This window comes from Pseudochaenichthys georgianus, chromosome 9 (genome assembly GCF_902827115.2).
Source record: "Pseudochaenichthys georgianus chromosome 9, fPseGeo1.2, whole genome shotgun sequence".
In the NCBI taxonomy this organism is placed as follows: domain Eukaryota; kingdom Metazoa; phylum Chordata; class Actinopteri; order Perciformes; family Channichthyidae; genus Pseudochaenichthys; species Pseudochaenichthys georgianus.
In genome coordinates, this window is record NC_047511.1 from 31735061 (window position 1) to 31807149 (window position 72089).

Genomic DNA, 72089 nt, shown 5'->3' on the forward strand with positions numbered 1-72089 from the left:
TTAGCCTCAGTGGGATAATCCAGTCCAGATTTGATGAGTGTAGGTCTAGTGGTTTTAGATCAGGACCTGGTCTAATGTGGTCTACATGTAAAAAAAGCACTGAAATATCCCTTGTTTTTATTTTCACAAATAGAATTAAGGTTTCACAAATCATAAACTGTGTTATAAAGAATCTTTAGACCCTCTGGGATAATCCAGTCCAGATTTGATGAGTCTAGGCATAGTGGTTTTAGATCAGGACCTGGTCTAATGTGGTCTACATGTAAAAAAAGCACTGAAATCTCCCTTGTTTGTATTTTCACAAATAGAATTAAGGTTTCACAAATCTCAAACCTGGTTGTTCCTGGCCCTAGAACCACGATTTAGTCGGGCCAGAAAAAAGGTGAAAAACTAGGCCAAGTGGAAACGCAACCAAAAACGGGGCCCGCACGGCTCGGCACGCTTAAAGCGAGCTACCCGCTGCAGTGGAAACGCGCCATATAGATTCACAGCTGCTGCATTTCACTCCCTTCTGAGTCTACCGAATCAGTGTACATATTTTATAAAAGGCATTGAAAGGTCCTGTAATATCTGAGGGAACCACCCACATTCAGACATATGTCTATCTAAGAGGTCTAATTCTGGCCGTTTGAAATATTCACCACTCCAGCGACAGTGGATAACATCCCCAGCTTCCATGGAGATTCCTTGTGAAAGAGTAGTTGAAATGCATTTGCCTTAAAGTGGCTTTCTAATTCATTTTCCTTGTTTCCTCTGACATGTCATTACACTCCAAAATAACCGATTCTGAGAGGTAGCCTACTTTGTATTACCCTGCCACATTGGCTATTTTGGGAAGGATTTTGTAAGCAAATAGGCCTTGCTGTGCGCATCCCAGCATCTCTTATGTAATTCCCTCCAATGGGAACAGAGAAATCAGAAGGAAAAGTTTGTAGAGAGTCACTTAATCTTACGTAGAGTTAATTGGAGACAGCTGGAGAACTGACAGTTGTTTACTGTGCCAGCATGAAAGCGAAACAGTGCAAGAACAAAGCAGAACGTCCAGATTCTTCCTTATGGCTCATTATTGCAGATATGTCAAAGCAGCGTGAAGGCTTGTTTCAGCAATCGAGGCGTAAAGCGAAGCAGTGTTCTGCCTTAATGTTGTTACTTTGTGAAAGCATACATCTGATTGATCCCTGTCAAAGCGGCCTCTAATCTACAGGGAGCCATTGATTTCCTCTCCACAGAGCCTACAAGGTGCCCGAGACACCTGCTAGCAGCCAGCTGACAGACACTTATGCCTGCAAACCAACAGCTGACACAAACTGATGCCAAACCAATGCACTGTGTTGGAGAGGGTGAGTCACACGCATGCTCAGATAGATCCCACTCTCAGGGATGCTGGATGCTTTACAATGTGAGATTCACTGTACTGTCATTCTGAATCATATCTCATACACATGGTATGTCAGATGGAGGCTCGGTTAGCTGTGGTGTTTATAACAAAGATGCAGGAAAAGTATAGATAACAGAAAAAAGATGGATCTGCTGTGTGTACGCAGTGTAAAGCTGTCTGTCCTGTTACAAAATGAGCTCTGTCAAAGCTAAATATCATTGCGATCTTCAGCCCGATCAGCATAGTTTGTCGGTAGTGATTTCTATCTGCTCTGAGAGTGCTTCAGTAAGCAGTTTTCCAGCGGCAGTCACATGCTCCCGGCTGGGGCTCACAGCCAGCTGTCCCTATCATCAATTCAGACAATGCAGAAGCCTGTTGTGGGGTGAGACTTTTGGGCAGATGTGTGCGACACAGAGCAGGAGATGAGAAGCATAATGTAACTGTTTTAATCTAGCAAGATTGCAAACAACAAAGACAATGTGTTGTTCAAAAATATGTTGTATTAAAGAATGTTACCATGGTTTACAAGAAAGTACTTTAAGGTGTCAGTTTGAGCTACAAGTTTTAGGCTTTCAGCTCCATATCTGTCTTAAACAACTTTTCATAATGACATACACTGCAAATGTGGTATGAAAGACGTGAACATATACATAATTATGTATTATTGTAATCTTTGCTCTTATTTCTCACCCGCTCTACCATGGACTTTTTCTAGTATATATTTTTGGGAAATTTTACTTTTATGTATTTTTTATACTTATTTGTTCATGTATGTTTGCAAAATGGTGTCAAGCATAATTTGTCAATCTTTCATTTCAATGTTAGGTGGGTTCCTTTAGCCCTCAGGGGTTTTTGTCATCTATTTGTTTTCCTTTAGGTATACTTCCTGTGATTTGTTTTATTATGACAAATAAAGAGCTAGTGCGACGATTATATGATTTTCTTTGTTACCTATGCAAATGTATTTGGATTTTGGGCTGTTAGTCGAATAAAATAAGCCATTTGAAGATGTCTCCTTCGGCTATCTGAAATTATAACAGACATTTTTACAATGTTATGGACCAAACATTTAATAAATGACCTAAGAAAATGTGTGGTGGTTAAGGATAATGAAAACAATTCTTAGTTGCAGCCTTATCACACTTCCATCACAGTAAAGTCCTGAATAACAGCATGTTGGCACAATGTATAATGCACAGTGTAGGAGGAAGACCAGAAGTGACCAGTCAAGTGTGGGAGAGGCCTAATTTTGTTTGTCTGCAAACTTGTAAAAAAAAAAAAAAGAACAGAAAAAGTATACCTATTAATCAATAACACTTTGCCTCAGGATGAAGGAAGCTGCTCCTTACACTACAGGAAGACCAAGCATCCAGCAGTCTTCCCGGAAATGCCCATGCAATTGTCTTCAGGTCTCCTTGTTCGGAGATGAGCGGAGAGACGACTGCATTGCTGCTCCGAGACTGATCACTCACCCAGCCTCTTTCAACACCCCCAACCCCTCCTCCCTCCCTCCTCATAAAACACGCACAACCACGCCTCCGGAGAGGCACGCACCCAAGCGCAGACTCACAGACACACCTCCTCCAGTCCTCCATCACACACAAACACACGTACACACACGCAAAACCAAGAGTGCGAGAGCATCGTCGGGTGAAGACAACATGTAAGGCAGGATGAGGGACGAGTGCTTTGCTCCGAGAGACTCACAGCAGGTGCGGTAGGAGAGAAGCTGCTCCTCGCAGGGAACAAGCTCCACCATGTCCCCCGCATCCGATCTGCTCACTGGCGAGGAGGTAAGGCCCCTCGTAAAATATTTCCTTTTTAAAAAACTTAGCCGAACTCATTCCCTCCATCCCGGTTTGAATCAGCTGCTTTCTTCTTTATCAGCAAATGATGTCATTCTGGGCTCAAAGGCATTAGGTCAGCCGCAAAGGATGGAGGGCCGTTCGTGCCGCAGCACCAAAATAAAAGGGGTGCGTAGAGCAAGTATTTGGTAACGCTTCAAGGCTGAATGCGCCTCGGCATGGCCCCATGGGCACGTTTCAGGCGAATCTGCATCACATTTGGTATTGTCTCAAAAACCTTGCAAAATGGAAGAATACAGTCCAAGTTTATAGTTTTAGTCTCACACTAACAACTCAGTCATTTTTTATTTAACTGCATGAATAAAACATCACACAACAACAAAAAATAAAGCACAGGAAAATACAGCCTTTGGTTCTATAAATAAGCTATTATATCAATATCATGAGTACATCTTCTGATAATGTCAATGTAAAGTTGCACTTGTTGTCACAGATGGATTTTACCCACACACATACAACAATAAGCCAATTATTTGGTTATTTTTTCAGACTGAATGTGTGCCATAGCTCATTGTGCAACTCCAGGAGTGTTTCTTTGCTGTGTGCTGTAGCCATGGAGACAGTATGTGGCATGTGGTTTTACTTGTGCAAGAAAGTGTAGTCCCTCTATTCAAGAACAGCCTTAGACCATGAGGATGAGTAGAGGAAGAAATGCATGTGTTTAGTTTGCCCTAAGCTTTTAATCCTGTCCTCTCATTTTAAATACAAATGTGCTATTTAGTCTTATCTTCTATCCTTACTCATTAACACTATATATATATATATACTAGAAAAGTAGAAAAGTGCTCAACATGTGTGTCTTTGGTTGTCAGAAGTTTATATTGACCTATTCGAAACCTACATAATTATTTCAGATGTGTTATTAATCTCTAGTGGCACATATATACTGCAATGTGCCTATTGGGACTTGTAGAGCAGCTTAGCAGGGCTTTTCTTTACTGTAGCCTTGCTAAACCATCCATATCTCCTTTTACAACTTAATTTGATAAAATGTATTGGATAGCTGTTTGAGTGATAGTTATATGCTGTAAATTGTAGAAGCGAACTACTCACTGAGTGTTCAGCCTTCCCATCCTGCACCTTATTTGGCCTATTTTGTTACGCTGTTTAATAACATTCACTCACCAAGGCCCTTTCCATCTCGCTGACATCTCACCTCATTCATTTAACCTCAGAGAATAAAGCAAGATTGATCTGAGGAACTTTTTTAATCTATATTGGCAAGTTCAAACTTATGTACTCTGTCTTTATTTTTTATATTATTCACTGATGGGGTATTAGTAATGAATGTATCCATCCTACATTAGCACAAGTGACACGATATTTGTCCCAGAAATATTCATATCATAATGACATTCAGCCATTAATAAGATATTACTGAGCATTAGTCACAGCGGTGATGGAGCAGCTGGTCATAGTACAATTATGTGCTGTAGTTTTACGAACAGCAGACTTATTATAAAATATATTTTTATTAAAGCATTTCACAGCATTTAGTCATTTGCTCTTAAATTGCAATGCAGTGACTTCATACATTGCCATACAATTGTTGGACAAATGAAGGTGTTTGATTACTTGAGCATCTGACACACAAACACTATAAAAGGATTTAAAAGGATTTATTACGATCTAATGTAATTGGAAAAGAACGCTAATAAGAGATATAAGGAGAAACGGATTGATGTATGAACAAATTATGATCTTAAGTTTAGCTAATCCATCTTCCCACATAAATCGGTGATCTGTTATTCATTTGTAATGCTTTTACCTACTAACATTCATGCAAATCTAGAAACAGTATTTTTAAATGACATAAATAATCTGTGTTTGCAACTGTAGACATTTACTTTATTTTGATTTGGAGCAGCACAATTCACATAATGTATCTTATAATATGTCTCTGTAACTTTAAATTCGAAGTAAAGCAGAGAATAACAATGATGGTTTGTCTGTCACGGTTGCTCGTGTGTGAAAGGACGTGATATTGAGGTGTGTTGTGGAGACAGGAGAGGGAGATGGTTGGTCAGTCCTCTCTCATCACAGTGAACAGATGGTAACTCAGGGTTAGCTCGTGGATGTGTGCCAACAAGGAAGCCCATGACACATACTGTACATCCATTGGGGAAACAGAAACATTATTGTCTTCAAATAAAAATATTTCAAGGCCTTTAAAAATACTCGGGATTCTTGAAGCAGAGATTGACAGCAGTTGTGGTTACATCATTTATTTAATATTTGAATAATTCAAACGGTATGAATAAAATATGCTTTGTTGCACTGCCTTTGAAAAAAAATAAAAACAAGTATGCCCACTCAGACACACTAGAATGAAAATACACTTCTTACTGTAATGTTGTTAATTGGTTATATATTTATATATATATTCAAGTTTCAGTTTACATTTAATATATGAACATCTGATTCAACTTACCAGAGTGTTTAATACATTGTTGAATACAAATAATTGATTTGATGAATGATTTAAACATGTTAATTGCCATTTTGTTTCATAAACTCATGCCACTACTTCTTTAAACAACTTTCTATTTTTTGCAGAACATTTACCTCACCTCTGTACATTAAATTGCATTGAAATGTATTTGTTTTCTTCTCTCTCTTTTTTCTACAGGTTGTGTTGATCTTGAATCACAGTGAATGGAGGTTACTTTAAGATGACAAGAACACATCCCCCAGATATACTGGCATCAACTCTATATCAGGACTTCTCTAATCCCATCACCAACCACACCTTTTCTCTCCACTCTTCCCAGCAATGTGACTTGAAGATGATCGACAAACCAGAAATCATTAACAAAAGACACTGCCGCAGCTTTGACTTCATTGAGTCACTGGATGACCCACAGTCCCTCTCTTCGTCAATGGAGTACCCTTACAAGAGGACTGAGAATCCGACATTAAATAAAGACCAAATGTGGAATGGAATAGATCAACCGGGATACTTGCGCTTTTCGTCTCCCGATCTGTTCAACACCAGGCAGTTCCAGCAGCAAACCACCCAGGACAAAACAAGCAATCCTACATGGTCAGACTCTAAAAAGAGAACAAGATCTAGAAGTGCTCCAAGAATTAAGTCCACCCTCACTCCTGTGCCCATCTCAGTGTCTCCTCCCAGAGACAGGAACGGGAGGGATGCGTCTCAGGCTGCGCCAGATGCCTTGAGGACTTCTGAAACACATAGAGAATCCTTCTCTTCAAATAAGGCTTTTTTGAATGAGGTGCACCCTATCAAACTGCAGCCTCAGTCTCCTCTCTATGTCTCAGACTGTTTTGATGGGAATAAACCAGATAAACCAGCTATAACCCCTCATGTCAGGTGCCGTGTGGACATTAAACCGGACGCTGCTGTACTGCAGCATACATCTAGGCAGGTTCCCAATGCACGGACTGATCATCCTTGGCAGAGATTCTCCCAGGCCAGTAGCAGTAGAGGTTTGTATGTACCTCGACAGATTGTCTCCTCTCCAACGCCCACTCCTAGCGAATGCTATAGTGGAGATTTTAGACAAGGATACCACTATACCACCAGTATGTCTCCCATCTCATACCAGCATCTAGACATGCAAAGAATGCCTTCACCAACACCACCATATCTGAGTCAGGAACAAAGAGCTTACTCAAATCCTAATATACCAACTAAGTTCTTCTATACCGAGGACCCTGTTCGGTATCCTGTCCATCCCTACTCTAGAGCATACATTCAGGATGACCGGTCCAGTCTAACCAGCCATGGTAGTACAGTCACTAGTCAGTATGATCCAAGGACTCGATGGGTGCACACCCTTCCTGTCAGGTCCTATTTCACAGAAAACTTTTCTAACAGAGAGCCAGCACACTCTGTATATAATAGGCCTTACTCCACAAGTGAGGCAGGATCATACTTTTCTCAAACTCCACTGTCTAGATCTTACTATGGAGAGGAGAACCGGTTCGATCCCTACCATATGAGTAACTCAAGGTTGTTTTATTCAAAACCATGCTCTCCTGAGGAGCAGTACTATCCACCAAGGCCATACCATACGGAGGGTCGTCGACGCCCGCGAATGTCGCAGGCCTTTTCAGATGACTGGTATCGCTCAAGTATATCTGGTTACTCTAACCAGTCCTCTCAGCTCACACCACCAAGAGTTAGGCAAGACCCCAGTATTCCTCCGTGGTTTACTAACAGCTGTTCGGAGACAAGTAAACTAGGAGCAGAGGTCAAAAACCACTCAAAGTCTTGGGACAATATCCTATATCCACGGCACGAAAGGGAGCAATCAGTGCCTCGTGGACGGAGCTATGAAAACCTGTTTCATCAAGCAAAGCAAGCACCATCCTTTGATGTGACATCACAGCCTGTTATTCTAAACCTCTCAAGTTCACCAAGACGCTATGCTGCCCTTTCGCTCTCTGAAAGCTCCTTAGAAAGGGGCTCAAGCAATCCGTGGAGGAATACCAAGAGCGGCCACTGGTTTGTAACTCCTGAGATCACCATAACAGATAATGACATATCTGCCGGCAACAGAAAGCGGCGAGATGTGCACACTGTCAGCTGGGATATGTTGGACGGTGAAAAGAAACCATCTCAGAGAGTATCGCCTCCTAAGCAGCCACAAAATACACCTGACATAACCAAAGAGAGGAAACACAACAACTTCTCCCTCCAGCAGAGTCTAGAGCAACTGGACGAACTCTTAGCTGATTTGGTGATTGATTACAAACCACCAACTAGCAGAAAATCAAGCGTTGACCTTTTAGACCAGCTGAAACAACTCATTACTGAAGATGATGGCAAAGACAGGGACTCTTCTGGTATTGAAAACTTCAACTCACAACTCCCATCCTCCAAATCCAGCCCAGACACACTCAAAGACCTTGATAGTGGATGTGATGCTTTTCAAAGGAGTGCAGAAGAATGTTCTCCAGACCATAGCACAGATGAAGACGACACTATGGTGTGCGCTAACAAAAAGTGCAACCGGGTCGAGAGTATGTTCAATGCCTGCTTGTACTTCAAATCATGCCACAGTTGCTACACATTTTATTGTTCACGAAACTGTCGCAGGGATGATTGGGAGATCCATAAAGAGACCTGTCTGTATGGCCGGGTGACCAGTGTGTGCCGACACTCTCTTAAGTTCTGCAGAGAGAATTCAGAGATCCACAAAGCCTTCTCTCGCGTTGCTAAAGCTGGCTACCTGTCCAGGGGGAGAGGAGTTCTGTTTCTGGGTTTTGCTAATCCAGAGACAGCTGACAACTTCCTCCAAGTGGGGCTTGAGAGCCTCCTCATGTCTCCCACATACTTATCTCTCAGAGAGCTGGATGGCTTTAAGGACAACCTAGGCGAATACTGCAAGGATCTGCAGCTGGCAGGTAATGAGTATGACCCCAATGAATGTTTCCTTCTGAATGTATCTGTAGCTGTTGGTGAACTAGTGCCTAACAGACCTTCACCAAGGGTCCAAGCACCAACAGTTCGAAAATATGCAAAGGTTTCCCTGGCCTCCTCAAGCCCTGACAAAAAGGTACTCAGGAAGGATAGTGAAATGGAAACCCTCATCCTCACTCCGCCTCCAGGCACACCGGACATTGACAAAGAAGGGGAGAAGGGGAGGAAAGCCAGAGAGGTGTGCTTTGTCAACATCCAGCGGGAGCTCAGGACGAGAGGAGTCTTCCTCCGACACGAGTACCCCAAAATCTATAACCAGCTGTGTGAGTTTGTGGAGAGCAACAAAAGGTTCACTCCTACTACAATTTACCCAATAGATCGGAGAACAGGTAAACAGTTTATGTGCATGATCATGGCTGCGTCCGAGCCAAGAACACTGGACTGGGTGGGTACCCCTCACCTCTTGGATGATATTATATAGTAGAGCACTAAACCGTAAAGATTATGATGTCAGCAACTGTACATGCTGTAAATACATGGTGTTGTTTAGCAAATTTGACATTGATATAGGAATATGTTTATATAGTATGTGACCAATCTCTCTTTCTGTCACTCTCTTCTCTTATTTCTCTTTGTCTCCACACAAACACACACAAACACACACGCACGCACGCACGCACGCACGCACGCACGCACGCACACACACACACACACACACACACACACACACACACACACACACACACACACACACACACACACACACACACACACACACACACACACACACACACACACACAGGCCAATATGCTCTCACTTTTAAAGGTTGCCCTATGTTGTTGTTTTTGGCTTGGTTTGGATCCTGTTGCACTCAGAAGAGTTAATAGCCTGCATGTAGACTAGGCAAGTTATCCAGGTGTTTAAGATTTGAACATGTATGTTTTGTGCAGTTTCAACTGACAATGTATGAAGCACACACTCTTTATGAAGTACACATCTCAATGCCAACACAATATAGTAGGCACAGCCTGAAACATTCATCCATTATTGATTTCTCCAACAAATGTTATATAAGAAATGCATATTATACCTTGTTACAGTGGTTGTAATATTACAGCTGTTTCTAAGTATTTTTTCCTAAGTATACTATAGTTATGTGGAAACTTTTTTATGATTTCCATATTCATTATTGTTTGATAGAATATGAAGTACAATCAAACCAACTATTTGTTTCCCACTTCATTAAGATTTTAAGTTGGAACTTATATCATCTTGTGGTAAGACTTGATGTCATTCTCGTAGGAATTGCTTTGTTTGAAAGTGGCCTTCTGTCGGGAAAAAAATGCATTTGACACAAGGCAATGTGTGTAATGATTTAGCTAGTTCTTAACGCTTGGGAGATCTTGACTTAGGATGTTTGAAATACTGATGTAAATGAACAATTATTTTGCTCAAAGCATGTTATTTTTATTCAGGTATTTTAATATGGATATTGCTTATAGTAAAATGTATTATGTTAAAGAGAAACCATTTGATGCTTAGAAATAAAAGAGGTATATTATATATTATATATTGAATATTAGATCATTTGAACATCATGATCTTGAGACCTTATTGTAACTAATACACCAGTTCTTAAACTATATGCAATAAAATAGCAACCTTAACATCTATATTGTAAAATGCTATTTTATTATGAACATTAAAGAATTCCCTGGAGCCAAGAGCTGCAAAGACTTTGTTTGCACAAAAACATAAATTATAAAACAAGAATGTTCCTAACAGCTGCAGTACTGATCCCAGATATGATGCTATGCCTGCTTCCATTGCCACTGTTGACTAATCTAAGGTTGCTCTTTTACTTGATTATATATATCTTTGTGCAAGACTTTCTGGAACTTTCTATTTTGTGATGTTTATAACCCATATAAATATATAATAAATGGAATTTAAAGATTTACCTTGTGGCTTTCTATTTCTCATCCTCAATACTTCTTATTAGCTATTTGCAGGGTTAGTGTCTTTTATGTTATTAGACTACCACCCAGTGGAAAATGCATGTATTACTCTTTTTTTTTCAAATAAGAGCAGTGCACCTTATTATTGATTTAAACGGATTTTAAAAAATGTGAAACTTCATTAACCAGCTTGAATATTTATTTAAATAAACTTATTTTTGTATGTATGCAGGAGTTACATCCAACATAGTACAGTATGCAAGAGTTACATCCAACATAGTACAGTGGCAGAGTTACAATATAGGCCTATGGCATTATTAATAATCCTTTACTGAACATTTATAAACCCAGTTATAAGTAAAAACTTAAAATAAAAGCTAAAAACAACAACTATAAATTGTATATCAGTAGTGTGTAAAATCCATAAAGATTATGAGCTATTGTCCTTTTTGTTTCACAATTAGACAATACTCCTGCTCGGCTAAATCTCAGAATATTTAATTTATCTTATTGTTTTTCAGCTCTGTTTGCAGCATTACATGTCTCCTTTTTTATTTAAATAATTTGCCTTGTTCAGTTTTGTTTATCCAATATTTACCCAGCATATTTCCACATTAAATTAAATAAATCCAATGCCATAATTATTTGAGTGACAAAGATCAAAACATAAACACATTAAACAGGAGGCCTATTAGTCAAACATCTCATAAAGTATGGTGTAGAATAGAAAATAATTGGGGGATGAAACCCTCTTTTTATTTTTATTTATCCTTTATTTATCCAGGAATGTCCCATTGAGATACAAGATCTCTTCTTCCAGGGAGTCCTGACTTTAATGGTCACACATGCAGAGTACAAAGAGTGCACATTTTGTTCTCTGCATTTAACCCATCCTAGTACCAGGAGTCTAGTACTAGGAGCAGTGGGCAGCTATTGTGCAGCGCCCGGGGAGCAATGGGAGTGAGGGGGGAAAGGGGGTGTCCAGTGCCTTGCTCAAGGACACCACGGCAGGGCAGGAGGTGAACTGGGACCTCTCCAAGTAGCAATCCACACTCCATATTTTAGGTCTGGTCGGGGACTTGAACCGGCGACTCTTCAGCTTCCAGTCAAAGCCCCTACTGACTGAGCCACTGCCGGTATTTTGGAGAGACTGAGAAGCAAACATTGTTATATTCCATGATGAAAAAATTACAGTCTTGTTTAAAACCATAGAGGGCCTCATCATTTAAGGTGAGGATATTCACAGAAATTAATAAGAACAATCACATAAGAATACGTTATAGTGTGTGCATGGTTTCAATTTAATTATCTGACAGAAATGGCAAGAAGTTACTCAAGTGAATGTACAAAAGTATTAACATCAAAACAAACTTAAGTCTTACTTAAGTGTTTATTATATCTCACATAATTATTCAAAATCTGCAAATTAATAAAGGGATTACACACATGTAGTGGAGTAACAGTACACTTTTTTACCTCTGAATTGTAGTGGAGTAGAATTTAGAAGTACAAAATAGCAAACATTTAAATACTCAAGTAAAGTACAAATCAAATCAGAGTTTATTTATATAGCCCAATATCACAAAACACGTTTGTCTCAGTGGGTTTGACGGATTAACAAACATGATTGGCAGTGCTAAAAGATAAATACAATTAGCCTACAGGAAAATAATTAAAAGATAGAGTGTAGAATAAAATGAAAATGAAATAAAATATAACAAAAGAAAATACAAATATAATAAAACTACACAATTAAATACCATAAAATATAGGACCTAGGAAGACAAACATAGGGAATAATCTGAAACCTTTATTAGAAAGGAAGGTATTCAGCACACTCTGAAGTATAGACACTGCCTCTGATAAAAACAGGAAGATAGTTCTAGAGAAAGGGAGCTACAAGAACCCAAAATTGTACATTAAGTACAGTACTTGAGTAAATGTAGTTAGTTACTTTACACCCCTGTGTGTGGGTTAGACATGAATTGTTTTCTGTTGGTAGGTAAAGCTTCCGTTAACAGGCCTTTGCGCATGCGGGTTGCGCATGTCTCCTCGTGATGACAGCAAATGACAGCACTGTTCGCTCCTGCAGAAGCCAGGGTGAGACGGCTAACCGCCAGCAAACAGCTCGTCTGATCCGAGAAATCTGATGATCGGCTGTGTTTAGTTAAAAAGTGGACAACCAGTACACGCGTATAACGTTTGGTAAGTTGCTGAATTTAAGTTGGCATGTTTTTATTGATCATATTTGATCACTCAGGAGCTTGCAGCCTAAAGCTAAGCTAACGTAGCTAACTAGCTTAACGTTAGCTTACCCTAGTTTACTAGCAAGCGTTAGCCGTGTTTAACTAGGTTTACGTTAGCAGGCTGCTGTTGCGGTTAGCCAGAACACCAGTTTGCTGTCTGTTCACAAATCACTGCAGACACAATTGCCAACGAAGCTAACAGCTGGGGTTTGTTAGTTTCCGTCATAGCATTTAGCTGACCTAACGTTAACTACGTGTTTTATTTGATACGATTCCCAGATCGTCTGGTGGTAATCAAAGCTGAGGTAACCTAGCAGTCACAGACCTGAACTTAAATAACCATTTTGATTTGTTCAGTTAAATGTCTGTTACCGACAATACCAGCAAATAAAGGACACTATACACTTGCATATTAGCACATACAAATGTTTCAGCTTATTGTGTCCATGTTCCCACCCTCATACTGAGTGTGTGAGGGTAATGTTTAGCTAAAGTTGTTAGCCTAAAAACATAACCACTGACACACTATTTGTAACGTTAAGGCTTGTAAGGCCTTGGGCAATAGCAGCATACTGCCATTTAACATAATGTTGAAACACTGGATATTAAAGTTAAGATAAGATAGTACTTTATGGATCCCCATTTGGGATATTTTTGCTCTTAGTAGCATAGAGGTAATTGCCTTCCCATCTGTCCAATATAACCGTAGTAATAAGTCATAGACACATGTGTTATTTTATTAAGTTAAAAGGGTAAATATTTGCTGGGTTACTTCTTGTCAGACATGAGATTTTGCAGCTTTTCTCAGTTTTAGATTACAAAATTGAATAGGTTTGTGTTTTTCTCAGAAAGAATATTTTAATAATAGAATATGTTAATAAGGACTCAATGCAATTGTGACCCAAAGCCTAAATTAAAGGAACATATTATTATAACAACCCAAACATACATTTATTACCTTGTTCTTTTCTGAAAACTGGTCCTAAATTACTGCCCATCACACAAGCACTACATTTTTTCCCCATGCCACATTACGAAGCAAATCATGCCTTTACATAATTTCCTCACAAGTTAGTGTCACTCACTTTGTTGTATCATTACGTCTTAATCCTGGAGTGAAGCTTGTTCAACAGGAATTTCTTCTTCTCTTCTTTCTTCTGTTTGATGGCAACATATTGCCTGGTTCACACTCTTTTTGCTTGCTAACTGGATTTCTCATAATTGTCAGAATAGGTTCATTGTATGTCTGGATACACAATACTAAAGCCCGATATGTATATTTATATATATAAATGTACATTTCGCACAATATGCATTTTCTGCTGTTTGCTTCACTCTTTCATGACAGAAATCATAAAGATTTTGGTTTGGGTAAAATGTTTGTCTTCAATTTGGATGTTTTCATAATTTGAAGCCATATTCGTCCCTTTTTCATATTGAATATCTTAAGCAAAAATAAACTTTTTGCCTATTTCCTTTCTCAGAGCCAACCTAATAGTTCATTCTGGTGCTCCTCATCAACTGGTAGGAGTAGAAATGTGCCCTCAAGACAGCAGATAAAATGACAGCACCTCAGGTAAACTGGGTTAAGTTCCACGATACCTGAGTCTGCAGTACAAGTCGTAACATTAAACTCCAGCCGATGATAAAACTGCCTACAGTGACCCATGTTAATGGTACATACTATTATCCATAAAGCTTGCATGTTATTCCCTGTGATTAACTATATCCAAGCTGATAACAATGACAAACAACGTAGTTTAATCAGGAAGTCCAGCTTAAATACTGTTTTCTCTACGGATTATCGAGGAGTGTTTGTTGTAGACATATAGATTTAGCACGACTCTGCATTATGTTTTTTTTTCAGTTTTTGCCACAAACAGAGCTTGTTGTGCCCAAACTGGAGGACATTATCAAACATTCCTTTTGGGGAGTGGTGGCCTTAAAGTTAGAGAAGTGAGCTTTGTGGCTATTATGTTGCTTATTAAGCCCACAGACTGGCAGGATACATCTGGGTGGTAGTAAGATCAAAATGCTCAAAGCTAGCTTTCAATGCTTGACAGTATTTTTTTAACAGTATGGATTTCAATCGGCAGTCAGGGTTTAATAGCCAGCCCGAGTGGGGAGAAAGTTCACTCTCAAACCTCATGTACTTGGTCTCCTTGCTGAGCAATGTAAGACATTAGCGGAAAGGGAAGTGTGAAGAGGATGTTGGCTCAGAAACATGAATACCTTTTTTGTAGAAAGTGAAATCCTTTGAAAAGCTATAAAAAGCACTTTGTTCCGTTGGTCGGTCTGTGGGTGTGGGAAGAGTGGGCTGTGTTCCAAACACCTTTTACGGTGCTAGGATATTTACTTTAAGGAGTGCTGTTTTGATCTATGCATTGTCCAAAACCATATCCAACTTTTAAACCGTGTCACTACATAACTTGGAGTGAGACTTGCCCGTTGCATTTGAAATCCTCTGTGTTGTCTTTGACCTGTCTCTTATGATCGTTGTGATTATAGTGCTTACACCGATGTTATGGGTGAACCATTGGTCCTTTTTTGTTATTCAGTGGCTCTTCTGCCACAATCCCTCTCACACTACGAAGGTTGCAGATTATGCCTCACACTGTTTGGTTTCTCTTCTGCTTTAGAGTTCCTCAGTGCTCTCCATGACTGACTCACCAGGTGGCTGTTTTTTGTGTTGGAGCTGATGGACACAGGAGGACACGACAAATGCCAGTTAACCTCTCTACTCACCACTTAATAGCCTAGTTGTTTTTCACTTCCTTCCAAGTATGTGAGGAATGTGCTTGTTTAAGAAACATGAGTGTATGTGGAAGTGCACCCTGAGTGTTCTCAGTAGCCAGTTACCTGTCAATTCATTCAGCTCTAAAATGAAAACAAAATAAATCTAAGACAAAATGTATCTGTTTTATTAGCCTTTTATAAGATCCCCCCCAGATCGATTAATTTCCCCCCGAAAAAGGGTCTCCTTAAGTGCAGCTCCCTTTTGTGGTGTCTTTTTCTTTTTCTTATCAAAAAGCAGCTTGAAGAGCTTGGACATTTGTAAATTGTGATGGTTATTCTTCACACATTTCTGACATTTTAGAGACAAAATATCAGTTGATTAAATAGGAAAAATAAATGCAGATACTCAATAATGCAAATAAACATTAGTTTCACACCCAGTTAGCACCCCACTCATGTTATCCTCATGACCTTTTTATGAGAAAAATGTACCTTCAAAGGCAAAGCTAAAATAATTCCATTTATAATATTAATGATTTGAAATTATGAACCCATCATTTTTGAAATGGCAAATGTTTGTATTTTTTACTGATAAATAACTTATATTTCGTCAAATGAACCCAGGACTCAGCTGTACCCTGCAAAGAATATGCATTTTTTTACAAATCATAAAAACAAACATTCGGAATGCGTCAAAGAGAGATTTCCAACTAAAATAGATTTTTAACTTTAGCTGTTTTTGACAAATCAGTCATTAGAGATCGGTTATCACAACACTGTTTATTCTTGGTTTGCCAAGGGAGTTCAATGTGGAGCCTATTATTATGCGTTTAAATCCGCATAACCAATTTGATTTGTCAGACACATCATATCTAACGTCGTGGTTGTCTGTTAGCTTGTGAACAATGGCACTGCCTTGCAGTCATTCCCACTCTCAGGCAGTTTTCTCCAGTCTAGTCTCATTGTCCTCCCAGAGCCATAACTCCACAGTTAAATCTGAGTTTGCTATGTTTGCATACAGCCACAAAAAGGCTTTTGTGCAAAGGATGCACCAAGAAATCATTCAGATTTCATGCACTCTGCTTGGTTTGTATGTCTTGGCTGTGTATATCTGGAAAATGAAAAGTGATTTGCATAATGTGTCTCCTGAAGCTTGTGAAAAGCGTGCTTTTGTTGTTGTCATTGAGGCAGCATGTGAAGCACATGGAATGCAAATGATCACTTCCCTTGAATGACCCAAGCATCATGTAGTTACTTTCAAATGCAGCTTTACTCTACTAATGAATATTGATACTCTTTGCACATTTTATAATTTCAATTGTACATTTCAACCACAATTTCCGAATCCTTACTTTCTTGGGTTTTTCTATCAGGCAAGTACACATACTAGACAGTCCCACAGCGTTGTTACAAGTTTAAGGCTACATAGTTACAACAATGACATGCTGTTAAACTGACAGGAAAAATGCTGTTTTTACTCTTTGATTGACGTGTCTTTTGAAAAACATTCTGGGAGTATTGAATCTTAAAGGAATGGTCCACTCATTAGATAATTATTCCAAACTTCAGTATTTAGTGAAACATTATGTTTAAATCATACCCTGAAGAAATCTGCGATATTCCCCGGTAAATAATGATTTTATAGCTCTTTTTTATCAAAACCTGTATATTCCGTCTGGCCGCCGCCATTTTTGCCATTTTCAGTAGTCACGTGATGGTCGTGACGTCATCCATGCGTTCACTTTGTCAACACACGGAAACATGGCGGAGTATTTGAGTTCGGACTCGTCAGCAGAGGAAGAAGTTTTGACCAATGTGAAGAGATTGGATGGGGGAATTCAACCATACATATCAGTATGACAATACGACACCCTCTGTCCTTAGACCCTCACATCGTACAAGGAAAAACCTCCGAAGAAAACCCACAGTTTAAAGGGAACATGGGAGAAACCTCAGGGAGAGCAACAGAGGAGGGATCCCTCTCCCAGGACGGACAGAAGTGCAATAGATGCCGTGTGTAAATTGAAAAGATAATACATTTGTAACATAGGTAGTCCAAATGTTTGGAAATGCATGTGTGTATAATAGGAAGATGATATAAGATACTATATGTATGCATGTAGTACCACCCTTGCTAGCGATTCCCTCTCTAGTTTAGCATACTCAGATTCGTTGTCCCTGGCCATAGAATCACGATTTTATGGGGCCGGAAAAAACTGGGGGGAAATACACACTAGCCGGTACTACGCTATATGGAAAAAAACGGTCCTGGCCTGAACGCTAAAGGACGTTAAAACGGGGCTAGCCGCTGCAATGGAAATGCGCTATAACATACCTTACTCCGAGCACTACTTCTGCTCCTCCGTCGCTTCACACTTGCAGAGGGCGATTTCTCAACTGGCCGAACTGGTGTCCTGGTCGGCGATGACACCAGAAAGACCGATGGTACTGCATCTCCATTAAGTAATGGTTGTTCCATAAATCCCATGTTATGTTTTTATCATACTCTCAGAGTAGTCGTCCGGAAATTTGAAATGTTCGCTGCATACATGAGCCTGTGAATCTCGGTTCGGGCCGGCCACATTTCGCTAGCCACTGCCTCCGAATGTACTTCTTACGCTTACCTTTTGGCAACAGATGGAACCGAGCATTCCGTGGATTGTTCCTATCAGAATTGTGGCAATATTTCGCGATACAGTGAGGCATATTTGAAGAGAGAAACTACAGTAAATAACATGGAGATCAACGTGTCTTCGAAAACCAAACGCATGGATTACGTCACGTCCGGAAAATGGCGGCGCCCACAGTGTTGATGTTATTTCGGTATATAATCAGTTTAAAATCACTGATAATGTCATCGGATTAAAAAAAAAAAAAAGAGAGACTGGCAGAGACTGGTCTGTTTTATCGGATGATAATTATTTAAAAATGAGTGTCATGAGCATACCATTCCTTTAAAGGAATACTTCAGAATTGTTGTGATTTACTTACATTGGAGGACTTTAAGGAGAAAGATAAAACATGATTGTCTGAAGCAGCAGATATGTTATCATGATTTTCCCCATCACTTCTTAAATGTTTATCAATGTAAATGTCTGGCTAACGATTCCAAACCCAATCAACAATGATAGAAAACAGAGAAAAACAATAAGTCCTTTCATTGAACAAGCCAGAACCAGAGATTGCTTGGTGTTTTTCTATGAGAAACCCAAAGTAAAGAGAGATTTTGGCATAGTTTTTATTTAGTAAACTACATTTTCGTCTCGTCACTTTTCGTCAACGATATTGCATGATGATTTCGTTACAGTTATTGTTTACTGCCGTCGGTGCCGCCTCGTCATCGTCTCGTTTTCGTCATGGAAAAAAAGGTCGTTAACGAACATATTTCGTCATAGTTTTAGTCAACGAAATTAACACTACTCAAGATACAGCCTCTTTTTCATATATTTGTAGTTCCAATTCACCTGCTAAGATATTCCTAATGACATTATTTATGGTTATTTTTCGAACTTGACAAAGCATCTCCAGAGCCACAATGGACTTAATACAACTGTGTGCACATGCTGTACCATCCATTATAATTAAAGGTTTTCCTATTTTCCACACCTGACTGTCAACACTTTCTTTTCCTGCTAATGTGACTACGTTTTTTCCATTTCACATATTAAAGGTGGGGTAGGTAAGTTTCAGAAACCGGCTCGAGATACAATTTTTGTTATATTCCATGGAATGCTCTTAACATCCCGATAGCAATGAATATCTTAAGTGCTTTGACAAAAAATCCATAAAAAAATGTCATCTGTAGAAGCCGTAATACTGTAAAAAGTACAACCAATCCGTTTAGCCGGGCCGGCTAAACGGATTGGATGGCCTACCTGCCTGTCAGCCTTCCATCGGGGCACAAACTTATCTCGTGCCCTCATTGGTTATGTGCGCGTTCGTGTGTGTTGGAGGAGGGGCTCTGTAAGGAAGTGGCAGATTTTCTCCAGTTGTGTATTTTCAAATTCTAGCGATCTCGAGCCGGTTTCTCAAACTTACCTACCCCACCTTTAACCTGATTTACCTGTTTTTTGTGCTCCAGTGATTTACCTCTCTGCCTGTGTGAGCTGGTGAAGATGGTGAAGCCAGACATCCACACTCTGGCCCACCACCTGAAGCAGGAGCGGCTGTACGTGGCGTCGGAGAAGCAGCTGATCCAGAGGCTCAACAGTGACGTGCTGAAGACCGCAGAGAGGCTGTACCGGACCGCATGGATCGCCAAGCAGCAGAGGATCAACCTCGATCGCCTCATTCTCACAAGGTCAGACCTGTGTTCCTATTTACTGAAGTGATATTTTCCTGTTATGCATGCCTGTGATTTCTCATTTTATTTTGGTGTACTTATGTCAACAGAAAGCAATTTTGAATAAATGGCAGATAATATTATGCAGTAGGTTGTCAGCAAATAATGAAACTGAAACATTTCCGATGCTAAAACATGTTTCAAATTTGAGGATGTGGCAAATGTGAAAAAAACGGAACAAGAACATGTTTGATACTGTGTGGTGTTCTTGTGTTCACTTGGTCCTGTCACTACTGTTTAGATTAGTTGTCAGTTTCAGCCTGCAGTGCAAGAGCATCCCTGTTGAGCATGTGATATAATGCTTGTTCATGCTTGTCTAAAGGTGGATAGATGTCAGTCAGAACTAGGTTGGAGGATATGTCGTCTTTCACCACAGAAGCTAGCATAAACTCTTTTGGACCCACCCTGTCTTTAGGTGGAGTGAGATCCGGTTTGCATAGTGGAGAGAAATTTATTATTATATAGTTGTTCGTACAAGGGATTATTTACGTTGTATATTAATAATGACACCACTTTTTTTTTTTTTACAGTGCGGAGGCCTCTCCAGCGGAATGCTGCCAACATGCCAAAATGCTGGAAGACACACAGTTTGTTGATGGCTACAAGACTCTGGGCTTCCAAGAGAACATCTATGGAGAGTTCTTGGCCCGGTTGAGGGAAAACCCCAGACTGGTGGCTTCCTGTCTGGTGGCCGGGGAGAGGCTGAACCAGGAGCACAACCAGTGTGTCACCCATACAGTCTTCACCTCACTTTATGGCAACTGTATTATGCAGGAGGATGAGAGCTACCTGCTACAGGTCAGTAGCCTCAACTGTCTTTAGTGTTAGGGGTCGTCCACGCCAAGAACCATAGATAATGATTACTTTATATATTTTTATTTTATTTTATTCTAACTCAGGTGGATAGCAGAGTAAATTCAAACTATATTGAGGATGTCAGTGGTGAAGGATATTGTTGGGATTACTTTCAGAGCCATTTACGATAGTAGTTTTTTTTTTTTTTTCAGGTTGATATGTGAAGCTCATTAGCTAGCCAACATGTATCTAGCAAATGTTTAGCAAAATATTAGAAGTGAGGCTACTAGACTAACGTTAGGTCTACTGTAATAGCCTCACTTTTAATAGTTTGCAAAACATTAGCTAGCACTAGTGTTTTGCAGTTGCTAGCAGCTTATTGGGATTTTATGCTAGATAGACAGATATAATAAATTAAAGGGATAGTGGAAATTGAACCCCAAATTGTTTCGTTTTAACTTATATACAAGCATAATTACGTACCAAAACAATCACACCTGATTAAAAATATATAATAATTGCCTTACGCATGTTAGAAGCACTTTATTGCAGCTTCCCCGAACTTTTTTAGAAACGAAATGATCGATTCAGCCAAACCGGAAGTGAGGAAAACTCAGGAAGACGAAACGATAACAAACCATGGCGTCTATGCAGAATGAACGTGGAAGGGCAAATATACCAGACAAAGAAGAAGGATTGTACGAGGTATCCAGTGATGATAGCGAGTCAGAAACATCCTCTCGGCTTTCCTGCGAAAATGTAGTTTTAGGAACTGAATCTGAATCCGGTTCAGTAAGCGACGATGGTGAGAATATTGAGCCAGACGATGGACCATTACGTCCTTATTTGTTCGAGCCCGAGGTGATGGAGTTAGTTCACGGCATGGGCAATGGCGAGGATGACCAGGACCAGGTGCCAGATGATGCACCCCTACGCACAAATAATCTTGACTGGTAGGTCCCTAAGCATAGCTCACGCTAGGCGCTATATTATATATTGCAAAAGTTGGCATGCATGCACTGTAGGCCTATGGCTATGCCCGAGGATGACTGCATGTAGGGTACATTTCATAACATACCAGGGTCAGGTTCACACCTGTCACATTTATTATTGTATATGTAACAGCCTTATGGGCATTAATTACATGAATACATTTAAATGAATTGTATACTAGCATGATATACAGCTAGAGCCAATCGGTCTTTTGACGTGGTATGGTCCTAATCCTAGGCTAGCCAGGCTGCCTGTCAAGTGTAGGCTGTACTCACAGTACTGTTAGTCTATCATGTCTATATGATGACTGTAGTGTACACATTCGACACTGTGTACCGGATTATCGGATGACGAGGCCTCCGGTCGCCTAATCGACAGGCAATAAATGGCGTTGTACACAATGGTACAGGCTAATGATGCATTAAATCAGCCAGAAAACATAATAAAATACTCGTGCCTCGTCCAATGTTTGTGCCCGTCTTCCTTTGTTTTCGTCATCACCCGAAGATTCCCGAAGTATTTCGTTTCATTGAGAGGGCGTGGTCGGGAGCAGTAAAATTGAAAATAAAATGAAACTAGGCGCATGAAATAAAAAAAAAATGGTTTATTATGCTTATTTTTAATAAAAATACATAGTTAAACCCAAAATTCGCGGATTTCCACTATCCCTTTAAGCATTATTGTTAGTTAAGCATGTCAGCCTGCAGCCCCACTTCTTGTCTCTCTAACTCATTGCAGATCATGACTGCACTAAAGAAAAGGGCACAGAGAGGAAACCAGTTGTAAGATGTTTAAAAGTTAATTAAACATAATATAGGCTATGCTTAAATGCATTTCAAAGAAGTTGTGTTGAGTTGTGTTGGAGTTTGTGTTATTCTACATTTTGACACCAAGATATTTTTTTTTACTGCAAATGTATATCGGTTCCAAATATCGGTTATCGGTCTCCTTGATTACTAATAATCGGTATCGGCCTTGAAAAAGCCATATCGGTCGATCCCTAGTTCTGGGTGTGGATGGCTCTTTACATATTGGACAAACAATAATAGCCTTTCTGTAAGATTACATGTTTTTCTTCTGATGCAACTTTCTTTTCTTGCCATCTCCCAGGTGTTGCGTTACCTGGTGGAGTTTGAGCTGAAGGAAAGTGACAACCCTCGCCGTTTGCTGCGACGGGGAACCTGTGCCTTCAGCATCCTTTTCAAGCTCTTCACCGAGGGCCTGTACTCCGCCAAACTCTTCCTCACCGCCACCCTCCATGAACCCATTATGCAGCTGCTGGTTGAAGATGAAGACCACCTGGAGACCGACCCAGCCAAGGTGACAGAGCGCCTCACCCCTGCCCAGCAGGAGCGCTTCGGAGAGAAGGGCTCCGAGGGCTACAAACAAAGGGTGCAGTCAGCGGTGGAGGCCAACGAAGCTAAGCTAGTAGCTCTGGTCAACAAGTTCATCGGTTACTTGAAGCAGAACACCTACTGCTTTCCCCACAGCCTGCGCTGGATTGTGTCGCAGATGTACAAGACATTGTCCTGTGTGGAGCGTCTGGAGGTGGGCGAGGTGCGCACCATGTGCACCGACCTGCTGCTGACCTGCTTCATCTGCCCAGCTATAGTCAACCCGGAGCAGTATGGAATCATCTCAGACGCCCCCATCAATGAAGTAGCTCGCTTCAATCTAATGCAGGTTTGTGGCAAAGCATGCAACCAATACACATATCATACATTTGGTAATCATTATACAGTATTGATTCATTTTGCATGTCATTTGTTACACAGGTGGGGCAGCTTTTGCAGCAGTTGGCCATGACTGATAATGATGCAGACCCAAGGCGGAAAAGCAGTTTGGCTAAATTTGATAAGGTATAAGAACCATTGTGAAGTTGAGTTAAATCGAACCTAAGCACAACATACTTTCTCCTTGTACTAATTTATACTTTTATGTCTCTGTCTCCAGAGTTGTGTGGCTGCTTTTCTGGATGTGGTCCTTGGAGGAAGAGCAGTCGAGACCCCACCCATGTCCTCAATGAACCTCCTAGAAGGCCTCAGTAGGACTGCGGTCTATATTACACATAATCAGCTGCTTGTGCTGGTAGGCTTTTTTTTATTATTATTGATATCCAAATGTGACATTAGCATACCGTTTGATTTATTTTGTGTTGTCAACAGCTACAGGGAAGAACAATAAATGTTTTCCCCTCATAAATGACCATTGCAGCTTCTCTGCGTTTGGCATATGCTTCATCATTGCTCACCTTGACCTACGGTCACACTACTTAATTTTTTAGGTTTTTACAAGTAAATTCTTAGCAATTCACACATGACAATTTAGGATGAGTCATTTTTACTGGAATGCCAATGACATTATGCGAAAGCTTAACTACACTGTTGCAATCTGTTCCTAGTCATTTGTCAAAGCAACCCACATACATACAAATAGGCTAGATAGTCTTTGTGAATTGCAGATTAGTCAGTCGCAAACAGCGCAGAAATGTGTCTTTTGAATTAATTTACCTTATGACTCTAGTGTGACCTCAACGTGCATTTGTATTGATACATTACTATGTTTATGTCAAGACTTATGGCAGCTCAAGAGCCATTTTGTTCATTTGAAAATGAAAGACATTTGTGTCTTTTGTATTGATTATATTTCTCCCTTCATTGTGAAACACCTTTCATCAGTGAATTCTAATAAAGCCATGTGTAATTCTACATGTTGTGCCAGCAACAGTTACAGTTTAGGCAGACTTTGGCAAGTGCAAACTTGCCATCTCACACCCTTCCTAGAAAAACCTGTTGAATTCCAAAAATGTTTCCCATGTCCTGCCTAGGTGGACTTTGTACGGAATGTGATGGCAGGGGACCACCTTCGGGAGGAGGAGCACATGGCTCTGGAGACTCTGGTAGCCAATGTGCCCCAGTCCCGTGCTGTGAAGAGCAACAGTCTGGAGCTCACTCCCTCCAACACCCCCCAGCTCTCCCCCGCTACCACCCCTGCCAACAAGAAGAACAGGCTCCCCATAGGTACCTCCTCATGGCCTCTGAGCCTCTTTCTCCTTGCCACGTCTAAAAATAGATATGTTATTGTGCTAAATGTTGGAACCTCTTGTTTCCTGATGTGAGGATCCAAAGGACATTTTCCTTTTTAAGGAATATCACAATTTGAAACAAGAACCAAAAGATAGAACTGTTATATTTGTCCTAATGGGAAGCAAAATAAACAAGTAGAATTGAGTGGTGATGACTAGTGAAAGGCCTGTGTTTTATAAGAAGCTAATGAGCTTCTTCTCAGCTTGTTATAAAGATAATTAGCATGGCCTGGATTGAGGCTCAATTACAGAAATGACAACCAATTAAATTATCAAATATAAATGGACTCATTTTAATTGGAATGGATGGAAAAGATGCATAGACTACCTTCATTAGCATTCTCAAGACAAATGATGTTGTAGCAACACCCCCTTAATTAGAAATGAACCACTTGTACACGCTACTCTGAAATGACATTTATACACACAATCTTGACTTGATACTTGAAATACTTTAAAGATTCTGAGATGTACTGTGTATTCTTTCTCCAACTCCCTACCTTTTGTCCTTCTCCTTTCCCCCTGTGCTGCCATTGACCAGGACAACACTTAGCCGCTATAACATCCTGGGACCCCACAACCACCACTCTGTCTGCTCACATTCCATTAGTTACCCCTTTTGGTGGGTAGCATGTCGGTCGTGTTAGAGCAGGAGAGAACTTAACCCATGAAGCTGTTGTTTTACCAAGTGGCGCATTAGATAACACTCATCTAGTGCTAACTGCACCGTAATCGCACTGCTTCGCCACTGTTACCTAGCAGCACTGTTGTTGTCCATTTGCTACCACCCTGCTTGCTTTACCCTGCTCTGTGCGTTGGCCCTTTATTACACCTAAAATGTTTTTGTCACTTGTTTTTGTTATAAAGTTTTCCCCATTTTTGCTTCCTCATTCAGCTGAATATGGCTTTTCATCAGCAGGTAGAGTCAGGGGAAAATGTATATAGTCCACCGTTCCTCTTTCTAGTCTGTGCCCGAGTTGTGATCAGAATAAAAGAGAGTAGTGCTCTGATGTGTTGTGGTTGAGTTCTAAACAGCACTCTAGCATCCACTTATTTCTGAGAAAGTAAAGGCAAATCAATTTATAGTGGCTTTACAAGCAGCATATTGGCTCTTCTTGTTTGTAAATGAAGTGGGACACATAGTGTTCCAAGACCTCTTAGCTATTTGAAACTTGAGATAATGTGTTGTTATTGGAGGATTTAGGATGTAACCACATCCTTTTTAATTTTCTTCAAATACTTAATTCCTTGCTCATGCTTTGATGGAAGCATGGTTCAGAAAAAACACACTTTCATCCAGAATGAAACACAATCCAGGTTAAGTGTCATGTGGCAAAATGCCTTGATTGCCTGTTATATCATTCTCTTGAGATGATTGGAGAAGTTAGAACCAGACATCCCATGTGATCCAGTACCTCAGTAGACTTGTAAAGTACCTTTTTACTTTAATTAAAAAAAAAAAATTGAATCCACTGGATCGAGTTAAGTTTTCAATTCCGTGTGCTACAGCCACGTGCGGCTGAAATATCTTAGACTGGTCTTTAGAGTGGTATGAGTATCATGTGCTGCTTAAGTGTTTCATTATGTTAGTGCTTCCATTTTTACCCCAGAAACATTTTGAAAGCAGGTCAGTGGGTTTCAGTTTGGGACATACCAAATGTTTAAATAATATGGCATGAATAGCGTCATCAAGCAAATCATGTGCTTTTGTCTGTATCTGTTTACAGTGTGTAACCATAACAACTGGAAAAACTATTTTCATACTTAACAAAGTAATCTTCCTCCTAAAATAAAGCTTAGTGTGTATTATGTACTAACATCTAAATATGAGCTATAGACTTGTCTTTAATGTCACACCGGTGCACCGTGTCATTTGATCATAAAAACGGTAAATCTGACAATATGTGTGAAACCAAAAGACATTCAGCTCACTTTTTTTTACATGCTACATATTGGTGTGACATAACAGATGGGTCTTGGTTTTATAGTTTCACGCTTAAGGCTGCAGCTTTTAATTTTCATAAAAACATAACGATATATGTTGTTATTGAGTGCCCTCAGATAATAAGTGGTTTAATTCCCTCGACCCAGCAGCTGCTCGCAGCCGCAGCCGTACCAACATAGCCCAGGAGGGGGAGGCAGAGGCCAGCTCCCAGGAGTCCCTGCAGGAGCTAATGCCAGAGGATGTGCTGGTGATTTCACTTGGAAATGGTCCTCAGTCGGTCCCTGGGATGATGTCAGAGAATGAGGTAATGTGACTTGAATTAATGTACTCATTTACAGGAGAGATTATGATGTGATGAATTCAATGTCATATCTTTTTCTGTCGCTGAAAGACTTCTTAGAGTCGGTGTCATGAATTTGATAAGAGCCTTGTATCTCATGTATAAGTACCTCCCTGATTCAAGTGTTTCCTGCTGTCTTTGAATGAGAAACAAAGCTCTCCAAAGAATGACTCATGGCAAGGCGAGATAGCAACCAAAAATAAGTGATATTTTTTTAATGTATGCTCTTTCTCTCTCTCCACTGCTCTCTAGGTTTTGAACCTGCAGATGGCTGATGGGGCCCAGGGGGACGGCCATGCTGATGATACTAAGCTGCATGGTAAACCAGACAAAACTCTGCGCTTCTCCCTCTGCAGTGACAACCTGGAAGGTATCTCAGAGGGTCAGTCTGCAGTCTGATGATACATGGAGCTCAAACATGACAAAAACATATTGCTGCCATGTTTATGAGTGATATCAGAAAACTTGAAAGTAGTGTTTTTGGTTTGTGAAAGCACATTCTTGTGATTATCGGCCCATCTGATGTTTTTGTCACTGTTATATGGACACAACAAACAAATGAACAAACCAACAAGAAAGACTATGATGCAACTCCATTCCACACTCAAATATGACTGATTATTAGTTGGTGACATTTGTATTTATTATTTCCCCCTCAGGTCCATCCAACAGATCTAACTCTGTGTCGTCTCTGGACCTGGAGGGAGAGTCTGTCTCTGAACTGGGAGCTGGACCGTCAGGGAGCAACGGGGTGGAGGCACTACAGCTTCTAGAGCATGAACAGGGTATGCGTGTGTGTTTTTTAATTCTGCAAAAAAAGTTGGAAGTGAAAATAGGAAAAGAAAGATGTAATGTTTATAAAGCTTTGAATGGTTTAGGCCCTAAATACATTTCTGATCTTCTGCTAAATTATGAACCATCCAGATCTCTCAGGTCTTCAGGGACTGGTCAGCTTTCTGTCCCCAGAGTCAGAACTAAACATGGTAATGCAGCGTTCAGTTATTATGCTCCAAATATCTGGAACAAACTCCCAGAAACCTGCAGGTCTGCAACTCTGACTACTTTTAAATCCAGGCTGAAGACTTTTCTTTTTGCCGCTGCTTTTAATTGAAACTGATCGGTTGTGTTTCGTTTTTGGTTAATGAACATTTGGGGCTAGTAACCCCAGGGAATCAGTGTCTGGGCACTTTGTCCTGGCTGATTTTCTCTGTGTATGCTGCGGGACGTATGTGCCATACCGTACACAGCTCATGTTCGGAGAAACCTTAAAGAAAGGCATCAGTAAAATTGAACTTCTGTATGAACTATGCATATCTTAAACTGCACTGTAACTTTCTTTTATTATCTTTTCTTTTTAATGACTGTTTTTAAATGCCTTTGTCTGAATGTCTTTCATTTTTGTAAAGCACCTTGAATTGCCTTGTGTTGAAAGGTGCTATATAAATAAACTTCCTTGCCTACCTCTCCTTGCCTTGCCTAATATATAATGTATATAATATAATGTGCAGGCTCTGTCTAACATCCTTTGTGTCTCCTTCAGCCACCACTCAAGACAACCTGGATGACAAACTGCGCAAGTTTGAGATCAGAGACATGATGGGTCTCACCGATGATCGGGACATCTCTGAGACGGTCAGCGAAACCTGGAGCACCGATGTGCTCGGCAGCGACTTTGACCCCAACATGGATGAAGATCGGCTGCAGGAAATAGCAGGTGGGGCATGGCTTTCTGTGTTTGCCCATATTCACTCCCTGCGTAAGAAGGCAAATTGATGAATCTACACAGCCTGTGAGGTCATTGCACATTGTATGAGATGAATGGGAATCTTACCTGGCTTTTCATTAAGTAGATTAAGGGAAATGTCCTCACCTTGTGGTATGTAGAGGAAATAGCAGATTTTCAGTGCAGCATAGGTTCTATAAAGAAACACAGAACACTGCTCATATCTGTTATTCTGATAAAAAGTAATTTTAATTCCATTACAACATTCAAGTACAGCTTAAAGGAACCAAATATGCCTTAGTTTCTAGTTGTGCAAATGGAGATTTTATGAAATTGGTCCATTGATATTCCAAATTCAGTGTCAGTGCTCTGACAATTCACTGCCAAATCTTATATTTAAACAATGCTTAGTTGCTCAGTTTTTATGATTTTCAATAGAACAAAGAAACTGCATAATCTATTACTTTTATAATGAAGGTTCAAGCAAAAACTGCCAATTGTATACCCATTGTCTGTTTCCTTCTACTGCCACTGACTTTTAGATGTTACTGATTATGCAATTATCTTCCAATCTTGTAAACTGCAGTAATGAATTGGAGGCATTCAAATAGAAATTGGACTCAAGGGGCAAAACAAGTTGATTTCTACATGTCTCTGGAAGTGTATCCTGAAGATAGCTTGCATCATCACAGTGACGGTGTCTAATCTAGTAAATACATGCATTATCATAATATGCTGATTTATATGAAATAAAAAATTCTTCAGTATATATTGGAGGGCAGATTTAACCTCTGCACTATTTTGAGCAAGGACTATAACTGTTATGTACAGGTTGTACAAATCCGAAGTCCATCTAATGTAAATCTAGCCGTATACAGAATATTTTAGTCTTTACATTTATTTTCCTGCCTCCTTGCCTCAGCCTCTTTTTCCTTGCAGCCTTCCCCCTGCCCATCTCGCTTTCCTTCTGTCTCTCTGACATTCACTCTGTCCCTGCAGTCTTATTGACCTTGGTTCCTTCTCATTTGCATCCTCCATTTTTCATTCTTCCGAATATGGCGTTCGGGGACTTTTCCATCATTAAGTGAATTTACAGCGATTTCCTTATGTGTTTTCTCCAAGGGATTGGGTTATGAGATGCACATTAAATACCCATTAATACCTCATTATCCCACTGATAAGATTACCATGATAATGAGGCAGACATTCTAATTGTTTCACTTCTTGTTGTGCCACTCATTTAATCATCCACCTGAAAGACAAGTACTCTGCGCCCCTACCTTGAAGACTGTAAACACGGACAGCGGGGTAGAGCTCTCCCACCGCCAATGAGAGCCCTACCCCCCGCCAACATCAGCACACACTGTTGCCTGGCTGCTGGCATGCATGCGTGCTCATGGCGTGTGTGTGCCATGATGTGGAAGCGAGACATTCCAGGGGGCGCGGCTACCACAGGTCGACTCTTTGGTCTTGAGCCTTGGCCAGTGACTCCCACTCACACCTGCTAGCTCCTCCACATTCTTCCGCCTTGTTAAGCCTCGGCTTTCCAAATGGAGATGGAGGGACTCCGTGCTGAGGACTTTGTGGGGGGCGAAGCGGTAATTTGGTTGTGAGTAATGCTAGGCAAAATCAACAGCTCAAAGTCATGGCCCTGGAGGCCGAGGCAGGGTGAGATATTACCATTAACCTCTGACCTTTGGCACAGTGGTGTATGTGCCTGTGGGTCCCAGCATGCAATGCACGTGACCTCCAACTCTCTCTGTGTGTCTGTATGCAGAGCTCACTGTCACTGAAGCCTCATCCACTCACTATTCAGAGGGGCTTTTTCTACTGTTTATAATTTAATTTAATTTCAAACCTTTATTTAGACAGATAGGTCCCTTGAGATCATGGATCTCTTTTACAAGGGAGACCTGCATCAATTTAGTTCCACATGAAACATAAAAACAACATAAAAACAAACAATAGAGGACATCATATTTACATATTCACCAACACTTACAAACACCCATAGTGTCAGAAAGCATCTCGTGCAGACGTGCCTTAAAAACATTCAGAGAAATAAAATTGCTAAATTTGTATTTGGACTGTAGGCTGTTCCAAGCAAGTGGAGCTGCGCACATAAAAGCCGTCTTACCTAAGACAGTCCTCACTCTTGGCACATCTAACAATACCACATCCTGCAATCTCAGACAATAGCTGCCCACAACTTTCTGCTTTACCACAGAACAGATGCAATACGGGAGTTTGCCCAACATAGCTTTATAAATAAAAGTGTACCAGTGACTGAGCCTCCGTACAGAGAGTGATGGTAAACCTGCCTTGGTATACAGTGTACAGTGATGTGTAAGCGCTTTACAATTTGCGACAAATCTCAGAGCACTGTGATACGCAGCATCCAATTTGCTCAAGTAATTGGCAGGTGCATTCATATATAACAAATCACCATAGTCCATCACAGGTAAAAAGGTCACAGTGACTAGCCTTTTCCTGGCCTCAAGCGAGAAACAGGACTTGTTTCTGAAAAAGAACCCTAGCCTAACCCTCAGTTTTTTAAGCAGGTTATTGACATGAAGTTTAAAAGAGAGACAATCATCAAGCCAGATACCAAGGTATTTGTAACAGGCAACAACTTCAAGTTTTGTTCCTTGCGTAGTTACAATATCTAAAACAGGCTCTGGTGTCTTTTTTGCTTTTTAAAAGAGCATTACCTTGGTTTTATCCACATTTAAAAGAAGCTTTAATTCAGAGAGCTGAGTCTGAAGAATAGTGTTAAAAACAGCTTGTAATTTAACAACAGCCTCTTTTTAATGGAGGGACCTGCACAATACATCACAGTATCATCCGCATAAAAATGTAAAGTAGCTTCATCCACATTATCACCTACGCTGTTAATATATATGGAGAATAAAAGTGGTCCTAAAACAGAACCTTGTGGTACACCATTAGAAATGTTTAACCATTCAGAAGACAGTCCATCAAAATGAACACATTGGGACCTTTCAGAGAGGTAGTTCACAAACCACCCCACTGCATGGCTGGATATGCCAATACTGAGTAGCCTCTGCTTTAAAATGCGATGATCAACGGTGTCAAACGCTTTGGAAAGGTCAATAAACAGAGCTGCACAACTCTGCTTATTATCTAAAATACTAGTAATGTCATTTACCACTTTCATTGTGGCAGTGATGGTGCTGTGTTTCTTTCTGAATCCTGACTGATGTTTAGACAGGATGTCATTTGTACATAAAAACTCCTTTACTTGTTCACTCACAAGTCGTTCGAGCACCTTAGCCAGAACTGACAATTTAGAGATTGGCCTATAGTTATTTAAAATAGTTGCCTCCCCTCCTTTCAGTAAAGGCAAGACATAAGCAAACTTCCATACTTTTGGAATTGTATTTGTGCTGAGGGAGAGGTTAAAAAGAGAAGTAAGAGGTGGAGCAATAAAATCTGCAGCTATCTTTAAAAAGAAAGGTTCTAAGTTGTCCGGGCCAGCCGGTTTCCCTAGAATCTAACTTGGATAATGCTTCATGAACAATACCAATAGTTAAAGGAGTAAAACTGAAAGGGTTTTCCAGAGCACATTGTTCAGAGTCAAGGATTGGAGCGTTCACAGAAGCAGAAGTACAGTCAGTGACAGAATCAAACGGAGAGCCACAAGACACAAAATGCTTATTAAAGCAATTTAGCATAGGAGCCCTGTCTGATATAGTGCCAGATGCTGTGGTAAGGCACGGAGGTAGCTCATTTGGGATATCACCAGTGGAAATCGATTTTATGGCTTTCCAAAATTTCCTAGGATTATTCAGGTTTTCTGTGGTAACTGACAAATAGTACTTTGATTTAGCACTTTTTATTTGAGATGTGAAGCTATTTCTTAGCTGCCTAAAACGTAGCCATTCTACCTCTGAGCCTGATTTCTTAGCCTTAGCCCAAGCATTATTTCTCTCATGAAGTAGACTGGACAGTTTAGCAGAAAACCAGGGATTGTTTCGTCCCTTCACTATACATTTACGCAGAGGTGCATGTCTATCTATAATTTTCATAAAACCAAGATAAAAATAAGACCATGCAGTTTCTACATCAGCACACAGATTGATTTTACCCCAATCAAAATCAAACAGATCATGTAAAAAGCCCTGCTCCACAAAGTGTTTTTTGTCTCTCTTTGTGATGATACGTGGTTTAACCTTTTGGACCTTAGTGTGTTGTGGCTACAACACAGTGGTCACTCACATCATTAGCAAATACTCCCACAGATGAGTATTTATGTGGAACATTTGTTAAAATTAGATCAATTAAGGAGGATTTATTTGGAGACTTAATATTTGGGCGAGTAGGACGGTCTATAATCTGGGTAAAATTCAAAGAGGTACACAGGTTTTTAAAATCCTCTGACACAGAAGTTAACCAGTCCCAATTAAAATCACCAAGCAGCACCATTTCCTTGTAGGAAAGTTGCGATAACAGTTTTGCCAATGACGATAAAGAGTCCTTGACAGCCGAGGGGGCCCTGTAGCAGCCCACCACCATGACCTGTTGACCCTTTGTTACCTCAATATTCACAGCTAACAATTCTAGCTGTTTACTAACAGATTTGGAAACCATATTAGTTACACAAAACTTATTTTTCACATAAATGGCAACGCCACCACCTTTTTTAGGCCGGTCAGTACGATATACACTGTAACCATTTATGTAAATGTCAGAGGCCAAAATGGATTTATCTAGCCACGTTTCTGATAAGACACTGACATCGCCCAAATACGGACAAAATCTAATTTAGGTAACAGACTACGCACATTTAAATGAATTAAACCTAGCCCAGATCTAGATATAAAATCAGCAGGAGTAGCTATATGACTAATACTGCTCGGTGGACCTGGATTTGGCTGTACATTTCCTGATAGTAACAACAATAAAAATACCAAGCACCTTTTCCTCTTAATCAACCCACATACATTGTCAGCTGTTCTAGAGTCACCAGCAAACTTCGCAAAAGTGAGATTAGAGTTTAAAAAACAATTCTGAAGGACCATCGTGGCAGGCATGTGAGAAAGACAAACATTTTCCGAAATGAATGTCCGCGACAGTGCAACCAGCAATTGTTTGTGCAACACCTCCGAAACTGTACAGGGGATGTCCACTGCGGGCGGCAGAACATACCCGAATCCAGTAGATTGTTCAGGACGACTAGCGATCTTCTCCTTGTCCAGCACAGCCAAGAAAAGGCACAGCAGAAACACGACACCCGCCATTCTCCCAGTCCAGCACAACAGTATCCACGCTGTTCCCGGAGCAAGGTGGAACCAGGCCTCAGCTATAGCAGCACAGCAGAGCAGAGCAGGTGGAACCAGACCTCAGCTACAGCAGCACAGCAGAGCAGGTGGAACCAGACCTCAGCTACAGCAGCACAACAGAGCAGGTGGAACCAGACCTCAGCTACAGCAGCACAGCAGAGCAGAGCAGGTGGAACCAGACCTCAGCTACAGCAGCACAGCAGAGCAGGTGGAACCAGACCTCAGCTACAGCAGCACAGCAGAGCAGGTGGAACCAGACCTCAGCTACAGCAGCACAGCAGAGCAGAGAAGGTGGAACCAGGCCTCAGCTACAGCAGCACAGCACAGCAGAGCAGAGCAGATGGAACCAGACCTCAGCTACAGCAGCACAGCAGAGCAGAGAAGGTGGAACCAGGCCTCAGCTACAGCAGCACAGCAGAGCAGAGCAGATGGAACCAGACCTCAGCTACAGCAGCACAGCAGAGCAGAGAAGGTGGAACCAGGCCTCGGCTACAGCAGCACAGCAGAGCAGAGCAGGTGGAACCAGGCCTCGGCTACAGCAGCACAGCAGAGCAGAGCAGGTGGAACCAGGCCTCAGCTACAGCAGCACAGCAGAGCAGAGCAGGTGGAACCAGGCCTCAGCTACAGCAGCACAGCAGAGCAGAGCAGGTGGAACCAGGCCTCAGCTACAGCAGCACAGCAGAGCAGAGCAGGTGGAACCAGGCCTCAGCTACAGCAGCAGAGCAGAGCAGGTGGAACCAGGCCTCAGCTACAGTAGCACAGCAGAGCAGAGAAGGTGGAGCAGAGCAGAGAAGGACTACTCGATGGCTACTGCCATATTTGCAAAATTTGCCTCTGAACCTTGACAAGTGCATGTTTCAGGCTTATCAATGATAATTATCTGTAATCACTGTTTTTGGAAAACTGAGACCTCTGGGCATATTGTAAATACGATGGAACGTGTTTAATTAAAATATAACGAAAAAAGCAACACAGTCAGTACTAAGGGATCACAATCACCCCCTAAATACGTGGATTAAAGGAAGATATATTATTTTAGGGGAAAACCTTAGTCATGTCAGTCATTCATCAGGAAAACATGCCAAACATTTGCTAGTCCCAGTTTTAATTTGTGAGAATTTGCTACCTTTTTCTATATTTACATAGTTGGAATTCGTTTTATTGTAAAAATAGAAGTTTGAATAGACAATTCACAAGAAAAACATAATTTTTAACCCAAACAATTTAATGGCATCATTTGTGTATTGGCTATTTCAAGTTCACATTCAAATCTGAATAATTTATTAGAACTAATTACAGAATATGAATCAACACCAGTGCTATAATAACACGCAGAGGCTTGCTAGAGTACGAAAAGGTGACTTGAAGATGACTTTGTAACGATGCAGGTGACTTCTTATTTTCCAGACAAATAAAAACTGGTTCATTTTGATGGAGGGGGTTAACTCTTTGTCTCTCTCCCTCTCTGTGCTCTCAGGGGCCGCTGCAGAGAACATGCTCGGCAGCCTGCTGTGTCTCCCTGGCTCCGGATCAGTGCTGCTGGACCCCTATGGCTCCACCATCTCAGAGACCACCAGCGAGGCCTGGAGCGTGGAGGTCCTCCCCAGTGACTCAGGTAGGGATCCAGGTTCGTTCTTTTCTTTTCTACTGTTTGCTTTGGTTATTGTGTTGATCCGTCCACTCCCTCTTCTGGATGCATGCATATTTATGTTTGTTGGATATAGTGGGGGTTGGGACACCAGGTGTGGCTTCACAGCAATCCATACCAAAAATGTGTGTGCATCTGTCATCATATTTGTGTGCACTAGCCTGTCTTTCATGGCAGATCTGCGTGTGCCAGTAAAAGGCAGAACAGGGTTTCCTTAGAGGGACCACCAGGTGTGCAGCGGGAGGGAAGCAAAAGGACCGCAGCTGTCCTCCGTCAGTTTACGTCAGTTTTTTATACGTCTAGACTTAACATCGCTTTTCTCTGAGGCTGGTGTTTACATAGTGCACTGTTGTGACACACAGGGCATCAGTCTACATCATTTGTCAATCCACATTCATAAACTAACTTGTGAATAGATAGTCAAAACATTTTATTAATGAAAAATGATGTGCTTAACTTCCCCTTTTGAAAACCAGTGTTTTGTGAAATCAGTAGAGTGCTTTATTAAAAGCGTTAAGTGTTTCTTTGAAAAGCCTGGTCTTATGTTAATTGAAGTAGTACACCATTTCAATATGTGCCGTGCAGAAATGACATGCATGAGTGTCTTGATTGCTTTTTGTTCCGTTTGCTGCTCCTGTTCTGCTCTGTAATAGCACGATCGGAGGCTCTCTTGGAGTAGAACGCTTGTTTCATGGCTAGGCAGCAGAAAACTAGACTCTGAAGAGCACTTCACCAACACATTATTACTAACGAGCATGCAAATGAGTACTGCTGTTAGTATGGAGCCTCTGGGTTCAAACCAACAGCTCCGTTGGGTAGCCAAAGAATTGGCCGTATAGCTTTATGGTTTGGTTTGGCAGTTATAAGACATGATAATGTATGCTTTGTTTGATTTCATACATATGTGCACACTTGGTTTCCCAATGATCGTAACAGAGGGGGGGGTGCAGAGAAAAGATTGACCATCATCTATTGCAAACAGATTTTTAAAGTATTTATATTTCTATCCTTTTTGGTACATTTCCAGAAGCTCCCGACCTGAAACAGGAAGAGCGTCTGCAGGAGCTGGAGAGCTGCTCAGGGGTCGGCAGTACCTCCGATGACACGGAGGTCAGAGAGGTCAGCTCGAGGCCCAGCACACCAGGGCTCAGTGTCGTCTCAGGTATTCATTTAACCTATTCTCTTCCCTATTTCGCCCCTTCTTCTTGGTCTGTATAGGTTGTCTCTCTCTCAAGCTAACCCTTTCCTTTTGATCCAAAACTCTCTTTAAATAAATTGCATGTTCCTCACCCTCTTGAGGCTGTGTACAGCGGTCATGTTGCTGGCAGAGATGTTAACCAGTACAATGGGGTCAGTGGGATTTATTTTCCGTATGACACAGGTTTTTGCTGGTTGTCTTTTCAGTTGGCTCAGGTGGACATGCTATGTTGACATGCATGAGGTAGTATCCTAGATTAAGAAGCCAGCAGTGATGTGCGTGGCTCAGCTCACAGGAAAACATCCCTCGGGATCCCGCCGATGGATAGTCTGCATCTGATGATCACTCTTATCCGCGTCCTCCCCCTAACCCATGGGAGCTTACGCTACCAATTTACGGCTCCCAGTGGTCTCCCATCTGAGAGAGAGCATACAGTATAGTCAAGAGACAAATGTCTTCTTTTGTTTCAGAAACATTGGTTCTGTTTTGTGACAGGTATTTTACTGTAGAGGGTGAGTTTCTGTTGTCCTGAATGTCAATACAACTGTTTTTGTTGTTTGTTCCTCCTGCAGGTGTCAGTGCAACCTCAGAAGACATCCCCAACAAGATTGAGGACCTGCGGTCAGAGTGCAGCTCAGACTTCGGAGGGAAGGACTCTGTGACCAGTCCAGATGGGGAGGAGTCAGGCCACGGTAGGAGAGTGTCACATCCCCGCTACGCTAGCTAAGCCATCATCCAGTGTCTATCTAGTCGCAACAGCATCAGCCACAGCAATCAATCCCTGTCCTTCCACAGCTGCCACCAACTCTAATCACTCTTTCAGTTCTCAGCAACCCTAATTGTTGCATTAAGTTAGTGTACATCCCTTGCAAGCCAGGCTGGGAAGTCCCTTGCCTATTGTCTTTTTAACTTGACGTTACATATGTATTTATTTGTTAATACGCTTTTGTGTGTCAGTGCTTGATTCAGTAAACGCTCTAAATTGTCTCATATCCTCTTGTGTTTTCACAGGAGCACATCCGACATCTCCACCTTCACAGGTCGATTCCTTACTGGCCATGTTCGATCCCCTCTCCTCCGCTGACGGTAATTTGCACTCCCAGGATGCTCTTCAGCCAATCAGATTTAGAAATTAGTATCATTAAGTCCCGACCCTAATGTCGAGGGCTCGCAGAACAGCTTGAGCTTTCGTGGAATCAACCAAAATAGAGCCTGTGCCCCTCTCACGTGTCTTACTCCAATTACTGGTCTTATTATACGCGCAAATTAAACGTCATTTCATTTGGGCTATCTATTATCCAAAATGATTCTTCGCAGACTCTCTTCCTGTGCATTGTGTGTGCAGTGCAGGTGGATATTGTGTGAGAGAGGAATGGTCATGGCTTTGTGTCTGTGGCAAGGTGAAGGGATGACAGGTTGAGAGACCTCACCCCAGGCTCTTTGGCACTGTCCCCTTGTCCCACTGTGCTCATGGCACCAGGCTGCCATTGGAAGCTTTTCAGGAGAGAGAGTCTACCCTTGGAACAGGTGGCCTACCTAGGGCTCATCTCCCTCTAACATCTCTCTTTAGACCTCTCTCCCACTTTTGAGGGGATTTTTTCCCCACTGCTTTTTATGTTTAGCCACTCTAGAGACAAGCGAGAACAGCTCTTCCTCTCAGTAAGCCTACATTTTGTTAATATATTTAAGGCTTAACAAACTGATTAACACAATCTACTTGGGGAAGTCTTTGTTGAGCCTGTGCCATGACCTGGTGGTTAAACACTAAAGATAGAAGTGCACAAGGATGTTATTATTATTATCATCATGTTGTTCTAACCCTTTTCTTTTTCTTTTTATCGCCTTAGGCTCCACCACTGGAACAATAGTGAGGCCCAAAGTGCACTACGCCAGGCCCCCTCACCCTCCCCCCGACCCTCCCATCCCTGAAGCCAGTGCCCTGGGGCCGGAGACGCGCCACTCTCTCTTCACGCCCCACTGCCTGGCCCAGGTCGAGCTGGAGCACACCAAGCAGCGGCACTCCTTCCCCGACAGGCTGGTACGTAGCCGCAGCTCTGACATCGTGTGCCCAGGCCGACGGCCCACAAGCGACCCCGGCCTTAACCGGCGGGTTGCGGTTGAAGAGCGCGACCCTGCCGGGGCCTTCGCCTTAGGACCGTCCTCGTCCCCCAGCAAGGACTCCCTGAAAGGGGAGGTAAGGAGCTACAGCGGCACTCTTAGCATTAGACAGAGAGAGTTGCGTTTTTACTAATGCTGCTGAGGAACAGTTTTAAAATAATCCATTAGTTTCTCTTTTAGGGATTGTTATTTATAATAATATAACTGCTGGGATCTAAGTGTATCTTTGTAATATATATCCTAAGGTTGAGGACCGTAAAGACAGCGACGACGAGAAGTCGGACCGCAACAGGCCATGGTGGAAGAAACGTTTTGTGTCAGCCATTCCCAAAGGTAAGCAAACTTAGTGATTTTAAACATTCCCAGAGAACATAGAAATGAACTTTACACATCTAAAAGTGACTCTTAATCACGACCAACAGAAAATATCACATTTTAAAGAGCAGAGCGAAATCCAATTTATAATGTGAGAATGATGATCCATGTTGTCCACTCCATTGCTGATGCTCCAGTTGGAAAATCATGTTTCTTGTTGTTTGAAGTTACCTCAGAGACGTGTCCACTCCTTTTTCTTGCACGTCTCACTGGCTGCAGATTTATATAGACTTTTCAAAGCTAATCAGTCATCAGAGGAGCTTTAGCGGTGTAGATTGTATGGCTGTAGCCCTCCCAGCAGTGCTGTCAGCCAGCGGCTAATGGTCATTAGATAGACCTTTCTGTCATCAGCACTGATAGATGACGCATCTCTTGTTGCAGTTCTACTCTACAACAAGCGCTCATACATCTGTCTGGGAAATAATGAGCTGTGCCCACACAGAATGACTGCTTATTACTCTTTGAGATAATGATGTTTCTTAAGTAAACATTACATTGATATTCATAAAATTGGAGGACTGTGGGCACAAGGAAAAAGTAAAGAGCCGTAAAGCTAAAACCACCAATCTCCATCCAAACGTCTGTAGAGTCCATTTGTTTTTTGTCCTGTTGCTCTGCATGGTGACGCACAGTCAGTTGTCCGGCAGAGCGGCAGCGCGTGTGTGAAAGGCCAACCCTGTCTGTTGTGTTCCTCACAGTGCTGTATTGGACGGCTGAGAGTGATGTCCCAGGTAACGCTTCACGCTGTCGTCATTGAGCTAGCTTTCCTGCTGGAGCCAGCGGCTGCGCGCCCATGCTGCTTTGTAGATGTTGCCTTAGAGCTGTAGAGCTGTGATGTGACATGGTTGTAGCCTGAGTTCAAACGCCCACACTCCTCATTTATTCATCCGTTTAATCACCCCTTTGTCATTTTTGTTACAGTATGTTACCATTTTTCTATAAAGAGAATGCAGAATATCAATGTAGATATTCCACCCAATGTTTCCCGTGTGTGTCATCGAGTTTTAGACCCCGTGTCATCTTTGTGTGTCCTGTTCACACCTTTGTGTTAATAGGATAAGCATCAGTGAGTTGACCTGCAAATCTGCATCGACTGGACTTTTTTTATAATAACTAGGGATGGGTATTGTTAGGATTGTATCGATATTACAACTCTTATCAATGCTCTTATTGGTTCTTTTTAATTTCTAAACATTTGCAGAAAGTTTTATTGTACCTAAAGTAATATGCATAGTAGGAGGGTCTCAGCCCCCGAAAGGAGATGCTGCAAATTAAATTACACCAAAACATGGTGTACAGATAAAAGAGCCGGTAACGTACAGTTTATCAATACAACTGTCTTTAAATAATTTAAAGATATACCCTTTTAATACTGGGTTTTGGTACCCATCCCTAATAATGACTTAAAGGGGACCTTTGTGATATTCTGCTATACACCAATGGTTTAATTCTCCATTCCAATATTATTTTGCTTTACTCTGAATAAAGTTATACCATTGACTTTTGGCAATGTATGATACCACTGTACATTGAGATGTTTTAATCTCAATACAAGCCATGACAAAATACCAATGTGGCTGTCAGCAGTCATTATCTGCTTGTTATCACGCAGTAGGGAGAGCGGTGTCGGTCCACTAATCACATGTCTCTCCTCCACAGCTCCGATAGCTGCCTTTCGGAAAAGGGACAAGCAGGAGAAGGACGACGTGCCCCCGGAGCGCGTCCCACAAGGTCTGTCCTGCTTTTCTTTAATTACACTACTGATTGGGGACAAAATATGGATGCATACATAGTTTATTTGGATTTTCAATATTTCTAAAACCCTTATCTAGATTATTTGAAATGTACATGTATCTTTAGTACTTTTGTGCTGTAACTCCAACTTCATTTCCAGGAGTATATATCTATGTTTACATATCCTCATATACAGGTGTATCACATATACACACATTACCATTTATATTTACCTCCACATGTATACAGCCTAAATACCTATCTGTACTTCTAATCCAATCTGTACATTTTTATTCGAAGTTTACTTATAAACAGTGTTGTGCTAGTTACTGAAAACCAGTAACTAGTTACCATTACTAGTTACTTCATTTAAAAAGTAACTCAGTTACTTTACTGATTACTTACACCAAAAAGTAATGCGTTACTGTAAAAAGTAACTTTTTAGTTACTTAAAAATAGTGCTCCCATTAATGCCCTTATAGCCTTCATTTCAGTACTGTTATTGCATTGGAGAATAATACAATCTGTTGATCAACTTGACATGCATTATATGCAATCTGGATTGCATCGATATTAGCTGGCTTTACAGTTTTGTATATTCTTTCTCCAGGTAGTTGGAAAAAGTTTTCCGTCCCATATGCCGTGTGCCGCCCGGACATGCTATCATGCTAACTAGCTCCCTGAAAGCGGGTGACTCCACTGTAGCAATAGCCTGCATGTGTTCTACAACATACCGTGCAATGGCTTTATCGACTTTTCCCTGGCTAGCAGTCCCTTGGTTAAAATCCAGCCGCTGTTGCTGAGGTGCAGGTGCAGGTGGAGTGGCGTTGGATGAGTCGGGGTCTGTGTCGGTCTTAGTTACTAGCTTCGTCCCAGCATGTTGTTTTTGCAGATGTTTTAAGAGATTTGAATGACTGGTTTGGGAAGTAGATAGGCTCTTAGACCCGCCAGGACACAACTTACATTTAACAGAAACTTTCTTTTCTTTGTGCTCGACAAAAGTGAAAGAGTGAGAATATCTCCAGGTGGAGAAACTAGACTTGAGCTCCGCCGCCGCCATGATAGTCTTGTTAGTAAACAACACAAACACGCCCACAGCCCGTCTCCGCATGTGACACAGGAAGTATTTAAGTACATTTACTCAAGTACTGTACTTAAGTACAGTTCTCATCTCTGTTCGCCTGGCTGTTGACTATATAAAAAAACTAACGCAGTAACAGAGTAACGCACCATGTAGTAACGGTAACTGAGTTACTGAATTTAAAAAGTAATGCGTTAGAGTACTAGTTACTGCCAAAAATAACGCCGTTATAAATGCCATCCCACACTACCTAAAAAAACACAAGAGGGAAAAAGCTTACAAAGTCTGCCCGCATTGTGATTATGAATTCAGTCAACAAAACCAAATGTGTTCAAATTATGTCATACTAATACTCAAACGTAGGGTGTTGGCTTTCATTAAAATACATATTTTCTCTTGGTGGGTTTAGCAGATGACCTGTTGCCCAGACAGAGCTCTCAGGCGCAGGCAGCTGAAGATATCCTGGACAAATACAGGAACATCAAGAGGATCAGCCCGAGCGATGGCGCCACAGGTGGAGCTTCCTACGATGGAACAGGAGGTCAGGATGAACACTCTTTTCTTCTATCTAGATAATACACACTTTTCAGTAGATGCATTGAATAATCTTCCTGTTTTTGTGTCAACAGATCTTTGTGGTGATGACAACGTTCACGACTCTCCGAGAGAAGACACTCTGCAGAACATTTCCACAGACGACCTCCCAGACTCAGCCAGTCAGACAGCCCAGCAGCATGACACCAAGTTCTCTTTCAGGTCAGAAAAAACACAGAACCTCGAAGCAATTACTCAACACTCTAGGTTTCTTTGCAGATATATTTAACCATTGCTGTTAATTACATTTAACTTTGTGTGTCTTCCAGTGATGCGAAGAAGAAGTTGAGGTTGGCTTTGTGTTCAGCGGACTCAGTGGCTCTGCCCATCATGCTTCCTGTAACCACACGAAACGGGCTGCCTGACCACATGGAATCTGAAGGTAGGCAGTTCTTTTCTAGCTGTACTTGATATAAGGTACCTTGGTCACCCTCTCCATGGGGAGCGGGGTACAAGCCCTTAATGTTGGCAAGAATCCAAGCAGCTGAAAGTGTCCTTAGCAAGACGCCAACTCTGCAGCACCTTCACCTTCTGACCAACCTTTCAAGGTTTGGGGCAAGGTTGAAAGTGTTAAAAAAAAACATGCTAGATATTTAAATACTCGTGTAGTCACATAGGTTAATAATAGTCCAGCATCCCTCACAACAGGGTACCTCCCTAACATCGGGACAATAGCAGGCAGAATCAAGTGACATCCTGTGAAATGGTCAACAGTCAAACCATAAAACTCAATCTTTGGGGCCATCAGTCACATGGTCAATGTGGCGGCAGCAGGTTGATCAGATTACAGCAGCCAGCCGTCTCTTTGTGAGCGGTGAGCAGTGTCGTCTAATGCTGTCTCCCCGCCGTCCTCTCGCTCAGACAATGAGATCGTCTGCTTCCTGAAGATCCAGCTCGCAGAGGCCATCAACCTTCAGGATAAGAACCAGATGGCCCAGATCCAGGAGACCACGCGCTGCGTCAGCCGCTTTGACGCACGCACCAGCAGGAAGCTGATGGCTGCCATCGCGGAGGATTACAGGTAACTGTGGAGGCCTGGAGAGTCGGTACACGCTCACTTATGGCACCCCATGAGTCTTTCAATTTGTTCTCATTTCTCTTTTTACTGCCTTATGTTGTTGAAAGGTCACCTATTATACTATTGTTAGGCATATATTATAGGTCTCAAATATATAAAAAACATGTCTATGAAGTGTTTTGCTCAAAATACCAAACGGATCACTCATTCTAGCCATGCCTCATACCCCTCTATTTCAGCCCTGTTAGAGAAGTGCTGATTCCGGGTCAGTAGCTTAAAAAAAAAAAAAAACCCGAGATAATATCGGCAGCAAATCTGGATCAGCTCCGTTGTAGTATGACTGCTCAATTAATCGTATTTTAATCGCAATTACGATTATGGCTTGCAACGATTCCGAAAACAACGTAATCGAGATAAAACGATTTATTTATTTTATTGGTTTTTCAGTTGAATTATACTTAAAGTTCAGGGTAATCAACTGTTAAAAACATACTGTTCACATTTTTTCTCTCCAATACATTTATGTTTTCAAAGTAAATGGATAATCGTTTTTAATAATCGTGATATCAATTATTGACGCAAATAATCGAGATTATGATTTTTGCCATAATCAAGCAGCCCCTGTTTTTTTTGGGTAAGGAGGAAAAGAGAGGGTTGTGTTTTTTAAGACACTTTGTGAGTCTACTGACACACCGGGGACACATGTTTGTATTAAAGACATCAAAAAGTGCATTTTGCATGATAGGAGACCTATAAGGCAACTACAGAGATATAGCCAGCAATTCAGTGGCACTAATAAAATACAAATGTTTGTGTGTGTTTCCCTTTTAGAAAGCGGGCACCATACATAGCGTATCTAACCCGGTGTCGTCAGGGCCTGCAGACCTCTCAGGCCCACCTGGAGAGACTCCTCCAGAGGGTGCTGAGAGACAAGGAGGTGGCTAACCGCTACTTCACCACAGTCTGCGTTCGCCTCCTTCTCGAACACATGGAGTCCAAGATGCTTGACTTCATTAAAGGTATCTCTACATTTTCACTTTCCGTGTAGCTAAACATGGCCTTATGGACTTGTACGTCCTTCAGCTGGCAGAGTAGAGCGAATCCTGACCTTCCTGCCATCCTATTTTCTGCCGTTTCTGGCATATTATTTGTGTTTCACAAAGATTTATCCGTCTTAAAAAAAAAATAGGTGGTTGTACCCTAAGATTATTTAAATATGAAGGTAGTTTATCCCCAAATATTTAAGTACCAGATTTAATGGAAAGCATGTTTTAATATAATTTTAATGTGAACTAATTTGCAGACACAATTTAGTGTTTTATTACATTTTTTGTATTACACAACATTATTTATTTCCTAGTATTTGATGCTTGTCTATAAAATACATCACAGCAAAGCTAAATCCACTTCAAACAATCCTATAGTTGCACAGCAGTGGTTGCAGCTCCGTCCTGTGCTGCTCTTACATCTGTTGTTTCTCTTCTCCCCTGCAGCGTTCCAGGGGTGCACAGCATCGGATGACAAGACAGCATCAGTGGAGGATTTTCTGCGCTACTTGTACGGCGCCATGGCCCGTGATGCCATTTGGCAGTACGCGAGCGAGGACCAGCTGCAGGATGCCCAGATGGCTATCGAGCGCAGCGTTATGAACCGCATCTTCAAATTGGCCTTCTACCCCAACCAGGATGGAGATATTCTCAGAGACCAGTGAGTAGCTGGAATCACACCAGCACCACGCAGCCTCACTAGGCAGTGTTCTAGTTTATTTGTTGTTTTATTAAGATTTAAACCTGAAATAGTGAAAGGACTTTGATACAGCAGTTAGTGGTAAACAAAGAAAGACCCTCAGCAAAGTGTGCTCTGTTTCTCGTGCACAATTTGTGCTTTTGACACCTGGTGCAAAAATGCAGAATACGAAATTTCACATCCTTATAATGTAATGAAATTAAATTTCATAAGCAATATTGTTTTTACAATAAGTATGATTCTATAAACCATGAACATTTTAAACAATCCCCTTATCCTTTTAATGTTATTTTTCAAGGAGTTGAAGCCAGAGAATCAGTTGAAAACCAAAGAGCCAGATCAATTCTAATGTTAGATATTTAGATTTGCACGTGTCATACTATATGTCATAAGTTGTTTTGTCCACACAGGCTTTTCCATGAACATATCCAGCGGCTCACAAAAGTTGTGACGGCCAATCATAAAGCTCTGCAAATCCCAGAGGTATCCTATGGTCACATTTGTTTTAATATCAGTTGCGTGACTTTTATAGAAGAAGAAAATAATGTTTAAAGTTGTCTTGAATGTGTTTTTCTCTCCTGGTTGCAGGTGTACCTGAAGGAGGCTCCCTGGCCCTCCGCCCAGTCTGAGATCAGGACCATCAATGCATACAAGACGCCTCGAGACAAAGTCCAGTGTGTACTGCGCATGTGTTCCACCATCATGAACCTCCTCAGTCTGGCCAACGAGGACTCAGTCCCCGGAGCCGATGACTTTGTCCCTGTGCTCGTCTTTGTCCTCATAAGGGTGAGTCGGATCTTCCTTCTCTCACACAATCTGTTGAAAACGCATTCAGTAAAACTTGCATATTAATCTCCTATTGACTTTTTTTTAAAAATAAATAGAGGCTAAGCATAATTATGAGAAACAGTATTTCCCAAATGACTGCATTTTAACTCCAAGGCATCATAAAGTCTGCTATCTGCTAACCGGTGTGGATATTCTTTACATATTTACATATTTATGATTGTAATCCACACGGCGTTGCGTGAGCTTCTTCCAGCCGCTAATGTGGGCCCATCCCTACATCTCCTCCCCTCCAGGCAAACCCGCCCTGCCTGCTGTCCACCGTTCAGTACATCAATAATTTCTATGCCAGCCGGCTGAGTGGGGAGGAGTGCTATTGGTGGATGCAGTTCACCGCAGCGCTGGAATTCATTAAGACCATCGATGATCGCAAGTGAAGCAGAACAGCCACCTGTATGGGCAGACTGCGGGGGAAGGAGCCGGGAGACTGGGACACTTCCCAACCAACTGCTCCCTCTGCACAGCTTATGAAACCTGGCCCTCAGCCTGCTCTTTATTTGTATAGCTTGTACATAGCCAGAGACGTTGAAAGAGTACAAAATATATATTACTGTATGTATGTGGACAAATCCAGGTTTTAGCTGTGCTGAAAAAATGGCGTCGGGGGAAGAATTAGCAAGATGTTAACCTGATTTGGATTATTCTTTTTTGTCTCTTCAATCATCTTTCACGTTTGGGGTCTGTATTAGGAATTTTGCATATACATAATTACCAATATGACATTAAATCAACTTAAAAGATAATCCTATATAAAGGGACCAGACTTCCTTGATGTGATCACTGATTTTTTTTTATTCCCCCCTGAGTAAGAGGGAAGAGCTTCCAATTAAATTACAATATAATGTTCATTAAATGCATTGTAACGTGGGGATTTATAGTGCGTGAGTTACTGTAGGGATTTAGTGACTCGTTAACACTGAGATTACCTCACAATAACCATAATACTCATAAGGTAAGTGTGTCAAACATATAGGGCAGCTTTTTCATGAATTGTTTACTTCATCTTATTCCCAAAAACAAGTGTCGGTGATAATTTGGACATAAGGGCCCACATATTTATATGAAATAAAAATGTATTTATTTCTGTAATTCTATTGAATGCTTTTGTTTAATTTTTTTTTAAAAAGGTGAAAATGCATATCATGCCCATTCATGATGTCTGAGGCAAGTGTTGTATTTATAATAAACTTGTTTGAGTTAGGAAGGCACCTTAGCAAAGAGTAGGCGGGGCTGCTGGGGGATTATGATACAGGGTCAACTCATGCACAGAGCAGTGGTGGCATTTCTGGAAATATTGTGCCTTTGATGTGGGGCGCTCTGTACAGGTAGTTATTTTTGACTATTTTTCTTTTTTTAACCCAGCATAGGCATTATCCCAGCCTACACCCTCCCCAACGGGCCAATCGCGTCCCACAGAGAAACCTTAGTCCAGCCCTCTCTGCAGGAGCATGGGCTTCACTGATTGTCACGGCTCAGTCCCTTTTACTTGAATTTGAACAAATATCCCCCTTTGGAATTGTAGGTCCTACCTCAGAGTTAAAACCGATGAGCCTGATTATGACTGCCCTGCGTTGGTTGTCAACCGAGTACTGGGTCATTTTTGCACTGGTAAGAAATAGTGAAACAGTAAAGGGCAGGGAGGGGAAGTGATCTACCTGCTGTGATGCTTGTTGCGTTCACATCACCCTTAAATTACACTTTGTTAGCAAACAGAGATGTTTTAATTTCCAATCTTATACCAGAGATGCCACATGTGTCCGAATGGGCGTACTAGTGAACTATTGGATATTAGCTCTCTACCTCCTCATAAGTTCAAGAAAGGGACTCGTGTTTATGTGCACTTATATATATTTTTTTCTTATCCCGATTTTGGCGTGCTGTGATATCCCAGTGTCATTGTATCTTTCCAAATGTAGTACAAGCATGTCTTTAATTATCCAGAAATGACAAACTCATCTCTCTTGAATTCCTCTGCTTCATTTTTGTGCACAGACGTGCCACGTGTATTATAGTTTTTTCACAACCCATTACTTTTCACGGTAACTGACAGCACAATACACAGTAGGATCGAAGAGCAAATAATCAACACTATTGACTTGTTACTGATTTCCTTTTTTCTTTTCATTTTATGCTAACGTGGTTGGTGTAGTATGTGAGCGTGGTTTATATATATAGTGAGTGTGTGTGAGATGAACGTGTGATTGGTTGACCCTCTGCCTCCTCTTGCATGAAGTCATTGACTGCTCTGTACATACTGTATCATGATATACAGTTTAATAGGATTAACATCTGCCACAGGCCAGTAATTGAACCTGCAAGAGGATACAAAGCTTCTCTTTGTGTCCGTGATGCTTGCATATCAGAACTCAATGATTTATTTTGCACAACACATGTTTTCCTGAGAAATTGACAGGGGGCAGTGCATTGAAATATCAATACTTATGCTCTTTAACATAAGCATATTGTGACTACAGAAATGTGTTACTATCTCAATCTTCCACATTAATGGGCACATTTCAAATGTGATTGTATTGGATTGGTCTACAGTAGCACCAGATTTGAATTTGCAGTATACTTCCTTGCAGAGTCTGTAATCAATCTGATGAGAAAACCATGCACTGGAAAATGAAGTTGCACATTGCATCTATACTAATTAGGTTTATGTGATGTCACCTAAATCTGGAATACTTACGGCACACATCTGATGAAATTATTTGGCCCTGGCTTATGTTTCAGTGTTTCCTCAGATGGCTGATCACAGCAGCTGCAGATGTCCCCAGTCAAGTACTGATTAAAGCACCAGATCATTTACACAAATATACACAAGGCTATAATGATCAAACTGTAATATAAGTTCTGACTGTATGCAAACCACAGGGTAGTTGTTTCAAGTGAATGGACTAAATTGTTAGTCTGTGTCAAATCGTTACTGCTCTGCTCCCTGGTCAATTGAGTCGAAAAGCTGAGCAGAGAAGAAAAAAAAAGAGTTTTACATCTTACATCTAATTTTACATTTTATTGTAAGCTTGCACAATATGACATGCGGGGAAAGCCGGTTTGTCTTTACTGTGATTAATGCATTATGTAATTCTTTAAAAACAATAAAAGAAGCAGAAGTTTTTCCTTTTTATTTTTTTATTCTTCTGTCCACTGCAAGGGGGATAATGTCGTACCTACTGTACATGATGTTTAATTATTCCGAGGCTTATTGGGACAGTTGTAGGTATATTTTGCCGAGAGTTTCAACGACAGAAGAGAGGGTCGGGAAATGTATGCGTGGAATATAATTGTTGGTGGGGGGCAGCATCTTCCAATCTAGCAGTCACAAATGGCAACCTCTCAGAAAACATTTCATTACTGCTGACAAGTGTACGCTGGATTGTAATTGGAGATATCCCCTCATCTAAAAGCCCTCCTTACTTCACCGGTTAATACTCGTCTTTTTTCTCATCATAAACTTCTTCACGGGGTGCTTTGTGTCCCCTGATGATATCTCACAATTGTTAATTTAAATTCAAATTTGGTGTGTGAAATTAATTAGTTGCTTAAGCCAATGGCTAGATAGGCCAGATTTGGAGATTGGATCTTTCCACTATGTGGCACTTAGCTGATTTAAGATACAAGGAGGCTTGGTTTGTTGTTTTGCCTCATGCTGCTCCACATTTATGATTGTCTGATACTCTTTCGAGCGATAAACTAAACAAACATAAGGTGTACAAATGTATTCCAAATAAGACTACAGGGCACTGGAGTTTCTTTTTCAGGTGATGGCTGATGGATAAAGTGAGAAAGATTTGTATGAGTTTTATATTGATGTCGTTCTGTAGCTTGAAGACATAAACAGGCCTGAGGTCTCACCCAGATGGCTGTGCAGAGACAGATGATCATTCCAGCGGGACTCGTGCATGACTTCACACGTTGGTCTGGTACTTCCTGGCTGTACAGTGAATTAGGTTCTCCCCCATTCCCCTCCTCAACTGTACACCAGCTCAGCATAAGACAGAACAGTCTCATTAAATCACACAAATGTCCCTCCTGTAGGCCTCTTTATAAAGCTCACCCTCACTTAAGAGTTACTGTAGATTCCACAGTAGAACTGCCACTCACGCCATGATGGAAAATAATCAATTGTTAACTTTGGGTGATAAGATATCCTCAAAGGTGGGCCTAAATTGAAGTGACCCAAGAGCTGGGACAATACAAGAATGCAATAAAGCATGATTAAAAGAACATCACATTATTATTCAATAAGTCACTTTACCTGGAAATGACTTGTTAATAATATGTGTTAAATGTTTTCTCTAGAGCAGCGGTTGATGATTTGCATTATACACTATCACTATGCAGCTGCAGGAAGAATCACATAATCAGCACTGTTGTCCTCTCTGTCTGTACTCTCGCCTGTCTGTACAGTGTGTGTTTCTCCCTCGGTGTCCTGCAGATGGCAGACGCACCATTCCCGAGGACGCTCTGCAGATCTGATCTGAGAGCGGCTCAGACAAAGAACACCACGGGGCACGACGGCTTGACATTTAAAACCAATGGGACTCGCTGTCTGGAACTGGATCTGTATTCTTCATTCGGGTATTCTTCAAATTAATAAATATTACGATATAGTCTGTATTATTATTATTTTAGTAGTAGTAGAATGGACATTTTACACTTAAAGCTTAATGCAGAGGCAGATAAGTAAAATACTTTTTTTGTTTTAATACTTCGCTCATAAGAATGGTCTGTTGTTGCCTTAGGTTCTGCGTGGCATTTTATATCGTGAAAAGTGTCATCACGCGCGCATATCCTTCACGGTACACGTCCATAATGTAAATATCTCGTTGGGAGTTATTTGCTGTTGTTGGCGGGAAATCTTCACAAAGGACAGAATAAACAACACAAGGCAGCAGCACGTCAATTAAATTAACAGTGTGGAGCAGCAGGGGAGGGGGCCTAAATGAACAAAAATGTCAAATACACATATTAAAACTTAAATGAAATAGCCGCAAGGATGCAGGCAGAGTAGGAGATTAAACTCAAAGGGATACCAAGTCTCTGTGCCTGGAGGTGGTGATACTGTAATAGATGCAAATAGTAAAAGTGAGCACCATTCTCTGTAATAATTTCAGTTTAAACGACAAAGACAAAGGAGATTTGTGTCTTGTAACAAATAACAAAATAGTTCTGTTTCATTATAGAGCAAAATGCTAACCCAGTCCTGTTATAGCATAATTCCAAAGGACAGATATATAGATTATTGCATCCCTTTGCACTTTTATTGTGGCATCAAACCTACTGGGTTTAGTCCAAAATAGTAGTAATAAATGACATTCCCCATGTCTTCCTTTATTGCTCACCACAAAGGATATCAATTAAGCAAAGGTGTCAGTTACAATGGCCTTCTGAGGCTACCACTCCTTCCTTATATTGCGCTGATATCATTAGAAAAAGAACAATTTTCACAGGCACAGCTAATCACCTGCAAGGAAAAGAGTGGGTGGTGACATCAAATTGAACCGCGGAAATAGAACAGGAATTAGATGCACTTAGCCATCAGATGTTAATGGCAGCAATCAACAGCCAATTACCCAGCTTACTTGAGTACCTTGACAAGTGCAGGTGTACCCGACAACTAACACAGGCCTTTTTCATGCATTTCCATAAATTCGACAGTAAACTCCCTCCCTGATTGTGCATGCATGTTTCATTGAGGTTGCAATTAAGCAATATTGTAAGGATGGATGTGTCAAACGTGGATCGTAAGAAAGAGGAAATTCCTTCAGGGCAAGTTGGACAACAATAACATAGCTTAACTGCATGCATGCAAATCAATGAAGTTATTGTTTACATTTAAACTACCACCTTTTCTCCCCTCATATTGCTTACACACATTTGCTAGTTTGAACATTTGTAAATCAATGTTCAGAAATGTGTTGGCAGACATTTTTTTTGTAGACTGGACAGTGCAGCGGTGTCACTGCCTGGCACAGCTCGCATTGTGAACATGATCCAGGCTGAAGATCTTCTGCTGATGCTGATGATCTCTGTCACTGGGGTGGATTTCAGGGCTCAGCTCTGACTGCTGCCCTGACAACTTTAGGAAACACACTCAGGGCACATACACATGTATTAGATGCACATCAGCCCTTGCACCCACTGCGAGGCCAGCGTCCCATATGACCCACTTTGATTATTCTGTCTTTAAGCAACAGGTGACGGGCTTCCCCGTATGTCATCTGTGTCGTTGGCCTCTGTTCAGAGGCAGCATTCAGGACCCAGGGAGAGCTGGCTGGCAACATGCCCGATCTACAAGTGAGCTGTCCTATCATTGACATCAAGTAAGCCCAACATGTCATGTCTTCATCTTGTGAGAGTTCAATCCCCCTTTCGGGATGGATCAAGCTCTCTGTCGTTGAAGAGAGGCTGTGCAGATATTTCCTCCTGGGAATGTCTAGAAAATGACCCTTGAGATACATGCTTAATAACGCTGCTTTAATTGTGACCGAGAAGAAATAAATTGCACTAAGTGTGTGCAATATGTATTCTACAACCAGTGTGATTTTAAATGTACAAACTGGAGTAACTTATATAATTGTATAATGTTACTTGTATAAGTGATGGGGGCTTTTTTGTATGTCCAGGCACAGAAATGTGTTTTGTATGAGCCCTGCATGGCCTGGTATTCAGGCTACAGTCCATCTGGTGGACAGCACTGTAAGCTGCAGCGATGGCGAGCTCTGATCTCTGGAGCTGGTAAACAGACACCACAATGGTAAGGTAAGCAAGATCTAGGAAAAAGCGTAATGTGTGGAGGGGCGTTTGGTTTAAAAAATCTAAGCCTGTTTTTGAAAAGAAAAGCAATATTATAATTGAATAATCACTGCTTTTAAATTGGCATTATACCAATGATAATATGTACATTGAATGAATCTCTGTTCTGTTTTGTATTATTGTAGCTCTGAATAGCCATGGTTAAATAATAGACAGCCAATGACTAATAGCACTGTCTTCACATGAGGCAAACATATTTTATAATATTCAATATAATACAATATGACCATTGACAGTCCATTAGCTTTTAAGAATGACCTGTGCTTTCCCTCCTCTTTCTCCCTCTTCTGTTTGCCCTCCAGCTACTTGACTTGTTCTACTTGACTCCTGAACCATTTTAATATCAGGCTGCCATGGGTTTCCTTCCTGTAAGCCAGCGTCTTCATATTTCTGTTTCTGCTCTCCCAGAACGAGAGATAAAAACTGAGCATGCTGTTGGTGAATTCTACCAGTGTATTAATAGAGGAAGTGACCGTGTTAATGGCCCTTTTAAACACCATGGAGAGTGTGCAGAGAGCACAAATGTTGAGAAAATATTTTGGACTCATTTGACTCTAATTTTTAATAAGATAAAAAACAACACCTGTGTCCTCCTGCTGCTAATTACAAAATGCGCAATTGTTTCCTTAAAAGAAAGAATTAATACATGTATCTTAAGTGCAAAGAGCTATATTAAAGATTATTTTCTGGATAGTGTTCAGCTCTAAACGCACATTTGCACAGACATAAAGTTTAATGTAATTGTAGTTAATTTTATCTCTGCAAATGTTTCAAAAATATGCAAAATCTATCTTATTTAAGTGCAAGTTAAGTTTTGTTTGGTGCTTAATGCAAAAGCTAGTTAACAGTTCATATTAATCACTTTTGAAATGACATCGATAAACCAGCCCAACGGAAAAATGGCAATTAAGCACTTATTGGCCCAACGTGATCAGTGTTGTCAGAGGTCATGGGCAGACATCAATGGCAGTGTGTGTGTGTGTGTGTGTGTGTGTGTGTGTGTGTGTGTGTGTGTGTGTGTGTGTGTGTGTGTGTGTGTGTGTGTGTGTGTGTGTGTGTGTGTGTGTGTGTGTGTGTGTGTGTGTGTGTGTGTGTGAGAGAGTTTAAATGCACGTGCAGTATGTGTGCTTGTGCATGTTAAATGTGGCCCAACTTTTTCTTCATGACTAACGGCCTCCATAAAAGATGGAGCCTGTCTCCCCGCAGCAAACCTCTTATGCTCCGTCTCTCTCTCGCTGGCACTTCATTGCTTACTCACAGAGGAGTCCACAATGCTATATATTAATTAAGGGGTTTCAGAAACAATAATGGTGACAATAAAGACAGTCCTCCCTCTTTGTCCTCCGAGTTCTGCCGTCAGACGACATTAGGAGGCATTTGAGAGGAGATAGGGAGGAGGGGATGGAGGAGAGATAGAGCCCCTTCTCTCAGGAATGTAATCTCCCTGATGTTACATGGTGCAGCCTAAACTGATAAATTGCAGATTAAATGGCGGCCACACTCCACTTCACCCTACAGCCTACACCACACTCTCTTAGTTCCACACATTTTTGCTATTCACTGCCTTCTTGGCCTGTCAATTCTGCCTAATCGTGAGAGGCACTAAAACACCAGGTCTTGACAGAGCCAGATCAAGAATGATGAACATCTCTCAATGGCAAAAGACTCGTGCTCCTAACTCTACTAGAAGGCTCGCATCACTTATGCAGAAATCAGCGGCATGCCAGCATCTAGGAATTATGCCTGCTGACAGGAGATGCATGAGGTACGCATTGTGCGGCTGGAGCAGCCTTGACAAGTTATAGTTAACTGCAGCAATGGCGACCCCGAACACAAAGGATACAGCGGCTTATTAATGGTGGAGCATCCATGTCAATAATCCCTGCTTTTGGGTTCTGTCCAGAGTCATGCATCTTGCCATTACAAGTGGCACACACACATGGTTTCACAGCACATAAATACACACACTCGCACAAGCAGAACACACATTTCCTCACTGTGTTTTATTCCTCTTACGGGCCGGAAAGCTTTCTTTTCCTATAGATTGCATTGGCAAAACACCTGGAAAAAAGGAAAAGTGAACATAAATATATACACCTGCTTATAATTGTTTCCCTTTATTACCCCCCCAAAATAACCTGCGGTAGAGGGTGTGCCCTCCCGACCTAATCCGTAAGCCTGAATACAAATAAATAAGTCATTAAATTCCCAACCGCATGTTGCTGTTGTCGTCTATGGAAATAGTTGTAATGTATATTCTAATTTTTCAGAATAAATTAGGCACAGATGCATTTCCATGTAAATTTATTCAAGGCGAAAGGAAGAAGAGTGTGGGGGGTGCGGTAAGATCTGCCAGATTATGCATAATTGTAGTATTGTAGCTCTCATTTATACATCTAGCTCCGTATTGCGTGGTCATTAAATTCTAAAATAATGGCAACCTCACAGCTTCTCTGTCCTAATTGCCCCTTCCGTACAATTGTGTGCTGTAGGATGTGTTAATAAGATGGCATTTCTAACTGAGGAGGACAATGCTTCAGAGTTGCACTCTGTGTATACCAAGTGGAGTGACTTCACTCACTCACTCACTGTCTCTCCTATTTGCTCACCTTTTGTTGCTGTTTGATGCCTTTGAGGCTGCAAACAACTGAGCTCACAGTAGCCCTGACATATCAGGAGGAAACTGGGATTTCAACTTGTCTTCACTCATTTCAATATGTGGAGAAATCAAAGAGGGAAAAAAGGCTCATTAATAAAAAGACGTGTCTCTAATCCACTCAGTGGTTGGGAGGGAATTTTTTTAATGAAATGCAACACGTTACCTAATTGCGCGGCCGCATCAGGCACACAGTGTGTATTTCAAAGGAAAATATGCATGAATTTCAAATGTACTATCTCTCAATTGAGACCGGATACGAGTGAGGGGAAGGGAAGAAGAGATCAATCTCTGATGATATGTGAAAAGGGCAAGCTCCTCGCCCAGCATGTACTTTTCCTCATTACCTTTCATTTGCTAAGCGCGCATCTTCCACTTGATACAAAATAAACAACTTGAATACAGTGTGATGATATCTGGCTGTCTGTGGCCGCACTGGAACCTGCGTGTCCTCATCTGTGCATATTTGTAAACACACATTTCAGGCTGAAAGGCTTTAGTTGCACTTGCGTGATAGAAGGTTATTATAACGTGTTTAAAGTGTCCCCCAGTGGACGTTTTGTCCACGCTGAGACTTGGTGGACTCATCACCAGCACTTCTGTCTGTGCTACAGCCTCCCCCCACACACACACATACACACACAACACCCCAGAGTGCTCTCCTCGTAGCCTAACCCACCTCTACTTCCTCCCAGCTCCCTCTGACGTTTAGCCATGCTTCATCTCCACATCCTTAAAAGCAGAAATTAATGACAAGCACAAAGCTGCTCATTTATAATTGCTTCATTATACTGTTGTGTTCTCCTGACAATAATGGTGTTGCTGGTGTTTTTCTAATTATATGGCATTTTTTTTTGCTCGTTATCAAGGACTTCAGGTAATTGTGGAGAAAATAATGACTGCCTGCCTGCCTGCTTCCTCTGTCTCTCATGGATTGCACATCACAAACAGTCTCAGTGCAACCAAGAGCCTTATCAAGGAGGCTGTTGGTTGCCTTTAAAAAGCCGACTCCATTTACACAGTTAGTCATCAGCGGCACTGCGGCTCAAGTGTCTCTAATGAGCATCTTGTATTCAAGTGTTTAACTCAAAGGTTTATGACAGATTACAATTAGCTTTTATTTATTTTTGTAGTACTCAAATCAGAGACTTTCTTACTAATTCTCATTTTGTTTTTTGTTCTCCTTGCTCCCTTTGAAAAAACGATCCTAACATTTGGTGATTGGTACTCAGAAATATAAGAACTTTATTAATCCTTTTTAGTTAATCAAACCGACAATGAATACAATGAAGAAACAGCATGCATCAATTCCCATTCTATGAGTCTCACATATAAATATGATTTGCAACAGTGACGATAACATCACTAATAATGCTGTCTGTGTACGGTGATTTCATTCAACTGTGTGGAGATTAGTGATTTGCATTTAATACCCGGTGTGCTCCGCTGTTTCTTTTCATGCAACATTGCCGGATATGGATGATGACATTATAATAATTAAAGAACATTATGGACAGAGGGTGCTTCGCTATTTGCTACCGTGCGTAATGGCAGCCAACACTGTTATTTCTATTTGAAGAATGCATCCATGTGTGAAATAATAATACTCCCTCCAGGAATACCATTGTCATATTTTATTTGTCGGTATAAAAAGATGAAACAAAAAATGTAATAAAAAAGAAAACTCTCACTCTTCATATCCATCCTTCTTCCTTTTGTTTTTTAATTCTGCTGTTGCAGCATCCAGCACCGCTGCTGTCTGAAAACCTCAGAGGCGGACTTAATTAGTTGCTAAGAGAAAGCTGCCAGTGGTGGGGAGCTAAGAGAGCGGGGCATATTTTAGTTTGCTCTGAACTTTGCTAATTATCAGGTAGGATGTAATTTCCTCCGTTCCCAAGAGGCGCCCAGCAGAGAGCTGCACTAACTAAAAGGAGAGAAACAAGGCTGAGCCCAGGGAAAGTATGAAATATTGACTGTTGTGAACAAATCCTTTGCTTACTATTTCTTCTTCCAGATCACTAAGACTTATATTTTCTCCCACCGCTTCTGGAGGTGTGATTATAGTCTAATGCTGTGACACATCGCGAACAGTGCTTGAGAGGGTGTAGGAGAGAACATTTGCACAGTAGCCATCATGGACAGGTGGAAACAGGATGTAGTGTGGCTCAGAATGGGGAAGGCAAGCGCAGGGCGTATATCATTTATATCCAGCAATGTCTGAGCAGTGACAGGGACTGTGTTTAGCAGGTTCCTATCCCACATGCATCACATTATGATTCTGAAGTGCCTCAGACGAAAGAGGAGGTTGAATTGCTGTTGACCTGAGTGAGCTAAAATGACATAGATTCAGACAAATAGAGCACTGAGCTAAGCGGGAAAACAAGATGGATGTCTACTGGCAGCACATCTGCACAGGCTCCCTCTCTCTCTCTCTCTCTCTCTCTCTCTCTCTCTCTCTCTCTCTCTCTCTCTCTCTCTCGCTCTCTCGATGTGTGTGTTCGGGTGTATGTTTGGTGAGCCCAAACTTTTGACATTTTCCCCAGTTGCACCACATCAAAAGCTGTCTGGATACACACTTAATAAGGCTTGCAAACATGCAACTTAAAACTCTCGAAATTACGCAATCTCTAGAGTTTTAAGAAACACACATTTCTTTTAATGTTGCCACGACTCAGAGAAGCGCCTTTAACTGCACAGCCTGACATTAAATCTGAGGACTATACACAGAGTTCTATCTGTGTTCTAAAATGTCAACGTGAAGTTTCCAGAGCGGCCTTTTACAAGCTTCCCAGTTTAAATCTTGGCAGACTCTTCTGTGTGTGTGAGTGTCTCACCATGGTTGCGGCGTCTAATATGCACGCCCCAGTGCATTGAGAAAAGAGAGTTCTTCTTCCTCACTTGGTTTAATTGTCCCTCAGAGACCTGTGGAATTGGAATCTAAGTGGAATACCAGTCTCTTTCTCCAGCCTCACCCCAACACCACCTCCACGAGCCCCCACACCCTCTCCCTTATTCTCTCTGGGGTTGGAGCGGGGCATTCGGAGACTCTTGATTTGGGCCTGTCTTTATTTCATCACTGGCGTCTTCTCAGCTTGCTCTTTGCCGTGGTGCTTGAGCGCCACAGCGTTAGGCTTTATTAACCCCCCTAAGCAAGAAGTACCTAAGGGAGGTCAGACACTGGTCGTTAAAAATCTATTGTGACTTGTCTGAAAAATGAATAAATGAGCACATTATTTCTCCCCGTTCTGCAGCCCCGCTGCGCTGTTTGTCTAATCAAGTGCGGGAGCAGGCAAAGTCAACCAGGGTTGACATGCACATTTTATTTAAGTTTTTGTCTGTCAGAGGAGTTTAAATGTGTAATGAACAAAGGAGTGGTGATTTGAAATATAATCCCATTACACTGATGAAATTACAAAGACGGCGAGAGTTCACAAATCATGCTCATTGTTTTCTATCATGAGCGATGCCCCTGTTGAGGTTGTTGCGCGAGGAGGAAGGGCAGACCGTGAATGAATAGTGACAGCACTGTAAGGGGATTGGGACTGAGCGCGGCCCAGCTTCGGTGCACCTCCCCGCACTGGGAAATACTGAAAGGCTTCGTTCTTGCCTCTGCCGTGGCTCAGGATGAACCCATTTGAACGGACCCAACACAAAATGAAGGCACCAAAAGAGCTGTTTCTTGGTCAGACTTGGACATGTTTAGGAAACTAATCCTCCAAAAGCAATGCTGAAAAATGCATATAGCTTTCACCCAAAGCAAGCAAAACAATCATTTCAAAGAAGAAATATGTACATTTATAATAATAATAATGATACATTTATTTTGGGGGGCGTCTTTCATCACACCCAAGGACACCATACAGGGCATAGGGGCAATATAGGGAACAATTAAAACAGTGGATTTAGTGAAGTGAAGTTTCAGCCGGTGTAAGACAAGACAAACAACAGGAAATTGACTGCAAAAGGACACAAAAGGACACAGGGTACAGATTATAAAGAAAATGCCAGTTTGAACAGGTGGGTTTTGAGTTATGTGTTAGGCTTGCTCACTTGCTAAGTGTTTAATCACCCGCAACCAAGAACTGTGGTGTTTTGTAACATTAGAATAAGCCTTTTATATCTTCATAGAGAGAAGGTCCTATTCCAATGTCTGCAATGTTTTGAAAAGCCATGTTTCCACAGTAGCACAAAATAGACAAACCAAACACTGGCTTTTATGTTATCTGAAGAACATTGTGATTTTTGGACTATCCTGGAAAGGGAGAGGTGAAGAGTAGGGTACTGTACAACCTCACTGTTTGATACCACTACATCTTACATACTGGTCCTTTTAAACATTGACGAGGCTGCAGTAACTGTACCACATTAAAAGTAATTGTGTTTCCTTCTCAACTCATGCTACCTTCAAGCTTCTTTAAGGATGGACAACATCAACAGATCATGACAGAAATGTTCATTTCTCTTTTCAAGTCCAGCTTGTAAGACTTTGTTTTAAGGATTAATGTAGTTGTGTGTTGCTGCAGACGCCCTTTGATGTCTGCCTTTGATAAGGAGGGTGCTAACAGTAAGGCCCTTGGCTGAAAAAAGTTGCATCTAACTCTAAGAATATATATATATATATTAGATTAGAGCAACTTCTGTTTTAGTTTTCTCCAGCTTTAATTGGAAACCTCATATGCCCCTTAAATAACATCATCTGAAGCAAAAAAGTACATCTGGCTCTAAAATGCTTACCATTTTTAACACTAATGAACTGAGGCGTGCAGTAGAGATCGCCAAACTGCTGGGAGATGTACAGTATATTCTGGAGAATTCCCCTGCTGCACAGGAGCTCATAAAACACATATGAAGACAGGAACTTGTATCTGGTTATTCGTGTTTAATTGGAGGCGCTGAGTGATGCAAACTAGGTTTTAATGCCCTCCCCTGCTGCCTGACTACAAGTAGCATCAGTGTAGCAACCCCTCCTTTTCCATATTTCCTCACAGAAATGACCAAACATACTGCTAACAATGCCTGAAACACACTCTTACAAACTCCCCCCTAAATGTGGCGACACAACATGAAGATATTAGACACTAAACGCATTTAAATGCCACAGTTTTCTTTTATTTCCTGGCATGTGACGAAGTGCAAAAGTATTTGTGACAATCCTGCCAAAGAGACAGTGTTATGACTCATGTGGGAACTTTATTAAATCATGTTTGTTTCAGATTATTTTTGGTTTCTAATTACTAGCCATATTGAAGTGTTGATTATATAATGAGAAACGTCCGTCATCGATTCCCAGGAAGTAGACTCTTGGCTGCCCTCTAAAGCTTGTAACAGGTGAAAAGGCAACATGTAAAGGAGAAAGCTGGGTGTCAAGTGATGTAATAAATCTACACCCAATCGAGTTGACAATCATTCAAAACAGAGCGACAGGGAGGCTCAGCTTATACCTTCCGACTGTAGGGGCCATTTGATATACATTTTCTTTAACTGGCACATGTGTTTGTCGAATGTCCGGTTTTTGTTAAACGCTTGACACAACGTTCTGTCTCGCGCTATTACAGTTCTCTTCCAGGCTTTGATGTTCTCTATGTACAATATAATAGCTCATCCTGTAAACATGAGAACAGATTGAATAAAGAATACTTTGCTTTCCCTTGGCCCTGGAAAACAGTTCTGTCATGTGCTGTCCACGCTCATCTCGGCTCTGGGCTGGCCGTGGCGCCTTTATTCAATGTGACAGAGGAGAGCTGGGGACTCTTTCTCCTGGCACCCCGGTACGCGCCACACTGACACTCTCCTCTGAAGTGCCACATTAATTCTAATAAAGCGCTGCCTTACCAGGGCCCACGAAGACCAGGGCTGTTGAGGGGGAGGTAGACGCTCGTATAAATACCAGGCTTAATGAAGGGAGGCAGTGGTGGCGCAGGTGGTGTGGCAGTGCAGGTGGCACCTCTCGCCCCCAGGCTCCCGGGTGAGTCCGCTGCCACTGCCACTCCAGGGGGCACAGCAGCAGAGATTGCATTTTAATTACCAGGTACACCTTGTCCTCCTGATGGGTCATCGCCTTGGTAGGAGTGAGTGTGCAGACATGCCTGCTTTATCTCTACCTGCATGTTTACAATGAGATACTCCCCTAAATGTTGTAACGTAATGCTAGAGCGCGAACAGGGGTCTTATTGTTCATGCTTGGCCTGTCACCACACAACATAACTAATTCAGTAGAGACCGGCATCCTCCGTGAATTATGTGCACCTCTCTCCCTGTAGGGAGGTATCCATCCAGCGGCAGTCAGCGCTAACCCTCCCCTTGAGGAGCGCCATCCACAGGGAGGTCCACACCTGTTTCCTCACCCCCTCTATCCTCACTCTGGAAAAATCATCTCTCTTTCTTCCAGTGGTAACTCAAAACTTGACATTTCAAATGCTTCTTTAGTTGGGGTTTCCAGTTTTGGCGCACCTGGGTGAGAAATGGATTGTGGTTCCACTGCACCTATTCCTTCTGTGCCTCAAGACCCTGTACATATGGGTGATGAGAGGTCTTGGATTGGGGGAGGGAAGGAGGGTTGTATGTCCAGGTCATGTGAAGACCCCTCACCCCCCTTCCCCTCTCTCTCTGGGGATGCTTCTGTCAGCACACACCAGCACAGATGTTGTTGCATTGTCTGGAGCACTGAATCTCGGATCAGCCCAACTGGGAGCTTCTACTCATTAGCTATTGTCTCTGTGTGTCTGACTAGGCCTTTGATGAATGCAGCAGTTAGCCAAAGATCAGACACTAGACAGAGAGAACAGAAAACAAACCATCTATCCCTCGGAACGAAGCAGTCCTAAATATAATACCTTCAACATCTTCAAATGAACATGGCCGATTGTACATACATTTCACATTACAATTCATTATAGACATTTTTTGTCTCGAAAAATCCAAACCATAGTTGAGGTGAATCTTCTTGATCATGGGTCTTCGGTTTGTCTTTTAGCTTTTTCTGCACTCAGCAGACATACTGTATCATCTTATGCTCTGTGTTTACCATAAAGAGCAGGGGCTCTAAGCTCCAGAAAATAAAAGGGCACCGTGTCTGCCACTTGGAAACTATGCTTCCCTCTTTGCTTACTCACCCAGAGAAAGGCCATGCTATTATTTATTTAATTCCCCCTCCTTCCCTTCTTCTCTCTTCCCATGCATGCATCCAGCCAGCCAGCCGGGGTATGAACACATTGCGGGGCCTGAGGGCAGTACTGTGGACAACCTGCGCTATGTTCACATGGCTGAGCAGAGAGCGAGTGAGGAAGACTGGCACGCTGAAACCAAACAGGTGTATGATTCAGAGGCGTGAGCTGTGAAGGGTGCATTTTTTATACAAGTCAATGTTGCTTTTGGAGCAAACAGCGGCTTGGAGCTGTCCCAGGAAACATTTACATGCATTGTGACTTTTTTCTCTTGTAAGCCAGAATGCGCTTTTATTGTTTTGTCGCTTATTGAAATATTCATAATTATGCCTCTAACATTTAACTTTTCCTTACCAAACAGAATTCAAAATAAGAATTGTTTGATAATAAAAAGTAATGACATGCCACATAGAATCTGCATAAAATGTCATTGTTACGAAGACCCATTGGTCCAAAACCCCAATAGTCCGAAAAAAGTCCCATTTCACTGAAAGCTCATTTGTCCAACAGTCTGTTACCTCGAAAAAACAAATGGCCGTTGCTCTATTCGGACTATTGGGATTTGGAACAATGGGCTTTAGGAACAATGGGCAGTTCCCTCTTGTAAGTGGTCAGTCCTTTGCTGTTTTCCAACAGTGATGTCTTGTAATGTCTTTGGATTTTCTCTAGATGAGTTCTCACTTTGTGTAGGTGGGTCTCTTATCAATCCTTTTCCTCACAGTTCTATTTATTCTTTTGTGATGACAAACAAGTCAGCACTTCCTTTAACTCAGTGTATTATTATTTTTGGAAGATGAAATCAGCACTTGATTCTGCATAAATAAAATGTTTGGTGTCACAGACTATAAGCATTAAAGTTGCTAAATAATACACTAAGGAGCAAAATAGAAAATGTTAACAGAGGCCCCTCTCATCGATAGGCAGACTATCCCTCATTTCACTTAGCTCACAGCTGGAACCAAACATAACTGAAGCAGAGGATTAGAATCATGATGCTCTGCCATCTTTGCTTTAGGTGCAAAGGCAACAATGTAGGTGTTTAGGGTGCGTGTTTCATCTTTGAATTGTTTTAATTAAACACATTTAGACCATTAGCATATTTACAACAGATGATTTCATTTAGCTTTAGACAGTCAGTGCACTCACTGCTGTGCTTACCATTTGAGCTGAATTCTGATGTATTATACAACTCACAACATGTACAAAATCACCACACACCCTACCTAAAATAACTTATGTAAATATGATAACAGTGTCACCCCTCCTCCCTGCAAGCTAGCTAGCTAGTTAGTTAGCATATAGGATAATTCAATCTATTACGACGTATTTTTGAAAACAATTTCTCCATCATTTCTATAAATTATTGGCAACTTTAGCTCCACAAAGAATTGCTAAGATCTTAGAAAGCATTGTTATGGCAACAACAGTATCTAATGAGGTTGTTTGCAAGCTTACAGTTTAGCTAGCTTATCTCAACCACTTATTTGCAGGTAAAACACACAAATGAGCATAGCCTACTTGAAATGATGATTCCTAAACTATCATGGATGTTTATAACGGATAGTGCTAGTGGGTAATACGTTAACCGTTTGACTTCTTGATCTTCTAAATAGATTGTTACTAACTTCGTTCGATGGTAATCGGTATTGATTGCATTTCTTCTTTTCACTGACCTTGGTTTCTTTCTACAATGTGATTGCACCACCAAGAAAATAAGACCCAGTTGCATGAAATCACATTTTTCCTTTTTCATTTTGAGGTAAATAACACTAAGTCCGATGTAATACTGAAGTATAATTAGGTTTCATGTAGACAGCTCTTGAACTGTGCGTTATTGTGTGCAGTTGGGTTTGAGTTAGTGATGTGTCGGTCGCGAACGAACGAGCCGGCTCTCTTTTAAGTGAACGACGGGAGCCGGCTCTCGCCTGCGAACGAGCCGTTTTTTTTGCGGAGGGATCTAGATCGGCATGAAGGCACATCCCGCTTATTACACATGGCCACATTCTCAACAAAGTAACGACATGACTCCCAATATTAATTGAAATGCTTTTATGGATTTAGAAAATGATTTTATTGATTTAAAAAATAGTTTTATGCATTGATTTAAATTGACATGCATCCGCTAAGAAAAGTAGGCCGTTGTTACTGTTTGAACCATAGACTGTATGGAACTAACCAGAGCCATATAATAGAAGAGTTACGACATCTCCGTTCACTCCAATGGACCACTTTTTTACAGCAATGGCGGATCGTGGAGCCTCTCAATCGGTCCCCGGAAGTTAGCGCCAAGGCTGCCAGAGCTGTCGAGATACAATAGACCGTTCGTGACGGACTTTTAAAGGTAAGAAGAAGTTTAAAGATTTATATTGTGGATATTATCAGTACATCTGATTCAAATTAACATGTGTATTAAAGGATGTCAGTGGATTATCCCTAAATTAGTAGATTTAGGGAACGTTTACAGATAACAGATTAAGCTAGCATACCGAAGCAAGTTAGCAACTCACGTTGAACAGCCTTTTAATAGTAAATTCCGTTCTCTTAATGTCATTTCGTCCAACATGTTGAATTAGAGAAGAGGGGCTTCTAAACGGGATTGTATGCGGGGGTGGAGGGAGTTAAATATGAGATAAATATAACTTTGGTGCGTGTAAGAGTGAGTGTTTTTAGCAGAGCCATATTGTGTCCTTGTGATTATGTTGATTATTACCTGTCTGTATAATGTTGCAGCTCAGCTGATTTTGGATTGATGGCAAAGGGAGAGGGACTTAAGTGAGAGTGAAAACACAAGGTAAGTTTAATACTACTGTTTTATATAAGTAAACACCTTATCTCCCCAAGGCAATTTCCCATCCAATAGGTGTGTTGTGTGTGTATAACCCTTTCTCCTGTCTGTTACTCCCTCTTTCAGCACAAGAACCAGAGGGGGATTCAATGGAGCCTGAATACCTGCACTGAGACCCTCACCCTGCACCTTGAGTCTCAACTCTCGGTGTTTTTCAAGCCTTTCCCTGTTTTTTGTATTAAACAAAACATTAAGCTTTCCCAATGGTGTGGTTTTCGTTTTGTGAAAAAGTGCAAATGCAGTGTTTGTGTATCACATGTTTTTTTGCTGTTGGTCGTGAAATTGCTCCTGCTGACTTGAGCCAGCCATTTTTTCCTCCGCTCTGTGTCAGTGGGGAAGCCGTACATTCGTACTCCTTTCTCTGAGCGATTTGAGCATCCCCAGGCAGCACAGCAAACCATGGTGGCTACTAGGAGGCAGCACAGCAAACCAGGACAACACGGAGGAAAAGGCACCGACAAACTGCATGATATGCTATTCAATGTTTATTGAATTCCATGTATTTGCAATGGATATTCCTAAAACAACACATTTAACATCATCATCATCATCATCATCATCATCATCATGCTGCTGCTGCTGCTGCTGCTGCTAGTCCTTTGATAGTCACCTGTCGGTCTCATGTCCTTTCTGAAAGCCATAAAGATGACATTAGTCATTTAGATAACTTGTGTCCTCAATTACCAGGGGATTACTGAAACTACCATGAATTTAAGAAAATGGTAGACATTAATCTAATCTGAATTTTAAAGCATTACTTTAGATCCCCTCCCTCTAAATATATCAATAAACATTAGAAAGTGATGCTCCTGACTACCATACAAGTTTAAGAAGATAATATTGGTTTGAAATAATTCAAAGCTATAAATAAACAGCAACAGGCTCTTTAACCAAGGCACTGTTAGCCTAACATGTAAACTAGTTGTTCACACTAATCCTAATATTATCACTTAATATTAGCAAATTCTATTTTATTTTTTAAAACATATTGATGTAAATACACATATCGATTTGTTGTATAAATATTGCAAATCAAAACCTTTATTCACTAATAATTACCAAAAATCGTAGTTCTATCTCCTGTTATCAATGCATTCACATTGCCCGCCATGAACTTCCGGGGAACGATCCTCGTCTACATGAACCACGTGACGATAACCGTTTTTGGATTTCCGTTGTCGTAACTCATCTATTATATGGCTCTGGAACTAACGTAACAACGGCAGGAACTGCTTCGATAGTGTTTTTGAGGAGCTTTTTGATTACACATTTGAAAACATCGTTGCTTGCACAATGTGCACAAAGTAGCACAATTCATTATGTCAAACCTTGGAAAGTATCTAGATATCCCTGCCCTAATGCCAAAGTAACTGCCAACTGAATATGTGTCGCCGTTTGATGTCTATGTCTGGACCGCTGCGTAAAAAGGAGGGTTTCTGCCCCATTACTTCACTTCTTACTTCTATAAGAATAAAACACGGAGGACGGAGATCTCTTTTTGTCCCCCTCTTCTCCCCGCTGCAGCCTTGCAGCTGATCTCAGAACACGCTCCCCTCTCCTGTAGGGGGGCGTGGTCAGCTGCAGCTCACAGAATCAGCCCCTGCAAAAACAGCGCTGGAAAGAGCAAATGGAGCGAAATGAGGCATGGCTAAAATGCAGGATCTTTTTGGTATTTTGAAAAAAGAAATATATTTATATAGGTCGATACAGTAGCCCCTTTTTTAAAATAGTTTTTATAGGTGTTGCTATCTGTTTTGTGTAGCGTGGTTCTACAAGCAAGTCAATGCATTCATTGGGTGGTATCAGAGAGTTACACGGGTCTGTAAATGCAATGAAAACAATTGGCCACAGCAAATCAACATATTAAACATGTAATTTTTACTTTTGAATACTTCAGTACAAAGGATGTATTGAATAATTTAAGTGATATATGTGTACACATATAAATCATTAGTCAAAACAGGGCTACATTTGATTTAATTATAAAAGGTATAATATGTGGTAAACTGAAGAGCCGTTTGGGAGCCGAAAGAGCCGGCTCTTCTTGGTGAGCCGAGCCAAATGATCCGGCTCACCAAGAAGAGCCGGAATTCCCATCACTAGTTTGAGTGTTTGAGTTTCTATTAACTCTGTAGGGTTGATTTTAAGAGCCGCACTCACAATGAACTAAAACTGCACAACTGGAATTATCATTTTAAATTGCACAACTGGAATTATCATTTTAAACTGCAATAAAGTCATTTAATGCAGCTTTACTACCTAACTTGTCATCAACTATCAAATAAACTAATAGAGCTATATTCAGCTGTTTAATACCTTTATCCCTTTCACTGCACTTTTAAAAATATTTGACCGGCAAACCACAGTGTTTAATAATGTGGTTTAACAAGAAAAAAACAGACCTCTCCACACTTAGGAATACAGAAATGACACAATGCCCCGGAGGAGTCACTAAGGAAGCGGCCATAAATCTCTGCGCAGTCAGATCTTGAAGGCTAGACCTTGAGGTTAAGAAAAGAGACCATGTTAGTGGTTATTAAGTGAAAGTTTCCAATCGATAGCCAGAGAGACGTAATCAGGGAGGGTTTAATTGCAGAGGGGAAGACATCTATTCACGTTATTGCAGCAGCTGTCCAGGAAAGCTTAATTTTTTGCCCCAGAGTCTCCCCTCCACCATCTGAGTCCAACTGACCTCCTGAAAAGCTACCGATCGCGCGGAGTAAAGGTGTCAGACATTCAGTGATATCACTCTAGTTTTGTGTCCACAGTTGTATGACTCATCTCCCTACAGTCGAACAGTGTACTGGCGTCAACGCATTATAAAAACATAAAAACGTCTCATCTTTACCATTACCAAATACATTATCATTTATTTTGAATTATATGTATAAAGTGCATTCAATATGTTGCATATACACTTTTCATTCATACCATTACGAAAAACACAATTTATTCTGCATTACAGTATTTGTACATATTTCGCATTGAACATGCTCCATATATACACTTTTCTTTCATACCATTATAAAGTACTTTCAATATGGTGCATATATATTCGTACAGAGTAACACAAGAAAATAATACTATTGCACATTCTTTGTCAAAGTAAGATTTAAGTGAGCACGGGGACAAGTTCATCAACTTTCCAGAAGTTAAAGTAAAACTTAAAACAAATTCAACTCCTTTTTTATGACTGTGAATTCTCTAAAGCATTAACCTTTAAAAATGTGATTTACATCTGCATTTGTCAAGCTCCACCGGGTAAACCTGGCAATAAACACCTTAGAGACTCCAAACATCTCCCATGAACTCAGAACATATTTGACTGTAGTCATATATCAACAATATATCAACCACTCCTGCAAAATGAATCACTGGATACAACAGCTATGCCTTTGCTACATACTGGCCAGTAAAGGAAATAAAGTACTCTGACACAGTGCCAAATGAAAGGGTTTTTTAAAACAATTATTCAACATTAATCATTGTGAAATTCTTGGTATTTCTTGCTAATAGGCCTCCACTCAATAAGGTGCCTAAATATAAAGATTCAGCATTACAGATAAATTGGATTCTCACAAAGCAAATTGGATGCATTATTCAGAGCAGTGGTTGTCTCCTTTCTTATTCAAGGAGACTCTGCTACATTACGTTGCATGATCATAATAAGCATAACAAACCCATCCGTTTCTGCACCAGTCTTCTTCCTGGTTACACAGCAGCCGGTTCATTTCTGGCTCCATGTGCTGCTTGATCACCAAAATCCAAAGGCGACTCATTGCAGGGAGTTTCATGCCATGAAATGATGATGATGATGTGAATGGATGGCTGATGCCGCGTCAAATCCAGTAGATGTCAGTAAATTGGAACATATGTTACTTAAACTATAACATCATGATAATTCTCCTCCAAGATGGCTCATAAAACTGGAATTTATTAGGCTAAATCTAGGGTGATGATAACATAGATAATTTTTAATGGAAGGTTAATGTGAGCATCAAAAGATAAAAATGGACCCTTTGGCCTTGCTGGATCCTACAGCGCCATGCTAAAAACAGAACCATTTTTATGCACCATGGGGTGTTCCCCTTTCATTACATTTTATAGCTTAAAGCATAAAAATATACGGAACATTTTCATGGCTAATAAAATCCCATCTTTACATGATAAGCACAATGGAGACACAGTGTAAAGGAAATCTAGATTTGCAAAATATTCCCTCTGCTATTTGTCCCAGTGCTGTCCCACCAGAATGAGGAGTGTGTTCAGCTGCTCGTGAGCCATACCTCCTCCCAGCAGGGACCTGGAGAGCCTGCTCTGACACAAGCACAGCGCGCTTCCTCTATCCCCACAGACGCACTTTTAAAATAGGCCACATTGGAGAAAACATGACTTTTCACTATTCTAATAAATGGGAGCCTGCCTGTTTATTATTAATGACATTCCAGCACACTTTTCAGATTTGGTTGGTGTTACGCTTTGTGAGTAATTTATATTCGTGCCAGCGTGAGAGCCTGCGTGTGTATGCTTACTGTCTTTTTACTGTCAGCTATGTGTAGTAGTTCCATGAAATTGTAATGTTTACCAGGTCATTCCTGACCTTCTTAATCCTTCTGGTTATTAATATGGTAAAGCCAACACAGAGGAACAATGAATCAAATACACCTCTTTTCTTCCCTATTTCACCTTTCATACATATTAATTAAATTCAGCTGCCTTGGGCTGAGGAGTGCATTAACATGTATGTACTAGCGTGGAGAAATAAGTCAGAAAGCAGAGCAACTCTGCCCCCACAGCGCGAGGTACTTCCCCAGGATTAGCCTTATGAGGCTGAGTGGCAGGAACTTGAACATGACAGAGCACTGATACACTTTCTTGTCCAGACAATTATCTGTGCCCTACTTTTAAAGCTAATTCTACACAGGGCCCCCCAGGTTGTGTGTGAAGCATCCTGGTGGGGGGGCGGCAGGGGAGGGTGTCAGTCACAGGAGAACCACACTGCCCTGGAGCAAAGCTGCGGGTCCCTTCTCAGAGAGAGGGGGGTTGGGATGATTGAAATAGAAGTTGAGATGTAGGACACATAAATAAAGTGTTTTTTTCCCTGGAATACACTTCCCTATCCTTACATTTACATAATACTCTACCATGCAAACCATCACTCGTATCAGCCCCAAGGTTTACGGGGTCACGTGATGATGCACATAGCCAGGTTGAACAGTTGTTTACATCAGTTTCCTAAACATTAGCAGCTCAGAACATTATTTATTTTGCATTGTCTTTTAAAAACCAAATATTTGGGTATATATTTGTGGCAGTACCTGCTCCTAATTTCTTCGCATTTGTTCTGGATGTCATCATTCCCAAAGGATGAAGGCCTGGATTCCCTCTTGCTGCTCAGGCTATTGTACTTGCACACCGCATGACCTCCAAGGAGAGATGGAAGACAATGCGAGCGTGGTGGATGAAAGGGCATCGGAGAGCGGCCGCGTCCATGGGGGGGGGAACGGGGAGGATGGGAAGCAGATGGCAGTGGCTCTGTCCCATCAGCACAACAGAAGGGGGACTCAAGATGGCCACAGGCCCCCCTCACATTAACAGCATTCAGGGAGACGCCTTATCATCCCGCCAGCGTGATACGTTTTTAACAACATCCAAACCCCCCCTCTTTCAACCCCCTCATCGCACTACACTGGAGATGCTGAAATCAATCATCTAGGTACTTACAGTATAACATTAAAGTCAAGGGTAGAGCCTATCGCATATAGCCTAAAAATGGGATCTAGGTGAGGAAATATATTCCTGAAAATAAGGCGGAATAAAATCCGGTTTAAGATGACGGGGCACGACCTGCTTGACGTGCTTCCTGGTCGACTTTGAATGAGGCTGCAGCGTCCATGAGCAGCTTGTCTGGGAGATAACCTTCAGCAGCCTCCCATCCCTCGCCACCCCTCGCAGTGTGAAGAGCATGCACTGAATAGGTGCTAATTAAGCTTTGTGAATATAAAGAAGACGCCATACTGCTGGGGCCAGAAACACACACATACAGTAATGCACACCTTTGATCTCCAGTGAGGATACCACGGTTGACTCATAATATCCAGCAGTACTGCACACGTTTTGTACATTTACCTTAGTTGAAAGATGAT

The 72089-nt window shown here is 41.3% G+C and overlaps 2 protein-coding genes across 15 annotated transcripts; both read left to right on the forward strand.

Annotated features, from left to right (window-relative positions):
• The first annotated feature begins 2943 nt into the window (after nt 1–2943).
• On the forward strand, nt 2944–10591 carry unm_hu7912 (un-named hu7912). Its single transcript, XM_034090382.2, has 2 exons — nt 2944–3171; nt 5873–10591. Exon 2 carries the CDS (start codon nt 5916–5918, stop codon nt 9111–9113), a length of 3198 nt encoding a protein of 1065 aa, XP_033946273.1. The 5' UTR covers nt 2944–3171; nt 5873–5915; the 3' UTR covers nt 9114–10591.
• Nucleotides 10592–12648: 2057 nt separating this feature from the next.
• On the forward strand, nt 12649–49577 carry gapvd1 (GTPase activating protein and VPS9 domains 1). 14 transcript variants are annotated; one of them, XM_034092016.2, is made up of 28 exons: nt 12649–12796; nt 19655–19873; nt 20446–20713; nt 22814–23386; nt 23479–23562; nt 23657–23791; nt 24531–24723; nt 25330–25410; nt 26880–27037; nt 27326–27455; nt 27733–27858; nt 28614–28787; nt 35577–35726; nt 36775–36909; nt 37518–37637; nt 37957–38031; nt 38793–39139; nt 39309–39396; nt 41098–41169; nt 42663–42794; nt 42883–43009; nt 43117–43229; nt 43709–43868; nt 44697–44884; nt 45359–45572; nt 46022–46094; nt 46200–46397; nt 46694–49577. In XM_034092016.2, the coding sequence occupies exons 2-28, from the start codon at nt 19689–19691 to the stop codon at nt 46832–46834; spliced, it is 4440 nt and encodes a 1479-aa protein (XP_033947907.1). In that variant the 5' UTR covers nt 12649–12796; nt 19655–19688; the 3' UTR covers nt 46835–49577. The 14 variants fall into 14 exon arrangements, with proteins under 14 accessions (XP_033947907.1, XP_033947910.1, XP_033947918.1 ...); XM_034092019.2 differs by having other exon boundaries at nt 42666–42794; XM_034092027.2 differs by having other exon boundaries at nt 38793–38983.
• The last annotated feature ends 22512 nt before the right edge of the window (nt 49578–72089 follow it).

Bases quoted from the DNA above. Each gene is read 5' to 3' on its own strand.
- gapvd1 (XM_034092016.2), top strand. From the start codon at position 19,689: ATGGTGAAGCCAGACATCCACACTCTGGCCCACCACCTGAAGCAGGAG. The intron at 27,038-27,325 runs GTAATGTGACTT...ACTGCTCTCTAG, and splicing joins GGATGATGTCAGAGAATGAG to GTTTTGAACCTGCAGATGGC. The intron at 28,788-35,576 runs GTGGGGCATGGC...CTGTGCTCTCAG, and splicing joins TCGGCTGCAGGAAATAGCAG to GGGCCGCTGCAGAGAACATG.
- unm_hu7912 (XM_034090382.2), top strand. From the start codon at position 5,916: ATGACAAGAACACATCCCCCAGATATACTGGCATCAACTCTATATCAG.